Source organism: Apium graveolens, unplaced genomic scaffold (assembly GCF_009905375.1).
Source record: "Apium graveolens cultivar Ventura unplaced genomic scaffold, ASM990537v1 ctg2880, whole genome shotgun sequence".
Taxonomy (NCBI): Eukaryota; Viridiplantae; Streptophyta; class Magnoliopsida; order Apiales; family Apiaceae; genus Apium; species Apium graveolens.
Genome location: NW_027417831.1, coordinates 1 through 57,407, shown reverse-complemented (window position 1 = coordinate 57,407; position 57,407 = coordinate 1). Strand labels below are relative to the sequence as shown.

At 34.7% G+C, this 57,407-nt stretch overlaps 5 protein-coding genes across 6 annotated transcripts; 3 read left to right on the top strand and 2 right to left on the bottom strand.

Moving 5' to 3' along the window:
- The first annotated feature begins 14,408 nt into the window (after positions 1-14,408).
- Positions 14,409-15,756, top strand: LOC141700752 (uncharacterized). Its single transcript, XM_074504446.1, has one exon. The coding sequence runs from the start codon at positions 14,552-14,554 to the stop codon at positions 15,404-15,406; it is 855 nt and encodes a 284-aa protein (XP_074360547.1). The 5' UTR covers positions 14,409-14,551; the 3' UTR covers positions 15,407-15,756.
- Positions 15,757-18,808: 3,052 nt separating this feature from the next.
- On the top strand, positions 18,809-19,348 carry LOC141700749 (uncharacterized). Its single transcript, XM_074504442.1, has 2 exons — positions 18,809-18,856; positions 18,953-19,348. Exons 1-2 carry the CDS (start codon positions 18,809-18,811, stop codon positions 19,346-19,348), a joined length of 444 nt encoding a protein of 147 aa, XP_074360543.1.
- Positions 19,349-29,152: 9,804 nt separating this feature from the next.
- On the top strand, positions 29,153-31,283 carry LOC141700751 (heat stress transcription factor A-4c-like). Of its 2 annotated transcripts, none has more exons than XM_074504445.1 (3): positions 29,153-29,386; positions 29,759-30,000; positions 30,093-31,283. In XM_074504445.1, exons 2-3 carry the CDS (start codon positions 29,779-29,781, stop codon positions 31,071-31,073), a joined length of 1,203 nt encoding a protein of 400 aa, XP_074360546.1. In that variant the 5' UTR covers positions 29,153-29,386; positions 29,759-29,778; the 3' UTR covers positions 31,074-31,283. The 2 variants fall into 2 exon arrangements, with proteins under 2 accessions (XP_074360546.1, XP_074360545.1); XM_074504444.1 differs by having other exon boundaries at positions 29,154-29,386; positions 29,718-30,000.
- A 1,934-nt stretch (positions 31,284-33,217) lies between these two features.
- Positions 33,218-35,721, bottom strand: LOC141700750 (U-box domain-containing protein 17-like). The gene has a single exon (XM_074504443.1). The coding sequence runs from the start codon at positions 35,404-35,406 to the stop codon at positions 33,277-33,279; it is 2,130 nt and encodes a 709-aa protein (XP_074360544.1). The 5' UTR covers positions 35,407-35,721; the 3' UTR covers positions 33,218-33,276.
- An 840-nt stretch (positions 35,722-36,561) lies between these two features.
- LOC141700748 (secreted RxLR effector protein 161-like) lies at positions 36,562-38,241 on the bottom strand. The gene is made up of 2 exons (XM_074504441.1): positions 38,083-38,241; positions 36,562-37,176 (listed from the first exon to the last, which is right to left on the bottom strand). The coding sequence occupies exons 1-2, from the start codon at positions 38,239-38,241 to the stop codon at positions 36,562-36,564; spliced, it is 774 nt and encodes a 257-aa protein (XP_074360542.1).
- Positions 38,242-57,407: the final 19,166 nt, after the last annotated feature.

Here is a 57,407-nt window from a genome sequence, read left to right as displayed (position 1 = left end):
TGGGACAGAATAAGTTCTGCTACTGGTAAAAGGATAAGTTCTGATGAACTTTTAGATCTTGATGAGGAAATGTCAAGACAGTTATTTCTTCAGGAAAATCAAGGAATGGACTTGGAGAGTTTAATGAAAGAAGAAGCCAGGCTTAAATCAGAGAAAGTCACATCTAAATCTGAAGCTTCTGGTAAAAAGCCACTTCCAAAACTCAAAGGCATTGTGATCAAAGAAAGGACACTTACTGAAGCAACATTGGCTAGATCACAACCGCAGATAGATCCAAGATCCAAGGGTAAAGAAAAAGTTGGTGAACCTATCAAGGTTTATGTGCCTCCTGAGGATGAAGAAATTACTGATGAAAAGGATAATCTTGCTCTGACTTCAAGAAAAGTTCTTAAAACAACCTCTGACATGGCTCAAGTTGTTCAGAGTCAAGAAATTGTAAGTTCTAATATTCAGAAGAAGCAAGTAACCTCTGACATAGCTCAAGTTAACTTGATATCAGAAGATAGACTAAAAACAATCCTACCAGGATTCACTAAAGCAAAACAGACTCAACCTTTGAAGACTACTGCAAGTGGTTTTGAAGCAAGAGTAGTTACTGGAAAGGAAGCAAGAGATAAAACTGGATTGGGAAGTGCTGATGAAAGGAGAATACATAACACTACCAATGATCCAACTTCCTTGAGTGAACCAGGTATTGGAGCAACTCCTGAGAGATTGAATCAACTGGAATCTGTACAAATGGTTTACCATACCTACTTGAAAGAATACATCATGTTGTATTTCATGACAGATGGTAGGGTTTATCATATAAGACAAAATTCCATTCCATTAAAGTATTTTGAAGAATTGGAGCATGTACTTTTCTTACTTCAAGTGGATGACAGAATAACAGGGACTGCTGTAAACTATTTAAAAGAACAGATTCAGAGACAAAAAAGGCTTTATTCTGTTAAGTCTGACAGCACATATGTTCCAAAGTACAGAGATCACAATGGTGATATTGTTGATATGAAACCTAATACTGCACAGATCAGAACATATCTTGGTATTAAGGGACTTGAATTCAATCTGGAGTCTGACAAAGCCTATGTCATAAGACTAGATCAGGAGTTGAGAAAAGCAAAGATCATTGATCTCAGAGCTGCAATCTTTCAAACTGGTGAAGATACTGCAGAGCTTAAAGATGCCAAAAGGAGAATGATTAATGAACTCAGATATGCTGAGAAATGTTTGTTCAAGAACTATCTCAGAAGAACTCAGATATGCTGAGAAATGTTTGTTCAAGAACTATCTCAGAACAACTCCTGACATCAGAGAGATCAGATGATGAAGCCAAGTCAAAGATCTACAACTGCTTAAATTCTGATATTTGTACAGACTGAAGTTGTTATCAGAAGTTAAATATTGGTAAAGCTTTAAGGACTGTAAGTTGTAGTTATCTAGTCTAATTCTCATGTATTTGTACTTAATATTTTTGACATCATCAAATATCTGTTAAACTTGTATATTATGCTAATTTACAAGTTGGGGGAGATTGTTAGATATATTTGATAATTTCATGGCTAATATAATTTATGTTTAGATTTTAGATCTTACTTAACAGGACAAATCAATACTTAACTGTTGATCAGTACTTATACTGGAAGTCAGGACTTAAGGATATCAGTACTTATATTATCAGGAGATAATCATCAGAAGTTAGATATCAGAACTTAAGTACTGAAGGACGATCAGATAAGGACAGTAGCTGATTAAAGGAAAGAAGATCAAGATAAACATAAGAAGAGATATGCATGAAGAAGGAGTTCCGTGAAGAATGGAATACTTGGATGAAAAGATATCTGATTGATATATTTTAGGAAGCAGAATTATATTCCATATCAATTAGCGATTATCTTGTAACTGTGTAGTATATAAACACAGACATAGGGTTTACACTATGAGTGTTATCATATTTGAGAAGATTATTCATTGTAACCCTAGTAGCTCTCGTGATATTTGTTCATCACTGAGAGGTAAGAGTTCCATACTGTAACAGAGTTTATTGTTTCAATAAAGTTTGTTTTCAGTTACTTAAGATATTAAAGTTCGATTTGATTGTATTATACACTGTATTCACCCCCTCTACAGTGTGTGTGACCTAACAGTCATGCGGTAAGAGGCATAGTGGTCAATGTAGATAGGATGTTTAGTGTTTTAAGTGTGATAAAAAAGGTCATTATACGTCAGAGTGTAATTCAGGGAACCCCGGAGTTACTTGCTTTAAGTGCGGTAAGGTTAGACATATTTCCAGAAATTGTAAGGTCACTGCTCAGGGCAACGTAGGAGGTGGTGCATCTCAAGGACCGGCAAACAACACAACAAGAGCCAGAACCTTCAAGATGACCAAAAGATCTAATACTCAGGATTCGGATGTAGTGGCAGGTACGCTTTCTCTTAATTCTGTACCTGTTAAAGTTTTGTTTGCTTCGGGAGCGTCTAAATCCTTCATATCTAAAGAATGTGTAAGTAATCTGGATTTAATGTTGGAAGATTTAGCTGAGCCCTTGACCATAGAAGTGGCCAATCAGGATAAAGTTTCAGTAAGCCAATTTTTTTCTAAGTGTCAAATAGGATATCAACGGGCATTCATTTTTGGTGGACTTAATACCCTTTAAGTTAGGAGAATTTGATGTAATTCTAGGAATGGATTGGTTGTCCCAGCATAAGGAAAATATTGATTGTAAGAAAAAGAAGGTTTTGTTGTATACAGAAGATAATATCAGAATAACCTACCAAGGACAAAAACAGGAAAAGAAATTTCTCTCAATATTGGAAGCAAGAAAACTGTTGAGACAAGGATGTGAGGCGTACTTAGCCCATGTTGTGGACACTGAGAAAAAGGCACCTAGTGTGGATGAGATTCCAGTAGTTAGTGAATTTTCAGATGTTTTTCCAGATGAGTTGCCATGACTATCACCCGACCCGTGAGATTGAGTTCTCTATTGACCTAATCCCAGGGGCGGAACCAGTTTTAAAGGCTTTCTATTGTATGGCCCCAGTAAAGATGAAGGAATTAGCTAAACAACTTCAGGAACTTTTGGATAAAGGGGTAATTAGACCAAGTGTATCCCCTTGGGGCGCACCAGTGTTATTTGTGAAGAAGAAGGACGGAAGCATGAGGTTGTGTATCGATTATCAGGAATTAAATAAGTTAACCATCAAGAATAAGTATCCTCTACCAAGGATTGATAACCTGTTTGATCAGCTTAAAGGGGCGTGTTGTCTTTCGAAGATTGATTTAAAATCGGGTTATCACCAGCTGAAGATTAAGCCTAAAGATATACCGAAGACTGCATTATGACCAGGTATGGCCATTATGAGTTCCTAGTGATGTCGTTTGGATTGACTAATGCACAAGTAGCTTTTATGGATTTAATGAATCGGGTGTACAAGGAGTACTTGGATAAGTTTGTTATTGTATTTATTGATGACATCCTCATCTATTCAAAGACCAAAGACGACCATGCCGAACACCTAAGGATTGCTCTGCAAAGGCTGAGGGAAAAGCAGTTGTACGCTAAGTTTTCAAAATACGAATTTTGGTTGGATGAAGTTCAGTTTTTAGGTCATATAGTGGGTAGGGATGGTATTAAAGTAGATCCCATGAAAATTGAAGCTGTATCCAGATGGGAACAGCCAAATAATCCGACACAAATTAGAAGTTTTCTTGGATTAGCAGGCTACTATCGAAGATTTGTCAAAGACTTTGCCAAGATTGCAACTCCATTGACCAAGCTGACCAGGAAAAATGAGAAGTTTGTTTGGACCGAGAAATGTGAAGAAAGTTTCCAGGAATTGAAGAAAAGATTGGTGACAGCACTTGTGTTAGCATTACCAGATAAAATAGGGAATTTCGTGATCTACAATGACGCTTCTCTGAAAGGATTAGGTTGTGTATTAATGCAACATGATAAGGTTATTGCGTATGCGTCCAGGCAGTTGAAACCCCATGAGCAGAAATATCTGATGCATGATTTAGAATTAGCAGCAATAGTATTTGCATTGAAGCTATGGAGGCATTACTTGTACAGAGAGAAGTGCGACATCTACATGGATCACAAAAGCTTAAAGTATATATTTACCCAGAAGGACTTAAATATGAGACAACGAAGATGGTTGGAGCTGATCAAAGATTACGATTGTTCAATCAACTATCATCTGGGCAAAGCTAATGTGGTAGCAGATGCCTTAAGTAGGAAGGAAAGATTAAATGAAATCAAAGTTTCTGAAGAACTCGCAAGGGAATTGGAAAGGCTGGAAATTGAAGTTCTAGTGCCAGCAACTAACAAAGAACATTTATATGAAATCACTTTTCAGCCAAATTGATGGAAAGAATAAGGAAATGTCAAGAGGAAGTTATGAACAAAGGATTGGATAATTTGATGGGAGAAGAAGTTTGTAATCAAAAGGACAACAAAGGTATGTCCAGATTTTCCTTAAGAATATGGATCCCCAATGTAATCGAATTGAAGAATGAGGTCTTGCGGGAAGCTCATAATTACAGATTCTCTATTCATCTGGGAGTACCAAAATGTATCAAGACTTAAAGAAGAACTTCTGGTGGCCAGGAATGAAAAAGGAAATTGCGGATTGGGTTAGCAAATGTCACGTGTGTCAAATGGTAAAGGCAGAACATCCAAAGCCCAGTGGACTGTTGCAGCCTTTGGAGATTCCACAGTGGAAATGGGAAGAAATTGTAATGGATTTTGTGGTAGGATTGCCAAAGACAAAGTCGAATCATGATGCTATCCGGGTAATCATCGACAAATTGACCAAGTCAGCACATTTCCTCCCTATCAACGAGAGATATTCTTTGGAAAAGTTGGTTAAAATGTATTTGGATGAAATAGTAACCAAGCATAGAGTTCATGTATCCATTGTATCAGACTGAGACCCAAAATTCAACTCAAGATTTTGGACCAAATTTCAAGAGTGTTTAGGAACTAAGTTAAATATGAGCACTACTTACCATCCTCAGATAGATGGCCAAAGTGAGAGAACGATTCAGACCATAGAAGATATGTTAAGGGTGTGTGCTTTGGATTTCAAGGGAAACTGGGATGATCATCTACCGTTGATTGAGTTTTCTTATAACAACAACTATCATGCTAGCCTTGGAATGCCACCTTATGAAGCCTTATATGGATGTAAGTGCAGATCACCATTGTATTGGGATGAGGTAGGAGAAAAGAAAGTGTTAGGGCCTGAATTAGTGCAACAGACTAGAGATGCAGTGGCATTGATTCGGAAAAGATTGGAAGCCGCCCAGAATAGACAGAGAAAGAATACATATTTACATCGAAAGGATATGAATTTGAGATAGGGTCACTGGTATTGTTGAAGGTATCACCATGGAAAAGGTTAATTCGATTTGGACAGAAAGGTAAGCTTAGCCCTAGATATATAGGGCCTTTTGAAGTCTTGAAGCAAATAGGAAAAGTCGCGTACGAGATAGCGTTACCGCCACAATTGCAGCATATCCATAATGTGTTCCACGTATCCATGTTAAAGTCGTATATCCCTGATTCAAATCAAGTAATCAAGTATGAACCAATCGAGCTTCAATTGGATTTGTCCTATGTGGAGAAGCCAATCCAGATATTAGATCATAAGGAGTGTGTACCTAGAAATAAGTTTATCTGTAACAACCCAAATCCGGGGTCAAGAGTGTCACTAAATAATCTTTACATAAAATAAAAGAATATTCAATTAACCCCTTGAATCCGAATCGTTTACAGGTTATGGTATGAAACAAGAATCTAACCTTCTACAACTTACAATAACTAGAATACAAATGAAAATACCTTTTTCCTAATGCTCCTGTCATATTCGTCTAACTTCTTCAACCTCTCGCAGCGGAGATTTCTCTAACTTCTGCTGTCTATCAAAGCTATTCACTTTTATCCTTATCTGTTTCTGGCAGGAATAAGAATTTACAAAGCAAGAGTGAGCTAAAAATGCCCAGCAAGTATATAATTTGAGTTTCAAGCATTAATACCAAAGGAAAAACTTCCGGGAAAAATCTTAAAACAATTTTAAATAATTCTATTTATTTGAGTGAGTTGAGCGAATAAACGTTGGCTGTCACCAGCCTTCAACTATAAGTCCAAAAGTGACAAGCGATTCCCAAATTCTTCTCCAGAATCAGGGTTTTGTCCGGTTTTGAAATCATAAAACTTTTTGAGAGAGAATGTCGTTAATGGCGATCAACAACAAATTAGACTGGACACTAGTTCACACTTATATCCTGCTGATCAGTCAGGATACAGTGTAGATCTATACCCAACCGTATAGATCCATTCAGGTACTAAGGCTCTATCGCCCAAGGGTCCGGTCCACCTCCGGCCCATAGAATCCAGCTCATCACTGGCCCTCACAATAAACATCCAACCCGTAGAGTGATTTGATGTCAAATCATTTTGAATTCAAAACATCCCAATTCAGGGTTCGCAAATAACCCGAAAGAATGGGTATTTGCTCAAGAGAGCAATCGAATTATAGGAACAAATATGTAAGGAACATGCATAATAAGAGTAATTACAGCAAAATATAAACATTTAACTATTCTAAACTTAGAATAGGAACAAAGAAATAATTGCAGTATTTTAAAAGAAAGTTCAGGAATACTTGCATCAATAAGCTTTAATCGCTATTATTAGTTGACTTTGGTTCGACTTGAACGTTCGGCCTTAGCGTCAAACTACTATCCCATTCTGGATACGATCCCAATCCTCATGCCCTTCGATTGGAACTTCGTTTATCCCGATGTCTAATTACTAGATCATTCCTAGTCCGATGTCGATATTCGGGTTTTCCGTCTAGTACCTATAGGGTTAAAATATCCTAATTCAGATAATCGCTTAAGCTTAACATCAAATCGCTATCACTTCTACCCGCACGATTTCATAACCCCACTCGTATTTATATGTATTATTGAAATACACATAGCAATTATGGTTCACATTTTCGAAACTCAGTCGGTATTCATTTTCGGAAAGTACGTATATTCGTCGTTTTGAAAAACAGGTCAATCGATTATTTATACATTATTTTGTCTCAGTCGCACTTAAGTTCATATAATATAATTATATATATGGTTATTCGACGTCTCCGATAATTGCGGGTTACACTCCCGTATTTTCGGAATCAGTTTCCCAAAAATCGGGCAGCGTCTCCTTTGTTTATCGGCCTACCCGTCGAAACAATTCGACGTCAATCACACAACAACAACAATCCACAACTACAATTTACAATTCCCAAACACCAATGAGATTTCAATTATTTATTATTGTTATTCAAAATTTGTGTTTCAAAATTAATATCATGAACTAATTTATTTAATTAATTAATGTAGGACTCATATTAAAATCATCACCGTCCACTGTCGGCTCGCCGACGGCGGTAAAATTCGTCGGTGCCCGATTAATTCCGGGTTTCCTTACGAATTTCACTGATTAATTTTTTTACTAATTCCTGCACGAGAATAAGTAATTAATTAATTTCATGAATATTAATCAATTATAATATTTTCTTTTCTGTAAAAAATAATAAAAATTCAATCTTCAAATTTCCAAACCAAGAACAACATCACAGTACGGGCCACAAACGCAACCAACAGAGACCAGCCGGAAAAACTGGCCGGAAAACGCAGCACAGAAAAATAATCATCACTTCTGCCACACACACACACACCTGACTCACACACACACATTCGCATACGCACACAACACAACCGCACGCGCCACCATACCTCTCGGAAATTTCTGAGAGGCGGCAACGTCAGGAACAACAAAAATAAGGCTGACACCAAACATACACGCATGTATATATATATATATCAACAATAAGCAGTCACCACAGAATCGAAGAAATCAATCGGAAAATAGGGACATAGCCGGAGGAGAAAGAATCCGGTGAACTTACCAATTCCGGCGGAACAGAGGGGAGAAGATGGAGGAAAGCAGAGGGAGATTGTGAGAGAGATGTAGAGAAGAAAGAAGAAAAAAAATGAGAGAGAGATTTGAGAGAGACAATCCGAGAGAGAGAGGCGGCGGAAGTGACACAGGACAGGAGGTGGGGGGATTAGGTTTTTATTATTATTTTCTTATCATTCTGTAGCGAAATTTACAATTTAATAAACTGAATTGCAACTGAAATTATTCTGAAAGAGAACTAAACAAATATTAAAATTCTTGAACTAACTAAAAGCTAAAGTTATAAAATTTTCATAATTTTTAAATTTTATAAATACTCCGAAGCAATTAAGATATGATCCGCGTATTTTTAAAATGTTTTGAAATACGAAACATATTCGCAATTTATGATTTAACGAACAAATATGCGGGTAAATTTAATTTGAAACATTTCTGAAAAATTTTAAAATTCTTGAAATATTCCAAACTTAATAAAGTAAAATTTTCGTGATTTGTAAAGCATTCTGGAATTAAATATTGATTTTACAATTAAATGCAATCAGAAAATCATTTAGAGATAAATAATCAATAAAATATAAACTTCTAAATTTTATAAACTCCTAAAAATAAAAATTAAAATTATAAAGAAACAAAAATAATTTTTTAAAAATCTTTTTAGCATTTATAAGAATAAATATTCAATAAAATTTTATTTTAAAAACAAAATAATTCCTTACAATTCAATAATTAATTATAAAATTAATCTTCGCATCCAATAAATCACAAACAATTAATAATACAACAACACATAACCGACAGACCCATCACATTCAATAATTACACTTACATGTCGGATCCGAAAATAGGTTACCTAGCCGCTAAGTAACTAAAAAGACGATACGATTTTAATACCAGATTTGGATATTTATCAAAACAGAGCTTCCTATAAAACACTTTATACGACAATAAGATAGTAATGTCTCGCCTTTTAAGAATATGGATTCTTATCGATATATAAAATGATTAGCGTATCAAAAATTTCACGCCGGGACTCGTACAAGTCAAACCGTACTCCAGATTGAAAAAGTCAAAACATGAAAAGTGTTCGGAATTATTAGAGTAGGTTAGGAAGGAGTTTTCGGAAGAGTTTCGTGCTGTAAAAACGCAAAAATGATTGAAGTGGGACGATTTCTGGTTTCCAAAAAGTAATTTTTTTATAATTACATGAAATAATCATTATTAATTCTATAAATCCTTATAAAATCATATGATAATCCAAAAATTACCAGAAAAATGCCAAAACACTCTATATTTTATTCGGGATAATTAAAAATTAAAATATCTAAATTTTTATCAGAAATAAACATCCAAATATTAATATCAATTATCAAATAATTCACCAAAATTCACATAAAATCACATAATAATTATTTATTGATAAAAATAATTACATAATACTTCTCAGATGTTACATTATCCCTATAGTTAAAGTACTTTGGAGAAACCATAGGATTAGAGAGTCTACCTGGGAGTTAGAGTCAGATATGCTTGACAAATATACTCACTTGTTTAACTAGTTAAGATTCTGGACAGAAAATCTTTTTAAGAGGGAAGGATATAACGACTCGTATATTTTGCAATATTTAAATGTGTAATTATTGTGTAATTAATTAAATAAGGAATTGTATAGTGATTTTGATATTTGTGCTTTATTTATTATTATTTATCTGTGATTGTTGGGTTGCTTGGACTATTCATGTGATTGTTGTTAAACCCTATTAATTTTGTTTCGATTTTAAAAGTGGTTTTATGGTAAATTCATTTTCAAAAATATTTGGACTGTCTCTAAGATTGTTTTTATGATTTCATATTTTCAATAATTATTTTTGGGATTTTATAAAATATAGAATTCAATATTTCATCAATTATTTAGCTTGTAAGATTTTCTGATTGCATTTATTTGAAAAATCTGTATTTAATCCTAAAATTATTCAAAAATTATAAAACTCATATTTATTGAAGTTCGGAATATTCCAAGAATTTTAAAATTATTTTGGGAATTTTTGGGATTAATTTTACCCGCGCGTTGATTCGTTTAATTGTTAAAAGCGGATATAAATTGCATTTCAAAAATTATTTTAAAATTTCAAAATTTTTATTTTTATAAACCTCGGGATATTTACAACATTTTAATACTATTTCCGTGATTTTCTGAATTTATTTTAAGTGTCGCTCGGATAGTGAATCGTTAAATGCGGGTATGTTGAGCTATTCGAAAATACTTTAAAAATTATGAAAATTTTATTTTACTAGTTTTTAATTATTCTGGGAATTTTGAAATTATTTCGGTAATTTATCGGATTATTTTCACATGCGTATTATATCGTTCAAAACCAAAAGTCGGGGCAAACCAGGCTGCAAAAATTTATAATTACCCCTACTATTATGTGTCTATTTCTCAGGCTGGGTATTATCACATGTTCAAACAATTCAAAATTAGCATACACGTGTCCAAAAATTTTTACTTTCAGATTATTATTAAAAAAATTATTATTTTCCCCTTCCCCGTCGCTGCTTTCCCTTCCCCGCCGCATCCCGCCTTCGCTCCACCCCTCTTCTTTCTTTCATTTTTTTTTGTTCTATTCTTCCCTAATTTTTACCCGCACCCAGGTATCTACACTTATATACAGAGTTGTTTCGTCGAACCAGAGGCTCGACCTCGATCTTACCCGCGAACTGGGGTTGATCGGAGGTCAGCCGGCCGCCGGCGATGAACCCAACGAGCCGGTGGCCGAGTATGGCAAGGCGGGTGGTGTTTTTGGGTAGGAATGAACCAAATGGTTGCTTTCCAGTTGTTCGAGTGTTGGGCTGTTGTAGAATAAACTGGGAAGTTGAATATTTATGTTAGTAGTTTCGGTGTTGGTTTAGTTTTAGGCCAATAAATAATATGCGTAGCTAAAATTGAAGATTAATACTTTTGAAGTTGTGTTTATTACTGTATAAACAGTGGGGATTAAAATAAGTGGTATTTGGATGATTGAGATTGATGCTTGTATTATGTTAATGTCGATATAATATCGACCGGATTGCTTATTATTAAATAAGGTGCTGCCCGATTTTTCGGTAAATTATTTGGAAATTCGGGAGGTATTTTATTTTGGTAAAATCTAATTATACTTTAAAATCAGTATATTATCTATAGAAATATATTTATGAGTTACAATTCTAAATTCGGATGTTATAAAACCATGTATCCTTTTTCAATCGTACTATTAAACCTAAAACCCTACGAGTACTACATTAATTCATATAAGTGTGAGTCGGGGAATTTTATCGTTCAGATAAAGTGTTTAGCGAGGATATGTCAAGCATAACTGGTCGTCTAACCTAGGTTGTTTCGAATCTGTAGGTTCAAGTCGAAGGACCCAGTAGTTAAAGTCGATTAAAGTCAAGCCAGTATTAGTGTAAAGCTTCGCAAGGCAAGTACCCCTGAACATATCTTTTACAGTTCAGTGTATATGAATAATTGTTGATTTAATTTACGTACTGGAACAGAACGTTTTAAGTTATGTATCCCCCGTATTTAAATATGTTTTATTAACTTACGTTTTGGGGAAAAAGTAACTTCTGAAAATGCGTATCTCCAGATTGTGATTAAAACTGGAAAGATTTTGGAAAATGTGTTGTGGTATAACTGTTTAAAAGTGGTAAGTATAATTAATTTTGGAAACTGAATAAAAATGAATCAGATATTGGATGGTTGCGTAAAAGGCCGTAACGGCCCAGCGGGTTTGCGTAAGTAGCTAAGTCGGTTGCGTGCCCTATTTAAACCGCTTAGTCCAGCGTGACAGAGACTTAGCTAGTCTCTGAGTTCCGGAACAGGTTTGTGGTGGGATGGACTGATCAGCTGTCCCTAGGATTCGTCCAATTACATATCTGATTCTGGTTTAGTAGTTCCCATAACGGAACAAATGATTTTGTGGTCCCCGTAACGGGACAGATGATTTAGGGGTCCTGTAATAGGACAATGGTTTTGGAAAAGAAAATAGAATGCTAAAATTGGACTCTGGTATTTATGCACAGCACACAACTGATGATATTGTTTTTACAGAGCATGCTAGTTTTGGATATCCAGTTTATACCTGTTTTAATTGTTCTCATAAACGAGTTATGATATATGTTCCTATACTGTTTTATATACACTGTTTTACTTGTTATTTATATAGTGGTGTTGTTGAGCAATTGATTGTTCACCCTTGCAGCTTGTTTTGTATTTATTTATTGCAGATGTCTAGAAGATCAGGACAGAATAGAGTATCAGCCCCCTCCGATCCCGACTCATCTGAGGTAGTTTGTATCAGACCCTGAGGTTTGATGAGTTCTTGTAATAAGTTGGAGTGTCGGGTTGTGGAATAAGTTAGTTGTTGTGTTGTAACCTAAATAATACTTGAACCTGTATCGGATCTTGGTTTGGGGTTGTGTTTATATAATAATGTTTAATTAGTAGTTATATTTGTGGTTTGTTATATCTTAGTGACGTCAGCCCCAGACCCCAGGGTTGAGGCTGTCACATCTTATGTATGCAACTTTGATTAATGTTTTGTTGATTATGGGATTGTTCTTTAAAGAGTATATATTTCAATGTTTTTTAAATTAACTGTTATATTTGCTAATTTTAGTGTAATATATGTTTACATATAGTATTACATTACATATGCTAGTGTATTAAAAAAATTTGGTGTTACAATAGATAAAATAGACTGTTACAATAGGTTGTGTGGGCCTCACAGATGGGCCCCACATGCGGGGACCTCAGGTGGGGCCCACTCTGCAATCTTGATCGAACCTAATGTATCACTCATTTTGTGTTACTGACACTAGCAAATATAGCAATAACTTATACGGGTGCGTATGTGTATGTGTATGTGTATGTTTATGTGTGTGTATGTGTATTATTATCAAAACATATAATTAAAAATTTTAAATGACATATTTTATATCTTAAAATTTCAAATTCAGAATAAAATTTAAAAAGATTTATCTAATATTAAAAATGATCCATGAATCAAGCATGTTCAAATAAACTAGAAAATCCAACTATATAGTTAGATATGGATTTACACATACATTTTTAAGTAAAATACAAGTTGTGTGAGTTGAGTTGATGTAGATCATATATGTCTTGATCGGACTGTCCTGTTCCTTTTAAATGTGAGACGTGACAAGATTTACCGAACTAACACTAGAACTAATACATTAATATCTATCGAGCTAATTAACTAATAAAAAATCACATCAATTTTAAATAAATTTAAATGTACTTTGGTCGCTTAAATTATAATCGTTAAATTTTATTCAATCAAATTTATGATTATATATAATAGTAATAGTTATTCTATAAATTAGTCCCAGTTTCGAATCTTATCAACAACTTAAGTAAATTTAACTTAAAATATTTTAAACACACGTTTTATTTAATTGGGTCGGGTATATATTTTCCGGTACCCATTTACAACTCCAGTTTATAAGCTAATTTATTTTAAAACCTAATTATTATAAATATTTATTATAATATAAGGAAGATATATTCGAGTATACTTATTTAGACATATTTACTATTTTAACAAATATAACTAATAAAATATTAAAGTAAAAATAATGGAACAACATTTATTTAAAATAACCGTGTATCACACGGGTTTTAGGCTAGTAAAGAATTAAAGTAAATAATTCATCAAATTTTTTTTTGCATTTAACTTGAATTCATTTATAATACTGAAAGGAAATTCGTATAAAAAATTAAGTATCGACAAAACTAATGTATTTTAAACAAAAACGCCATCCTAAAATCTTTCAAAATTTTAACTTTCTCCAAACTACATGAGATATTAACAATTTATACTATAATATAATAAACGAAATGGGGTATATTTTGATTCAACGATTATCCCCCTATTTTAGTTATTAAAAATTTATACTATAATATAATATATATTTCACTTCAACAGTTATCCCCCTATTTTAGTTATTAAAAAATAAAAAATTATATTTTAATGCACATGTTAAACTACTAACTTACTAGAGATAGTTTTCTTATCCCACTAAACTATTATCAAAACCTATCCTACTAAACTACTACGATCACAACTCCTTCCTAATTATTTTATTATTTTTGTTATAAATTTATAATTATTTTATATTTATATAAATATATTGAAATTAATATTTTATTGTAAAATAAAATTTTAAATTTTTTTAGTAAGGCCTACGAGCTCTCTCTTTTATGGCTCCACACCAAGGAACCGAATCACAATAAATCGAATATTAACAGATCGGTGCGGATTTAAGCTAATAAATATTAAAAAACAATAACATTAAAACCAAACAATAACATTAAATTGTCAACGGCCTTCTTCCTTCTCTGCTTTTAGTACAATATTCCCCCTCTTTTCATTCAAATTTGACCGTTGCATCCTAAAATATTTTACAAAACCCCTCTCTCATTTTGAATCTTCAAAACTCTCTCTCTCCCTCTCTCTCCCCCTTCTCCCCAACACACACTTTCGAAGCGTGTTGCAAATTTTAAGCTCATAAAAATGGTTTCGAGAAGCATTAAAAGAACCCCAACAAAAACCATCAAAGACTGCCGAAATCGCCATCGCACGCGCTGCCGTAACCAGTATTCCCCTCTAAAAAACACGGCATCAAATGTCGTTGCTTCGATAAATAAATCAATCTCCACCTGCCACCGTCGCCTTATTAAGATATTTTCTAAGCTTGTTCGTATTGGAACCCCGAAAAGATCTCCCCGGAAGAAGGGGTACCGTGCTTTGAAACAAGTCGCCGCCAGCGACATTTGCCGGTCACTTTTCGCCGGAAAACCACTACCGCCGGTGATCCCGCCTGAGAGGAAGACGGTGTTTCTTGATCTTGATGAGACCCTCATACATTCTTCGCCGGAAATTCCTCCGGGTAAGTTTGATTTTGTAGTCCGGCCGGCGATTGATGGCCGGAGAACTGAATTCTTCGTGGCGAAGCGCCCCTTTGTCGATGAATTTTTGGAGAATCTGAGCAAGAAATATGAGATTGTTGTGTTTACTGCTGGAATTGAAGAGTACGCGTCGTTAGTGATCGATAAAATTGATCGGAACAAGGTGATATCTCACCGGTTGTATCGAGATTCTTGTAAAGAAAATGATGGGAAATTTGTGAAAGATTTGTCGGAATTAGGGAGAGATATGAAAAGGGTGGTTTTAGTTGATGATAACCCGAATTCGTACGAGTTTCAACCCGATAATGCCATTCGAATCAAGCCATTTATCGATGATTTTGAAGATGGTGAGTTGAAGAAAGTGATGGAGTTTCTTCAAGGGTGTGATAGTTTTGATGATATGAGAGATGCTGTTGAGCAATTTAATCTTGCTAATGATGATGATCATTTGGGAAATTAAAAAAAACTAGAATTTAGTTATTTAATTTTGTTGTGGATTGTGTTAGAAAATTGAACAAGTTGGTTCAATTTGAATTGTGAAAGGATGGTTTGAAATGAAGTCTTTGTTACTGCAGTCAAGTTTATTTAGCTGTAACTTGTCATAGTTTTTACCTTTTACTGTTTCGGTTTTACCTTTTTACGGATATTTGAAAGTGGTTGTTTTGGGGGGAGGAGTGTGGCAGTTGAATTTTGGTTGCTTTGTTTTACAGTAGTTGAGTACTAGTAATTTTGAAATGGAGTAGATGATAGTTAGAGTGACTGAGTTGATTGAAAGAAGTTTCATGTAGAGCTTCTATTTTGTTTATAAACTGCATTTGAGTTCTCTATCATTAAGTTGCACTCGTAAATGCAATTACAACTTTAATTACAAACTATAGCAATTTTGCTGTCAATAGTCATGAACTCATGCAGAGTTGCTCTTGCAGACCATGACTTAAAATAAACCTATGGCTTGCCACTAGTCCAGCAGTACTCCTCTGAGTAGTATACCAGTATCCACAATAAATGTTTTGGAAAGGATGCAAGATTTAGTCACAGTGGGGGATGTTGGAATACGGAGAAGAATTTTTGAGGTATCGGGGCGAAGGTTTACCTTTGATCATGATGTTCTTCCACCCTTGGTTTGATGGAAGTAGTATGGAAATGTGGATATGTAAATCAAATCAATAACAATTCAATATGTAGTTGCTGCATATTGTAATAAGAAGCAGTCACAACAAAATGATTTGCAAATCAAATACTAGCCTTTACTGGTCATAAAAATAAACAAGCAAACCGGAGAGAAGAAAGTTCAATAAAAAACTAATTAACCAAACAACTATCAAAAGAAACCTAGTTAAGTTTCACACTTGAAGCTAGGATACTGGATAATGCAGCGTCTGGCATAGTAGATCAACAAACACTACAAGAAAAATGTTAATAGACATCACACATTAGACATCGGTTATGTTTGCCACTGATGTTAAAAGGATTTATAACATCATCCCGTATTTTTCTGATGTCATTGTAATTCGAAGACAACAATTATTTTAAAATCAATGTCTAAAGTTACCTAAAAAAATTCAATTCGCGTCCATCTTTATATTTCCCCCCTTAGTCAAAATTTTCACCCATTATCCCAAAATTTCACCCCGCTCATTAGTCAATATTTTGGTTCCCCCATTATTTTCCCTATTCGGACATAACAAATCCTCACCATCTCTCTTAGCACTCCTCTCTCTCTTTCGACTAAACAATTCCCCGGTTCACTTTCAGGTCGACAGCTCACTTCACCATCTCTTCTCACCATCTCATCTCACCTCACCTCTTCTCACCATCTCACCTCCGCTCACCATCTCTCTGTGTTCATCATCCCAATTCAGCTAAAACTCGGTTGTTAAGCTTTGTAAGCTTATCTCATCTTTATTCTCAAATCGAACTAGTCTTCTCTAGGTGAAGACAAAATTTGTAAATTGGGATTTTTTTAATCAAACCCCTAATTTGTTAAATTGGTTTTTTTTTCAAATCGGAACCCTAATTTGATTTTATATCCCGTGTATGGTGCTTTCATTTAATTCAATATATTTTGGAGTTATTAATTCTTTTGAATTTGTTGTATATATACCTGACCTTTTTTGCATATGGTAGTGGATACTTGATATTTATGTTGATGAATATACTTGTTTAGTTAGTTCATTGTTTAAATACTCTTAATGAATAAATACTAATGTCAAAAAAATGATTGTACATCACTTTTAATGAATAAATAATGATGTTAAAAAAATAATTGTACATCACCTTTAATATATAAATACTGATGTCTCAAAGGTAATTGTACATCACTTTTAGTGAAGAAAAACTCATGTCAAAGAAGTTGATGTACATCGCTTTTTCCTAAAAAACTGATGTCAAAGACTCACATGTTCAAGTCTAAAAGAAACATAGACATCACTTTATTTGGGATAAAACTGATGTCTAAGTGCCAACATATACATCACCTTTTACTTAATAAATCGATGTTTAATATCTGATTTTACATCACCTATATGAAAATATTCGATGTCTATGTGGCAAAAAACATAGCTCATTATTTTTTTAATCTGTTGTAATAGGTGTAATTTATTTATTAAATTATTTATTTCTAACATTTTTTGTAAAAAAACAACGCATGGACATCAGGAAATTCGCCAGAAACGATGTCTAAGCGAGTAAAGACATCGAGTTATGGCCGATGTCTAGAATAGACATCACCGACATCAACATCGGTTGCCAAACAACATAGACATCGGCTAAAAATCGATGTCTATGGACATTTTTCTTGTAGTGAAACCAAAGAAATGGTAAGGCCATAAAGGTCAAGTTTAGAACCAAAAGCCTTGGAATGGTAAGGCCGTAAAGGTCAAGTTTAGAACCAAAAGCCTTGAAACTAATTGTGTTGCAAAACTTTAAAGCTGTCTTGGAATCAATAAGGCCTTCAGTGAGTCTGCAACAACAACAACTGACAAGGGGTTTTCATAGTGGATTAGCTAATGCAAGAACATAAGCACATACAACACTCAATTTCAGAGCCTGTTTCCGGAAAACTGACGATTCAGATGGTGTTATTACTAATTTGTGTGATGAATAACAAGACGAGGTTCAAAAATAGGAATACCCAGTGCTAGAATGTTAGTATTTGTAAAATTTGTAACCTGTAAGTGTGTGTATTCTCGTAGAGAAGCAACAAATGTGTTAGGAATATCAAAATGTAACCTGTAACTTGTAAGAAATATTGTACGACCATTGTATCTCAACAGATAAGCGTCAAATATAATGAGAACTCTGATTTGAAGAGTTTTAAATTTGGTATTGTTGAAATTTGCTTTAGCTGCTGCTGGAAGAATGTGATGCTGGATTTTCAGATATTTATTTTATCTATTAGTTATATAAATGTGTTTATAAATAAGTAGTTACAGAATCTAATAGCAGTTATTATTGTTCAAGAAGTTTAGGTAGTTGTAGACAGTTTCAGGAAGTTTAGAAAGCTGCAGCCTTAGTTTTAGCATAGCAGTTAGAATTTCTGGTATATTAATACTTATTATATCAGTTCAATAAAATTAAGTCCTTCCAAAGAAATTATGTTATTCTCTTATGCATTTATCAGTTCCCAAGTTTTTTGTATATAACTCCAACAAATTGGTATCAGGAACCCTCTTCTGTAATTGAAACTTTTATCGTTTTCATGAATCTAGAAACTTCATTTACTGCACTAGCACCACCAATTTTCAATGGTGAAGGTTATCATGTTTGGGCAGTAAGAATGGAGGCCCATCTAGAGACAAATGATTTATGAGAAGTAGTGGAAGAGGAATACGAATTTCCTCAATTACCTGACAATCCAACCATGGTGCAGATCAGGTGGCGTAAGGATAAGAAATCCAGAAAATCAAAGGTAAGAGCAACTTTATTCTCTACAATGTCCGCTGAAATCTTTGTTAGGATCATGACAATTAGGTCAGCGTTTGAAATTTAGAAATTTCTAATAAAGGAGTACGAGGGAGATGAGAAGATGAAGGGAATGCAAGTCCTGAATTTAATCAGAGAGTTTGAACTCCAGAAGATGAAGGATTCAGAGACCGTGAAAGAATATAGTGACAAACTGCTTAGCATAGCAAATAAAGTAAGATTACTTGGTTCTGAATTTCCAGATTCGAGAATAATCCAAAAAATTCTTGTTACTATTCCGGAAAGATTTGAAGCAACCATTTCTTCATTGGAAAACGCAAAAGACTTGTCAAAAATTAGTTTGGCGGAAATGATGAATGCTTTGCAGGCCCGAGAACAACGTAGGCTAATCAAGTCTGAAGGATATGTCGAAAGTGCATTAGTTGCTAAAGTTCAATCAATCCAAGGAGGAAAATGGATGAAAAATGATCAAAGTTAGAGTGGAGCGGAATTTTTCGATGTATCCAGTAAGGGACCAAAATCTGATTTTCCTCCTTGCAAATATCGTGAAAGAAAAGGTCATCCACCTCTCAAATGTTGGAGTAATCCGGATCAACATTGTGAAAAATATAAGAAAATGGGACACCATCAAAGAATTTACAGGACTAACACAGCGCTAAATGTGGATGCAGAGCAAAAAATTGTTACTCAAGTTGCTGATGTGGCAGATGAAGAAGAAAATGAGCAACTTTTTGTAGCATCTTACTTTGCAACTAGTCATTCAAGTGCGAAGTGGTTGATTGACAGCGGTTGTCCTAATCATATGACGTATGACGTTTGATCATGAGTTTTTTAAGGATTTGAACACTTCAGTGGCTTCCAAAGTGAGGATTGGAAATGGAGAATATATTGCAGTCAAGGAAAAAGGCACAGTGGCAATTGAAAGTATTTCAGGTATGAAATATATTAAAGATGTGTTATTTGTGTTTAACATAAGTCAGAATTTGTTAAGCATTGTTCAATTGAGTCAAAAAGGTTTCAAAGTTATTTTTGAACCAAATCAATGTGTAATCGAAGATGCAAATGGCAATGATGTCTTCAAAGTGAAAATGAAAGAGAAAAGTTTTGTACTTGATCCTTTGGAGGAAGAGGAGATTAATGGGGAGAAACCCGAGGATTATGTTTTGAAAGGAATAGAAGATCATGCATATTTATTTAGCAAAGCCTTATTTAGCCTCAAACAGGCCTCTGGAACATGGAATGGCAGAATTGTGGAGTATTTGATGCAGCCTGTATCTAAAAGAAGCCTAAATGAAATATTGTGGTTAAGAAACGTGTTACTAGATTCGAATATTAAACAAGAATGATGCACAAAAGAATCAGCTGACAATCAAGAAGAAATTGGTATCTCTCACAGTCATATTCTTCATGCTGATATATTTAATAAGGCTCTAATATAATGCAAGTTTAAATTTCTTAGCGAGAAACTTGGAGTTTGCAGCAACTAAAATAAGGAGAAGTGTTGAAATTTTCTTTAGCCGTGGCAAGAATGTGATGCTGGATTTTCAGATATTTATTTTATCTCCTAGTTATATAAATGTGTTAATAAATAAGTAGTTATAGAATCTAGTAGCAGTTACTATTGTTCAGGAAGTTTAGGTAGTTGTAAACAATTTCAGGAACTTTAGGAAGTTGCAGCCCTAATTTTAGCATAACAGTTAGAATTTTTGGTGTATTAATACTTATTCTTTTAGTTCAACAACATTAACTCCTTCCAAAGAAATTATGTTATTCTCTTCTGCATTTATCAATTCCTGAGTTTTTTGTATATGACTCCAACAGGTATAACTAAAAATTGGGAAATTCAGCAAAGCACAATTGTGGAGATTTATTTTATCATTGGCTCAAAGGTAGCTAGTTCTGAAGAGTATAATGCGAATTTACCTCAATTTATACATAACAAGAGTGATGATATCCAGTATACGAGAAATTATATTAGCCAAGCCATCCCCGAAGTGAATGGTAGTGAAGAGTGTCTTAATATCACACTTGGACATGTGATCAAATATAAATATAGGGGTGCGTATAATAGGTTTGGTACTCAGATATTGTCCCAAAATGAAATGTGTGATGTGAATATACCACAAATTTTAGACAATAAGTGTCAGAGACGGAGACAGGGGGCCCTGGATTTCCAATTATCAGCTTTGTAGTATTAGTTTTGTAGCATATGCACCTGCAGATCTGTTGGTTCAAGAGCATGTATAACTTTTTTAGTTTTCACCTCTAATGGTTTAAAAATTAGAGAAAAATGCCCTTAAGTATCACTAGAGTACTTACATAGTATATTTTTAATGTCAAAGATGTAATTTTTTAAATAAAATATATTAATTATAATAATACTTTTCCTATATTTACATTCAAAAAGACTTTATACTAATCTAAGTTACCTGAGTACTACTTAGGGCATCAATCTCTAAAAATTATATGCATTTTTAATAATTATATTTTTAATCATTGTTCTAGTAAGTTTTATGGTTCATAATAAAGTGATGTAAGTTATTATTTTTTATTATTTATAATTAAACTTTATTTTTTTACTTTTTAAAACTATAAGTTAAAACAGGCCCCCTCGAAATTTCCCCGTCTGGCTCAGTCACTGACAAGTGTAATAAGGATGTCGAATGTGAAAAAAAAACGAGGCAAGTATTTCTACTATGACCCACTACCTGCTGAAGAAACCGGGGTTCGTATACCTGTTTGGTTGTTTTCGTCCCTACAGTGTCAAAAACTGGCCATGAGGAATGGAGTTGAGGTTTTGGATTAAATGAAAGAACCCTCAGTGAGAAGACATGGGGGCGGGGTGATTTGCTGAAGACAAAGAGCTGACAATGTGGGATGTGGTGCTAGAAATGCTACTTGCAGCAAGAGGGAAAGTAATTGATTTTGCTTCCGGTGATATTCCTAGCATTTCATTCATGTATGGCCACATTGTTGAGAAAGCTTGGAAGGAGATGGCACAAACTCTTGCAGAGGTCAATCAAGGTAAAGCCCAGACCTGATGGTTCAGCTTCTGGTCTGTACGCTATGTATACCAAAAGAAGAATTTTGGTTGGACAGATGTATACCAAAAGAAGAATGTTGCTGCCAGAAAAGTTCCGTGTTGGGGGTCAGCAATGAGTTTTTGATGTTTGCTATGTGCGCCTTGAGCCTGTAAAGCCATACTTCATGGATCGAATAAGTCATGCCGCACAGTGGCCAACGCGTGATCTGACAGGCCTAAGCACTCAACGTTCTTGGCTGAATTTTCTGTAGGCGCAATCTATAGACAATGAGATTTTTAAAGCTAGAAAGATGATCTGTAGCCTATCCAAACTCCCGTTTCTGGCTTCGTCCCAGGTAAACTAATCAAGTAAGACACAGTTTAACTCTGTAATGAGTCATGTGTTCCCTCCTCCTAATAAGCCAATTTAATTCATAAAACCAGGCAGAGCCAGAGACAAATCTAATGGTTCAGCGTAAACATTTGTTACACAGAGAAGTGAATATTAATACTGCAATAGCTTTAAAAAAAATTAGGACTCGGGGATGCTGTCCCTTAAAATTCAAGAATGCAAAAAAAAAAAAAAAATTAGAATTCGGCATGTAAAGAAGTATGAAAAATAATTTAATTTACGTTATAAGTTTAAAATGAATTCATTGACTTATTTATATTTAGTGAATAAAAATTCTAAGTGACATTTTATAAACTGTTTTGCAAACTAACTTGTATTCCTTATATTTTTCTTCATTTTTTACCAGCTTTTATATTTTTACCTCCTTTCACTAATGGAAGATAAAGAACTAGCATTTGTAAATAACATTGAGTACAATTTATTAAGTCCTCTTCGCCTAGGCGTGACAGTGGCCGTTTCGTGCATTAAGAGGAATGGTTGGCTAGTGGCCAATGTTTAATAGCATTATCTATAGCAATAAAATAAAAATTAAATAAGAATCGACTTTAAGCTGGTTCTTAAATTAACCCCTGCTCCCGAATTTTAATTAGAAAGAAAAGTAAGTGGTGGGTGAGTAAAGTAGTTTCACTTGCATTCATATTTATGCTCCTGAATTTTTAAAAGGAGCAAAAATAAGTGATAATAAATGTAAATTTAACAAACTTTCATTCCAAAACTTTTACTAGAAAAATGAGATGAAAGTATATTAACTCCTTATAGCTTACTTCATTCTCTTTAAAAAACTCGGGAGCTGAGGCCTAAGATTTTGTGTGATCTGTGATGTGTCATCGATTACGTTGTCATCAAGAGTCGAGACTTCAATTTTTCTCCAGTCTTTCGTGGTAAGATATGCTAATTTATAAACTTGACCCGTTCTCCACAGTTCTAAACATATTTATTTATTTCAAATTAACTGTTATTTAATTTTCCGCACATATTTTTCATTGCGTAGAAAACCTTAAAATTGTATATTATTATTTTAAAAAGTATATAAAACACTTAGTTTGAAATGTTTGAAGTATTCAAACATGAAGACGATGATATATTTTTTTTATAATCTCTTAACTAGTGTTAAATGTTAAAAGTATATATTCAGAAAAATGGCCAGTATTTCAGGGGTTAAAATGTTAAATGGGTGAAGTGAGCAATGATGTCAGAGCATTATCTGAGACGTAGTATTAAAACAAACACTAAGAATATGTGTTTGTATGAAAACATGTGTTACTGGTTTTCTTCATCCCCACGACTGCAATATTTTACATGCAACTGTGTGTGTAGATATGATTTACTTGACTTTTAAACATCCTTTACATCTGGTACTAACGTGGAAGGAAGGTGATGGCCTGTAAGTCTCTATTAGTTTTATGTTACACTTTCTAGTGAGCATCTTCTAGTAAAAAATATAAGAAGAGAGAGGTGTTTGCGTCCTCATCTCAGTTGACACACACAAACAGTTTGTTCCAGTAAGAAGGGCAGATGATTTAGTTACTCAGCAAACTATTTCTATATTGTCAGCTGAGCTCTCTCTAAAGGAATGGATTTCAATTGTTAAACAGTTATTCCATTATTCACATTAATTTTACAATTTATTATGATTTTTAATGCAATGCAATTCAATAGATATTGGGGCTTTACTTACGAAAATTATGTACTCAATTTGTTGTTTAAGTTGTCTTATTAAGTAACAAATTGCCCAAAACCTACTCATATCAATAAAAAATATTTAAAAAAAATAGATAGGGTAACAGTATTTCATAAATTGAATTCTAATATCATGTTAAGTAAATAATATTAAATAATCAATTCATCTAAAACAAAAAGGTCAAACAGAATTTTATACTTTTTAATATATTTAAATAAAACTAATCAGTAATCTGAAGTAATTTTAAATGAGTAATTGCACATTATGTGCATATGGTATCAGCTATTTGCACTTTATGTACCTGAACGTAAATTTATCAAATCAATACAAATTTTGTACTTTCGTTTTAGTATTTTGAATGATTTAAAAGGTTAATTTGGTATATTTAAATAATTCATATATTTAATTAAATTTTAATTGTAATAATTTATTTTAAATTTTTCACAAAAAAAAATAATTTACTATTGAAAATTATGATTAAGTTTTAGTTTGTTAATGTAACAACTAATTTAAAAAAAATTAATTATATATCAAAGAAAAAATATAGTAGGCATAAGTTATTATAAGAAAATCATCATTTGACCTTGTGAAGGTGTATTTTATCCTTGCGAGAATTATTCCTAAAAAGAATTTAAGCATAAAAATATATTAAATATTTTGATATTTGTTTTATTTTATACTTCAATTATTTTTGTTTATAAATTATTTTTATCAAAGAAATAAAAATTAAAAAAAACCCAACTTCTTGAATTTTTTTAAGTTACATGAATGAAATTATTTTAATAGCAAACTATAATTTATATAAGAATTAAGTATGATTTATTATATATAGAAAAATATGTCCTATATTAATTTGAAATAAAAATATATGTCTTACATGTTAAATGACCAAATTAACCTTTCTAAGGCAAAATACTAACGGTGTTAACTTTTTTTTTTACGGAAGTACACTAATTGCATTAATTTGATAATCTCGGATACAGAAAGTGCTAGATATCAAATTTGAGATACACAAAGTGCATTATTCAAATATTACAAGTACATAATATACATTTTACTTATCATAAATTTGAAATTACAAATCATGTGATTATATTCTACACCCATTTTAATTTTTTCAGATTAAGTAAAAAAATGTTACTATTATTTTTAAATGTATACATAATTTATTGACAAAATTTATTGTTCCTTCTTGGGAGTCGACTCCCATAAGGATTCCAACAGCCATTTCTCCGGTTTCGGTCTTTCATTCCCCTCCCTCTTTATTGTCTTATGCCCTCTTTCATTTATCGATCTTATAATAAAATTGAGATCTAATCTTTTTGGATGGGATTTTATTGATAATCTTGTTATCAAGTTATCAGTCTTACCCATATTTTTGGTAAATTAGTGTGTTATATTTAATATTTTTGTATGTGCTATCATGGGTTTAAGTAGTTTTTTTAGAATGATTTATATGGTATTTTGGAAGATCTATACCACTTGAATAGAATCTGAGATGGTGATGGTTAATGTAAGAACTCACATTTTACAACAAAAAATTGTTCATATTTTAGGTATTTGTTATTTCAATATCAATTGATGTAACTAAAAATCTGAACATTGGGCTATTATTGGCTCCGTTTGATTTCTGGGTCAGTTGAACCCGAGTTTTGTTAAACTAGCCCACATGAACATAATCTTGCAAAAATAACTATGCCACTTGAAGTGGCGTAGTCTTTATTTATTTATTTTTTTCCTTTTTTTCTTTCCCTATTGGCCAATTAATAACATTCAACAAGGTTTTTGGGAGTATTAGAAAGCATAATACAGCCTTATAATTTTAATTTTTTTTGTTTAATGTTGTAGTAAAAGTACACTACTTTTATTTGATTAAAAAAATCAAAGAAAAACAAATAAAGAATCTATATTTATATGTACCCGAACATGCTTACTTAGAAGGAAGTATGAACTATTTTAACGAAGAGTGATTTTTATATTTTTTGTAAATATAGTTATTTACTCGAGCGAGTACGTACGCCTCGACCCACAGATATGGGGAGGGAGGTCATATGTATACATCCCCTCAGATACAAGAGGATGAGGATGTAGATGATGAGATTGCTAACAAAAATGAGGACCCTGAGTTTGATCAATACGTAGTTAATCTTGCGGATGACTAAAACAATTGATAGTTTCTTTCATTTTCTCATTTTTACTTGCAATATATTTTTCTCAATCTATGTTTACTTATTCGATGTTCCGTTAAAATGTACTTTGTTCCTCATTTCAATGAAAAATGCACTCATCATCACATTTATTTGTCTACAATATTACATAAACTTTTGTACTAATTGTGATAATATTCCCAAAGGTGATGACAATACTGTTATTAAGCTACCATTCTGGAAATCTGATAGAATATTCAGATTTGCAAGTCTTATTAAGCTACCTTGTATTAATTGTGATAATACTTATACATCCATGAAAATACGTTTCGGGAACACAATCTTCTGAATTACATATGTATGTCTCAGCAACCAATTTGTAGGAAATTCATATATTTATATTTTTTCAATTATATTGTAAATTACCCCTTCATCCGAACATTTTCCTTATGCTTCTGTACCATTTTCGGGTGGTTAAAAACCTTTTATTCAATTTTATTTTCTTAATTTCAATTTTTTTTGTCAAAGTAATGTAGCAATATTACTATATAAAGTTATAAAATTTAAATTTGGGAGTAAATAACTATATTTTTAGAAATTATAAAAATCACTATTCGTTATACTAATTCACATTTCCTTTTTAGCAAGCATGCTCGGGTACATATAAATATAGCTTCTTTAATTTTTTGTTCACTGATTTTTTTAATCGAATAAAAGTAGTGTACTTTTACTACAACAATAAGAAAAAAAAATTAAAATTATAAGAATATATTATGCTTTCTAATGCTCCCAAAAACCTTGTTGAATGTTATTAATCGATCAACAGGGAAAGAAGAAAAAAGGAAAAATAAATAAATAAAGATGTAATATATAATAAATGATGTCAAAGATTACTAAAGCTGAAAATGTCATTAGTAATCAGTTAAGTTTGGGGTCAACCCTAAGTAAGTTGTATTGTTATCTTAATTTGTATTATGTAATTGTAACACTTAAAGTCTGTAAAAATGCAAAGGAGCAGACTTGAGTCTTTTTCCTAAAACAGTATCAAGCCTAAGGATTCTATCTGGAAGAAGATCAAGACGATCATGCCTCTGAAGAATTTTGAAGAAGCTTGGAGTTGAATAAATCTGTTTGGAGAAAAATGTTTTAAGTCAAGATCTCTACAAGTCACAGATTTAACGTTATAAAGAAGTCATTCGAGAACTCCAGAATGACTTATCGAGAAGTCATTCAAACTCCAGAGAGTACCGACGGATAAGCAATATCTACTCGACGGATGAGCTATATACCCATTCGATGGATGAATAACATCTACTCGACGGATGAGTAATATCTACTCGGCGGATAAGCCACACATCTACTCGACGTATGAGCTATATTTACTCAACGGATAAGCAATATCCACCGGGAGTAGAGAAGTCAGGAAAGTTACTCGAGAATTCAAAAAGATATCATCAAGTCATTTCTTCACTAGAGAACTCAGAGTTATCGACAAGTCTATATCCATTCGAGAACTCAGAGATATCTACAAGTCAAGTGAAGTTATGAAGACTAGAGATCTCGATGAGCTGAAGACCTCTACAAGCCAAACTCATTATGGAGTACCCGAGATCTCGATAAGCCTTTATACTTATCGAGATATCAAGTGTTCAAATGAATCAAACTGGAGATCTCGAAGTACAGTCTCAAAGTACAGAATTGCAGATTAGTTTAATATCCAAGATAAACAATCAACAAACAATCCAACAGCTGGATTGACAAGTCTACAAAAAGCAGCTTGAAGAGTGTGCAAGATCAATGGCAAAGATTAACTGACAGAGGAAGATTAAAGTAAACACGGGATGCTAAAGATATGTTAAGCCAGAAATGGAAGATTTGTTTTTTCTATAAATAGAAATGATAAGTGACAGTTTAGAAAAGCTAATAGCATGTTTATTATCCACGGTGTAAATTAGCAGTTAACTGAGTTATAAATTTAACACTGGTCCTCTAGTTAGAAGTAACAATTTAGATAAAAATTCTTGTAACACTCTCGAGAATAAGCTGAACTCTTAAACCTAGAAGAGCTTAGAAATTTTGTAGCAAAGCATCTTAATTTTTAATACAAAAATTAAGTGAGTTTTAAAGATCTGTGTTCTTTATTTTATGCAAGTTTAATTTCTGCATGAACACTTTTCTATACAAGATTTAATTTACTTTGTTCAACCATTAACTTTCAAGAAAAGCCTAAAATCAGAAAAATACATTCACCCTTCCTCTCTGTGTGATTCATTACATAACAAAAGACTACGCAACTTCAAGTGGCATAGTTTGGTCGTGAGCTAGTTATGTTCAGGTGAGCTAGTTTCACAAAACTTGGGTTCAAGTGACTCAGAAATCAAACAGAGCCATAATATAGGGCATTTATATGAAAATCAATTGTGATGCTTTTCTGTTCATTAGTGTACGTTGAATTGTTTGAAATATTATTATAATATTTTTAGATGCTCCGAATCAAAGCAACAATGATAAGAAAAAGTAAAACAATCTCTTTTTCAAAATATTAACATCTAATAAAATTCCGACGGAAAATAAACAATAAGCTACTAGAAATAAACATCACTTATTAATTCACACACACTTACCCGATTAATTTGGGTAAAACGATTAGTTGTTTGGTTTATTCTTTTTCACAATCGTACTGTTGTTGACACTTTGAAAGTGTTTTAATGAATCTTTCGTTTGTCCATAAAAAAACATGTATAATTATTTAAAATATTAGTTAATAATGCTAAATAAACTATTATAATTTTATAATACTAAAATTAAGTCATCAATAGTTAACATCCATTTATAAAAACTTCAATACACATTTTCCTCCCTACTTTAATTAATTTAAATATTCGTACGAAACTTAAAACTTTTACCGCATACACAGTGTCGATAGCGATCTTGATATTCAACGTACATTTCTCCCCCATAAATTTTATATGATTATTCTTAACAACTGTAGCTTATTTAAAGCCATCGGAAAATATACACACGTCAGTGATGAGATAAGCGGTCAATGTAATAAGTTGATAAATATGAGTAATGCACAATTGCAGAGCTTCAGTCAATGCATTATATCAAACTCCCGTAATTCCCCTGAATCTTCATACAAATCTTCTAGTAATATTTATTTGAACCATCCTCAAAACCCCGTTTCATCTTTTCATGTTTTCAATCATATATCAACTGCAAAATACAAGTTCTTGATTTTTATGTTCTCTCAGGTATTTCATCAAACACCTTAAGTGCGTTTTAAATATTTGTATGTACATGTGTTTGTATTCGTCCAGTTTTAAAGCTACTGTAATGGGTTTTTCTTGATTTGGTGGTTTGTTGTATGATTTGTGCTACTTAAGGTGTTTAATTGTCAAAATTTGAATTTAAAAAAAAAATTTGTTAAATGATAGTAATATGTTAGCTTATGATGCATATAAGTATGTTATGGGCTGAAATTAAATGTTCAGTGTTGTATTTACACGAAGAAAAAAAGATGTCAATGGAATTTAGGTTATAACTTGGATTAATAGAAGGCTAAAAAAGTTCATTTCTTTGCAGGCAAGATTGAATATTGAATTTATTGGTGGTTTGTTTTGAAGTTCGATTCAGAAGAGAGTTGATGATGATGGATGAAGGTCAAGGTAATTCCACTGCGCTGCCTCCATTTATAGCCAAGACGTATGAAATGGTGGACGATCTTTCTACTGATCCCATTGTTTCATGGAGTCTGAACCACAGAAGTTTTGTAGTGTGGGATCCTCCGGAGTTTTCTAGAATCTTGTTGCCTAGATTCTTCAAGCATAATAATTTTTCCAGCTTTATCCGACAGCTTAATACATATGTAAGGCGATGGGATAAATACTTTGTCATTGTTGGGATCTTTTTTGTACTCCGAAATTGTAATTGACTTTGTGTTGTGAATTTTTTAAACAGGGTTTTAGGAAAGTTGATCCTGAACAATGGGAATTTGCTAATGAGGATTTTGTCAGAGGAGAACCACATCTTTTGAAGAACATTCACAGACGCAAGCCGGTTCACAGTCATTCAACACAGAATCTTCATGGACAAGGAGGATCTTTATCTCCATTAAGTGATTCAGAAAGGCGGGGATACAAGGAAGACATTGAAAGATTGAGATATGAAAAGGAATCAATGCACGTAGAGCTCCAAAGACAGCAACAGGAGAAACAACAAATGGAATTGCAGATGCTGATTCTGACAGAGCGTGTGCAACGTCTGGAGCAACGACAAACAGATGTGATATCATCGTTGGCTCAAACCTTGAAAACACCAGCGCTTGCCATGAGTCTTTTGCCAAAATCAGAAGAAATACATGAGAGAAAGAGAAGGTTGCCAAGGAAAAGTTTATGGCAGGATGATGGAAGCTCTGAAGATGATCAGACGAGTGTCCCACAAGGTTTCTCCAAACGGACTTCAGGATTTAATGAGGAGTTGTTGGAGAGATTGGAGATTTCTCTGACATATTGGGAAAACGTGGCAAAAGATGCGGCGGTGGTTAGTGTACCAAATAGTCCAATTGATTTTGATCAATCCACAAGCATTGCCAACAGCCCAGCTATATCTTACACTGATCTTGCGATTGAAACTTCTGAGATTGATATGAATTCAGAGCCTAGTAGAACAAGTGTGCCCGAGGTTTCCATCCTAAAAAAAGAACCAGCTGGAAGCTTGTCTAATTCACCTACTGGTGCCAACGATGTTTTCTGGGAACAATTTTTGACTGACAGCGTGGACTCAACTGATGGTCCTGAAGTTCATTCCAAAAGAAAACATGTTGAGAGTAGAAAAGATGGCAGTCAAGCAGTTGATCGTGAAAATTTTTGGTTAAATATGAGGAGTATAAATAATCTTACGGATAAGTTGGGACAGCTTGCTCCTGCACAAAGGACTTAATAGTCGTTTGTGATTTTTGTAGCGTAGTTATAGTGTATGCCTTGTATTCACTACTCACTAGCTGCTTGTAAATATAAATTCTGTTCGTAGATGGCTTCCACTGTTGGTTGAGCGTATTATGTAGTATTACTCTTTTGTTCCACAGTCCTGTACAAATTGTTCTTAATAAACTTATTATGTATTGTTATCAACAAGTAGTATTGATTTTGCTGTCAATGTTTGGAAACTGATAGTACTTGTGCCTTTCACAGCAGGAAGAACGCAGTGCAAATTCAACAGATTTTGGTTGATCATACATTTCATTAGAGTTCTTTAGTTCAGAGCATCCTTGGATCATACATTGAGATGTTCACCGGAAAGACTCAGATCAGAGTCCTCTGTTACTTCTTTAGTCAAATGTAGGAGATATTAGAAATCCATGAAGTTGCTTAAACCATGACACCTGATCAGTCATGTCTTGTGGGATATTTCACGCATCCAGGCCCAAGTCAAAGCTTCTCAATGGGTGCTTTCGTGTTTTGGAACCAAACTCAACTCTTTCAAAGGTAGTGTTTCAGGACTTGCCAGTTTGTGGGGCATGTTCTATCACTATTCAATAACCATGACATAGACAATAAACACCAGGCTACAAGCCTTATAATCTAATTTTTTAAGTTTCATAACCACAAACAGATTAATAATTGAGAAGGCGACTACTAATTGATTGACAAATTTCTATATTCCTTGCTACGAAGAGTTTGCGGACTACTTTGCAGTGTTAACTCGAGATTTCACAATTTGACAAGGCATTTACTGGTCCTAATTCAATTTCCCCACCTCAAAAACTAGCCTTTGCATACACATGATTTTCCTCGGGACCTAGCCTTTTGATTAATAATAAGGTGACTAATGGTTTACTGACAGAAATGGTCAGATTTAAGTTTGTTTCTCCATCCCTGGCCATGCGATGCACAGAGTTTTCACTTTTCGCCAATTGGCTCGCGTTGTTAGCTGTACAATATATGTGTTTGGCCGTTGGGGGCTTTGTTCCAAATGGCTCAAGTTGATAACTATACCAAGATGATCAACTCTGGCCGTTCTAGCTGAATCAAAATATTAAACTCTGATACCTGAAGAAAAAATAACAATGTTGCAATTGATAAAAAAATAAGAAAATCTTGCCAACCTTGATCTGTTTGGATATGCAGTGTCCTTTCCTGCAATTTGATTAGGAGCTTAAAGCTGCAATATTTGTTTGAGCTCATGAATAATGTATCGGGTCTGGGGAGAAAGCAGTACAACAGAAATTGGAAAAGTTGTGATAACACCGAGTTTTGAATTGTTAATAAAATGTATTTCTTATGTCAAAACTCGCACACTAATATTGTTAAAACTCGCAGGTTTATATTAAAAAACTTAACTGTCCTGAAGGAGGAAATGACACGAGTCTCTCATTCTTCCCTGAAACAAAGCTTTCTCTGAGATAGCCCCTTCCTTTTGTCCGGCACTTTAATCTCTCAAGACTTGTCTACCGCATTTAGGACTGGCTACACTTATATGTCTTCTTATTTCTCTATACTCCGAACCTCCACTCTCTACTTCTGTATTCACATATAATGATCCTCAACTCTCTACTCTCTACTTGTCTTCTTATATGTATTCTCTACTTCGATATATATATATATATATATATATATATATATATATATATATATTTAAACAATGACTATAAAAATATACTTAGCTACAAATGCCGGAAGCAAAAACCTCAGTGGAGATTTTGCATGCTTCTCTCATAGGTTAATAGCTAAGCAGGCCAGGCAAGAATTTACTCTTTCCATTGTAATCAACATGTAGCATCACTCCAATCACTAACCTATGCGACAACTTCAAATAGATTTGGTCTTTCAATCAAACAAAGTTCCGTCACCTTGAACTTTGAAGTATCATATCATATGGAACAGGAATATAGTTGCAGAAAATTACAGATTATCAATTTTTCACAAGTTTTATAATCCCAATCATAGAAGCTTATCACATTCATATTTAAGTGCATAACAAACTACTTTCAGGGTATACACGTTTTATCAAGATCTCCATCTCCATTTTCCCCAAACATACTGCTTGTGGTATTTCTGTATATTATTAATATTTGAATCAAAGAATGAAGAACATTATAAACTATGTTGGAAGGCAAAAAAAGTCGGCACGTTACCACTTACCACTATACAACAGGAAGAAATATTGAAACTGGCACAGCATAATCCTCGACAAAACTTGGATTTGTATTACCAGCCGAGTTACCAGTAAATGCATAACCTATACCCAAACCATTTAAATGCAATGATGCATTCTCACACCTCTGGAAAACTCTAGCAAGTGATGCTGCTTTTCTTCTCGCTCTCTTTGTTCCTGTAAAAAGCAAACTATGAAGTAAACCAATCATTGCAGGTACCTTCAACACTCTCTGGGTTGCTGCTTCTCCACCTACCCGACATAGTTCAAGCAAAGCAGCAACTGCATTCTCCTTCCCTTTTGGACTCCCGCCATGCATCATTTCAATTAATCCTACCATGACTGTTTCCTCGTTTCCAACTGCTTCAGCCCCAACTGGCTGCCGAAGAAGAATGGCTAATGCACCTGCTGCTTCTTCTGCAACAGTGTCACACCACAGTGCCCGTACTAGGGCTGCAACAGCCCCTGAGTCAATCATTTTTGCGCAATTATCCATGTGTGTTGCTAGGTTAAATAAGGCCGTCACAGCATCTCTCTTTCCTCTTGCTGTCCCCTCCATCAAGAGCCATGCCAAGGCTTCAACTGCACCATCTTCTTGTGCTATTCTTTTCTTGTACTCATGAACTGCAGAAAGGCTGAACAATGTTGCCGCTGCATTTTCCCTTGCCTCAGTTGTGTGCCCAAATCTTAGAACTTTGACAATTGATCCTAAACTACCTGCCTCATTTATAATCCGTCTTTTATTCTTGTCATATATTGATAGATTAAGCATGGCAGTTACTGAATTTTCTTGTGCTAAAGCGTTCTTAGAGGAAAGCAGAGCCTTCAAATGGGGTATTGCCCCAGCTTCTGCGATATAAGCACGGTTTTCTCTTCCAGTTTTTGCTAATAAACGTATTTCCCGAGCCGCAACAGTTTTAGCGCCCTGTGACCCATTTGCAAGCTCTTGAATAAGAAGTTGTGCCGTAGCTTTATTAGATTCAATTGCAGCCTTGCTTGCTGAAGCACCTGAGAATTTACTAGAAGAATCTACAGGTGAATTATAGGCAATTCCATATGCACTACACCAGTGCATAATTAAATTCCTCAGAGCCCTATTGGGCACAAGGTGTGTGTGAATGAGAACTTGTCCTGTCTTAGGACAAGTACAATTCCCATCTTCCATCCATCTTGCTATAGACGGTCGGTCATAAGTCTGTCCAGTACAAATTATGACAGGGTCCATCATCAAATCCAGTGTAATCGGACAAGTAAAATCTACTGGAACCAAAATTAAAGTATCCTCGGATTCTTGACCAATCACCCTTTTCTCTTGCTTGTCATTTCCCAATCCCAACTCAACATTCTCAATACCATACAACAAAAACCTACAGTACCGACACATTGCAATAAACCCATGAAGCACCGAAGCAGCAGGCTCAATATCCAATCCATGATTAACAATCTGCTCTTCCAAGAACTCAATTTCACTCTTAAAACACTCAGCATCCATAATTCGCAACTTCTCAACAAAAAAATAAAACAATTCCACCCTACTTGGAACCCTCCCATGCTCAAACTCATTCAATAACGAGAACAACTCAAACCTCAAAATCTCATCTTCTATATCAACAAAATACTTCCCTCGTCTACATTGTTTTCGCAACAACTCGACTTGTTCTATAACATCATCACTCAACTCAATTTCTCGCAACGGAAAAACATCTAAAAGGGTCAGCATCTCCAAATTCAAATCATGAAACTGTCCCGAAAGTGAAAGGTACTGAATCAAAAGCCACAACCCACTAGACCTTACGCAATATTCGAGCAACATTTTACATCGAAACAACAGAATGTACATTTCTCTCAAACAAACAACAGCAGGAGACGGCAAATTCAATTCTAAATCACTTAAATTCTCCAACAAAACATGAATTACCTCAATCTTCCGAACCAAAGACCGAGAATTCTTCCTCTGGAACAACAAATTCAACCTAGAGAACGATGACGTCATCTCAGACGTCACCCCAGTCAAGGTTTTCAACAATGCACTATTTGTCAATTCAACCGGGGCTAAGAAAGCGTGAACAGACAGAAATATTCTCCGCCTCAAAGACGAAAAAATCGCAGCAGAAGCCATTAAATTAAAAAACCCTAACTCAAGAAACTAAAAATTGGGGGTTTTGTTATTAATGAGATTCTGACAAATCAATGAATCTGGGGTTGTAATTAGTCCACAGATCTGAAATGGGTAGGTGTTAGAATTATGAATTGGTAGGTTTATAGTTTGAATTAAAATGTATGTGTAGATATAAGATTGTGTGTATTGCAAAAGAACAAGAGTATAAAGTGGGGGATGAAACAAATGGAATGCGCGTTTGGACAAAGAAGGAAGAAGAAGAGGTTACGTTGGTGTGTTCATGTTTGCAGCTTTTATGAAATTGACGTTTGATTGTCTGGTTTGACTTTGGTCACGGTTTTATAGGTGAAGGCAATAGTTAATTTTTCATGAACCTAACCGAATCAAAATTATTGTGAATAACGTGTTGTAAATCTCAAATTACTGGATAATGCATGACTTAATAAATACACATAGAGAGAGTAGAAATTGAAGAGAAAGAATTGTTCAATATATTTTTCAGTATCCGATTTCAATAACTAAAGGTCCTATTTATACTTACAGAAATATATGATAAAATTACACGTATTACGAAAAAATAAGATATGATTGCACGTGCTACGAAAAGATAAGATATGATTGCACGTGCTACGAAAATATAAGATAGGATTGCACGTGTTATGAAAAGATAAGATATGATTTTAATCAAAATTCTTCCTTACTAAGTTTTTTCTTTGAGAAGTTGTGCGAGTCTTTTTTAGTAAGTATCGCGAGTCTTCCTTAGTAAGATTTGGCAATCATTATTTTATAACACTCCCCCTTGATTGTCAAATGTGAGTTATTGCAAAGATTGACTGTCTCGTTAAAATCTTGCAAGCAAAAACCTAGTAGGATAAAAACCTTGACGAAGGGAAAAGAGTACTGCCTCCCCCTGAATAAAATGTCTCATATTTTGACATTTTGATGTAGCAAACTTTTTAACCTCCGAATACCTATATTATTGCTCAGCTTCTCAAATGTTGATGTAGGTAGTGACTTTGTAATTATATCCGCCAGATTATCGCATGAGCGAACTTGTTGAACATCAATATCACCATTTTCTTGAAGTTCATGAGTGTGGAAGAATTTTGGCAATATGTGTTTTGTTCGATCCCCTTTAATATATCCTTTCTTAAGTTATTTGATGCAGGCCGAGTTATCCTCGAATAAAACTGTAGGACTGTCTGAAATACTTGATAATCCACATGATTCTCGAATATGTTGAATGGCCGACCTTAGCCAAATACATTCTCTGCTTGTTTCATGAATTGCTAGTAACTCTGCGTGGTTTGATGAAGTTGCAGCCATAGTCTGTTTTGTAGACTTCCAAGAGATAGCACTATCACAATATGTAAATAGGTAACCTTTTTGTGATCGCCCAAAGTGAGGATCTGACATGTATCCCGCATCTGCATATCCAACTAGCCGTGATCTTGAATTGTTTGTGAAGAATAGTCCAAGATCGATTGTCTGTCGAAGATATCTGAATATATGTTTGATTCCATCCCAATGCCTTTTAGTAGGGTCAGAACTAAATCTTGCCAACAGGTTCACTGCAAATGCAATCTCAGGTCGTGTATTGTTTGCAAGATACATGAGAGCGTCAATTGCACTGAGATATGGAACTTCAGGTCCAAGAGCCTCTTCATCTTGTTTTCTAGGACGAAAAGGATCCTTTTCAATCTCGAGTGATCGAACAACCATTGGTGTGGTTAGTGGATGAGCTTTGTCCATGTAGAACCGATCAAGAATCTTTTCAGTGTAGTTTGATTGATGAACAAATATTCCTGAAGATAAGTGCTCCAACTGTATACCTAAACAAAATCTTGTCCTTCCAAGATCTTTCATTTCAAACTCATTTTTCAAATAGTTAGCAGCATTAGTAATATCTTCAGTAGTACCGATAATATTCAAATCATCCACATATACAGCAATAATAACAAAACCAGTTGATGATCGTTTAATGAAAATGCAAGGACACACTTGATTATTAACATATCCATCATTCAATAAGTATTCACTAAGCCTGTTGTACCACATACGACCAGATTGTTTCAAATCATACAATGATCGTTGTAATTTAACAATACTAAATGTCGAGGCTTAGTGTCCTCAATATTTAATCCTTCAGGAATTTTCATATAAATATCACTATCAAGTGATCCATATAGGTATGCTGTCACAACGTCCATAAAACATGTTTCCATGTTTTTTTATACAAGCCATACCCATTAGAAAATGAAAAGTAACTCCATCCATCACAAGAGAGTATGTTTCGTGGTAATCAAAACCAGGCCTTTGAGAGAATCCCTGGGCTACAAGCCGGGCTTTATATCTCACAATTTCATTTTTCTCATTTCGTTTTCGTACAAATACCCATCTATTCCCGATGGGGACTACAATAGTTGGTGTTTAGACTGCATGTCCAAATATATTTCTCTTGCGTAAGGATTGCAATTCTTCTTGAATCGCAATTTTCCATTTTGGCCAATCATCTCGGTGTCGACACTCTTCCACACTTTGTGGTTCAGGATCGGAGTTCATAATAATATCAGATGCCATGGAAAAAAGCATATACATCATCAACCTCAATACTCCCACGATCCAGTAATTTTGCGTTATGGACATAATTCGTTGAGATCTCATAGTTTTCAGTACCTTTGCTTCTGTGGAAGCATTTGCCACTTCTGGGGCATGTGCCACTTCTGGGGCATGTGCCACTTTTGGGACAACATTCTCTTCTAGAGGCAATCCCACATCTGGGAGTTTTGTTACAGCCACTTCAGGGGATTGAACCTCTTCAGGAGGCAATACCATTTCTGGGGTATTTTCTGAAACTTTTGCCACTTCTGGGGCAATTCCAATTAATTTCCGTTTTCATGGTACAATATCTTTTGTACCAATAGGTCTACCACGCTTCTGGCGTGGCTTTGAATCACCAATCAATTCTTCACGAATTGATTTCTGAGTAGGGATTTCAACTCGTGTCGGAGCATTAACAGCAGATATATGTGACCTTATAATATGTCAAGAGTCACTAAAAGCATCCGACATTTGATTAGAAATATTTTGCATATGAATAATTCTTTGAACTTCAGATTCACATTGATTAGTGCGTGAATCAATAGAATTTAATCCTGATCCATTCCATGATATTTCAGAATTTAATTTATGCAAATCATTATCTCCCCCTAATTTAGGGAATATGGATTCATCAAAATGACAATCAGCATAGCGAGCAGTAAACACATCACCAGTTAATGGTTCCAGATACCTTATAATAGACGGAGAATCAAAACCAACATATATACCAATTCTTCTTTGAGGTCCCATTTTAGTTCTTTGTGGTGGTGATACAGGAACATACACAGCACAACCAAATACTTTTAAATGAGATATATTAGGTACTTGACCAATAACTAATTCTTGAGGGGATTGTTTATGGTAAGCAGAAGGCCTTATTCTAATTATATTTGCAGCATGAAGTATTGCATGATCCCAAACAGATATAGGTAACTTTGCTCTTAGGAGTAAGGGACGGGCAATAAGTTGAAGTCTTTTAATTAAGGATTCTGCTAAACCATTTTGTGTATGTACATGAGCTACCGGGTGTTCGACTGAGATTCCTACTGACATAAAATAATCATTAAAAGTTGCAAATATAAATTCAACAGCATTATCTAGTCAGATTGATTTAATGGGATGGTCAGGAAATTGAGCTTGGAGTTTAATTATTTGGGCAAGTAATTTGGCAAAGGCTGTATTTCGGGTACCCCAGACATGTGAGTTGGTTTTAGTCAACTGTGAGAAGTATTTCTGACTCTGTAAAATAGTGTGTGTGGTTGCGCAGTCAACAATGCATATATCTTTCATCTCTATACATATATAAATGAAAAACATTTTTATTAAAAACACACCGAGTACATAGAACAACAACATGAAACAAGTACATAAAATGAGTACATAATGGAAATAAGTAAAACACGAAGGAAATAAGTAAAGCAAGACAATACATATGAAGTCTAGTCGTCTAAACCATAATAAAGATTAGCACCAGTGTCTATTTCATTTGAGGCCTTATCGATTGGTTCATTAACTAGATTATAATTAGCGAAGTTGGTTTCTACTTTTTTCCATTATTCCTTTTGGATGACTCGTAGAGGTCAACAAGATGTGTTGTAAAAGACATGCATGTACTTTAACAAGACTAAAGACATGCATGTACTTTAACAACCCTAAGGATTCTATCTGGAAGAAGATCAAGAAGATCATGCCTTAGAAGAATTTTGAAGAAGCTTGGAGTTGAATAAATCTGTTTGGAGAAAAATATTCTAAGTCAAGATCTCTATAAGTCACAGATTTAATGTTATAGAGAAGTCATTCGAGAACTCCAGAGAGTACCTGATGGATAAGCAATATCTACTCGATGGATAAGTAATATCTACTCGATGGATGAGAAATATCTACTCGATGGATGAGCAATATCTACTCGACGGATGAGCAATATCTACTCGACGGATGAGCTATATATCTACTCGACGGATGAGCTATATATCTACTCGACGGATGAGCAATATCCTCCGGGAGTGGAGAAGTCAGAAAAGCTACTCGAGAACTCAAGAAGATATCGACAAGCCAATTTAAAGAACTGAAGATTGGAGATATCAAAAAGTCATTCCTTCACTAAAGAACTCAGAATTTTCGATAAGTCATAGTAAAGATGTGAAGACTAGAGATCTCGACAAGCTGAAGACCTCTACAAGTCAAACTCAATATGGAATACTAGAGATCTCGATAAGCCTATGTACTTATCGAGATGTCAAGTGTTCTATTAATTCAAACTGGAGATCTCGAAGTACAATATCAAAGTACAGAATTGCATATCAGTTTAATATCCAAGATAAATAATCAACAAACAATCCAACAACTGGATTGACAAGTCTACAAAAAGCAGCTTGAAGAGTGTGCAAGATCAATGACAAATATTAACTGACAGAGGAAGATTAAAGTAAACACGGGATGCTAAAGATATTCTAAGCCAGAAATGGAAGATTTTCTTTTCTATAAATAGAAATGACAAGTGACAGTTTAGAAAAGCTAATAGCATATTTATTATCCACTTTGTAAACCAGCTGTTAACTGAGTTATAGAGTTAACACCGGTCCTCTAGTTAGGTGTAACAATTTAGATCAAATCTCTTGTATCACTCTCAAGAAGTAGCTGAGCTCTTTAACATCAAAGAGCTTAGAAATTTTGTAGCAAAACAGTCTTAATTTTTAATATAAAAATTAAGTGAGTTTTGAAGATTTGTGTTCTTTATTTTATGCAAGTTTAAATTCTGCATGAACACTTTTCTATACAAGATTTAATTTACTTTGTTCAACCATTAACTTTCAAGAAAAGCCTAAAATCAGAAAAGCACATTCACCCCCCTCTGTGTGTGATTCATTACCTAACAAGTGGTATCAGAGTAAAATCTGAAAGTAAACAGATTCAAGATCTTGGAAGAATGAATACACAAAAAATCAGTAGCATCAAAATTCCTACCTTTCACAAAGCTAACTACACTATTTGGAAAAAGAAAATGATGATGTTTATCAAGATGGCCAATCCATTTTATATTCAGATCCTCAAGAATGGACTCTTCATTCCTATGGTAAGAGTTGAGGAATCTACAGATGGAGACATGGTCATACCAGCTCATTATGCTCCTAAAGATCCAGCTGAGCATTCTGACCCTGAAAAGGAGAAAGTATCTGTTAGGAGTGTATGTGCATTAGTTTGATGATATGTTTAACAAAATACTTAAGTAGAAATTTAGTGTCTGTAGCCTCAACGGATAAGACCACTTTGGCTATCCGTTGATGGTGTAGCTTTACTTAGAAATAAGTCTAGTGTTGTAGCATGTTTCAGTCTCTGCATTTAAAATGTAATTCTTGGAAGTTGAGAGAAACTATGAGTCATGTTGACTGCTAGATGATATGCAGATAGGAAGGCCAATTGTAAATACTTCATGCCTTGTAATTTTGTATAAGTGAAGTGGTATCAACGGATGACTTAAAGACCTTCAACGGATGAGAAGCTAAGCTTCAACGGATGTCTCTAAAGCTTCAACGGATAAAGTCATCAACGGATAACATCCTTCAACGGATGAGTACATCAACGGATGAAAGCTTCAAAGGATGTTCTGATGATTAGCCGTTGATAAGGGGTAGTTGTACCTTCAAACAGAGGCACATGGGTTGATAGAGACAACTGAGATGTGGTAGCCGAATTTCAGGAACAACAGGAAAAGCAGCCGTTCTTCTTTAGTACAAAGATGCAATAGTCAACAAAGTACTGGAGTGAACAGGAAAAGAAGCAAGTGAAGATCTTATTTTATTACTGTATTTTATATTGTTCTTCACTTGTACACTTGGTAATATATAAACCAAGTAGAAGCTAGTAATTAGAAGAGAGATTTTCCAGAGCTGTTTAGAAAAATATTGAGAGAAAATTCATCTAGTTTGTACTAGGATGCAGCTGTGATCAACATTGTTTAATCACAGATTTTCTAAAATACCATCTCTGGTGGAACAACAAATCCACCAGAAAAGTTTTTAAGGTCTGTTGTGTTCTTTACATTTGTGCTTGAATATATATCTGTCTGTATTAGCTTAAAGCAATTCACACACTTGTTCTTCTTGAATACACAACTTTCATAAACTGCTCAAAACTTGAAAAAGTTTTGAGATTTACATTCAACCCCCCTTCTGTAAATCTCATTGTTAGTCCACTAGGAATAACAATTGGTATCAGAGCAGGCTCTTGACATACAAAGAGTTTAAAGATCTTGGAATCTAACAAAGATGAGTAAGAAGGATATTGGAGTAAAGATCCCAGTTCTTGACAAAGACAGTTATCACCATTGGAAGGTGAAAATGCACCTTCATCTACTCTCCCAAGATGAAGGTTATGTAAACTGCATTGAGAATGGTCCTCACATTCCCCACAAAGTAGCAACAGTTGCTACAGCCACAGTTGCTGTTGGTCAATCCATTCCAAAACCTAGAGCAGAATGGACAATGGAAGACACAGAAGAAGTCCACAAGGATAAGAAGGCTATGAACATTTTGTTTAATGGTCTTAACATGGATATGTTTGATAATGTGATAAATTGCACAACTGCCAAAGAGGTTTGGGACACAGTTCAACTACTGTGTGAAGGTACAGAACAAGTGAAAGAAAACAAAATGCAGCTTCTCATTCAACAGTATGAACACTTTCATTTTAAAGAAAATGAATCTTTAAATGAAACATTCAATAGGTTCCAAAAGCTGTTGAATGGACTGAAGCTGTATGGAAGAGTGTACCAGGTGAAGGATTCAAATCTTAAATTTTTAAGATCCTTGCCAAAGGAATGGAAACCCATGACTGTCTCCTTAAGAAACTCTCAAGATTATAAGGACTTCACTCTTGAAAGATTGTATGGAATCTTGAAGACTTATGAACTAGAGCTGGAACAGGATGAGATATTGGAGAAGGGGAGAAAGAAAGGAAATTCAGTTGCATTGGTAGCTGAAGATGAGAGGAAATGCAGACAAGAAACTGCAAGATCTACATCAAACTCCAAAGATGGTATAAGAAATCAGGAATCAAGCAAGGGGAAAGAGCAAGTTGCTGAAAATGAAGACAACTCCAGCCAAGATGACTCAGATGGTATTGATGAGCATCTTGCATTTCTGTCCAGAAGATTTGCAAAGATGAAATTCAAGAAAAACACTAGAGCCACTAAACCTCACAAAAACACTGTGGACAAATGTTAGGTCCCAATTTGTTTGTAGAAGGGGGGGTTGAATGCAAACAATACCGTTTCGTCGAATAAAATGCGGAATAAAATTGTGAAACAAAATTCAAGTTAAATAAAACTTTTATTAAACTTGAAAGGTGTTACAACTACGGTATCGATTACAAGGGATTAATCTCAAATCAATTATTACAAATTTAGAATAAATTCGACATGAACTTTTTCTATTTTTGTAATTAAAAGATCAAATGCTAAAAGCGATTTGAGATTAAGTTCTAGGGATTTTAATCCGCTAGATTGATATACAAGAACAAGATAAGTAATTCTAGTGGTTTGGATTTAACATTAACACACTAGAATATTTGATCTTGAATAAGCAGATGAATGATGAAATATTTTCTTTTGTTTTCTGCTGTGTTTTCTTGTTCTGTATGTGCTGCTCTGTTTTTGCTTAGTAGTCTGTTGATATTGTCTTCTGCTTTCTTTTAATCAATCACAGCCGAAGTTGTTGAACTGGTGTGACAATCTATTTGAGCTTGAAAGACTTTCGGTGAGACAATCTATTAGAGCTAGGAAGACAATTAAAATGAACTAGCAAGACTTTCGGTATGACTATTGATTGTCATACCGATTGTCATAGTAGTACAATTGAAATTGTTTTTCTGAATACATAATTGATTTTAATCTAATTGAAAATTCTATCAATACAATCAACTGAATTAGCAAGACATTCGGTATGACTATCAATTGTCATACCGATTGTCATACTAGTACAATCAGTTGTCTTTTTAGAATTATCACAGATTTTAATCAATTAACATTCTGAAAATCCTCATTATTAATTCTAAATTAATTAATCAATTTAATTCAATTAATCAATAAATTAATCCTTGCAGATTTAATTTATTCTCTTAATTAAATTATATGACTTAATTAATTAATAGTGAATTAATACTATCCCTGAGCAGCATCCATTCTTCTGACAATCTTCTGAAAGTCTCTGAGACTTATGAATCAATTCCGTCACTTCAATGCTGACACTCGATGTACTGTCTGGTTCATGAGTGACTAACTTTCATGACGTTTCTTCATGTCTTGACTTTGTTGTTCTGATTGAATCCTTGTAATAAATGATACCTTGACGAGATCTCTGTCACTTGATTAAATCCACGATCTTGATTTATATCACTGAGGCATGATCAAATTCTTGAACTTCTTCCAGTGAATCTTCAAGTCTGCAGATGAACAATGTTTCTTTATTCTTTGACAGATGTTACTTTGTGAGATCTCTCTGATGCTTGATCCACTATTTACTTATTACATTCTTATTTGAGTTGAGTTAAATACTCGAATAAACGAGTAGGCTATGACATATGCCTTTCAATCTCCCCCTATTTGCTTGTTAGACAATAACAACAAATACCTAGAGGATAACTCAACTAACAAATAAGAAAAAGATATAAACAGTAATGTAAAGTAAATAGCAGAAAAGTTCTGGATTATATTTAACATTTTCCAGATTCCAAATGAAATTTACAAGTGAATACAAGATAGATGTTCCTCTAGCCTGAACATATAACTACATTAGACTATCTTGATTCATAACGCTCTAATCATATTACATTGAGTTTTGAGCTAATTGACTTTAGTTGTCTTCTCTTCTGACTTCACCTTCTTCTAAATCTTGAAGCGATTCCTTGTCAAAGATACGATCTTTTTCTGAAGTGAAGCTTGCAGGTCTGACTGGTTGAACTCCAACTGTCTTCAACTTATTCTTGAGTTGATTGTACCTTTTAACATTCTTCTCACAATAAGCTTGAATCAAGTCAGCAGCTTGAGTCTTCAACATGGATGAATATCCAGCAGTTCTCAAATGATGTTCCATCCAGACCAGATGCTTAGCTGAGTAGTCTTTAAGAGATTGTACATCTAGCTGACAGATTTGAAGACAATCAGACTTAAAGAATCTCACCTGATGAGGATTGTTGACCACTTGAGGACTAGCCCTGCTGGCAAACTCTTTAAGCCTTTCCCGAAGAACTTCATTCAACTCTGAGCTTCTTTTCACTTTGTTTAAAAGAACCCAAATCTCTGACAACGAACGATTCTCAAATAGATGAAGTGACACCTTGAATGATCCTTCACTCTGACAATATACAAAAATGCTCATCTCATTTAGGGATCTATCAAAAGCAGCTGTGATCCTTGAGACTTCAGTCTTGATAGCATTCATGTACATGTCATTGTTAGGATTTGAGATTTCCAGCTTGTCAAGAAGATGTAAGAACTGCTTATCATTGTTAGTGCATAGCTGAGGCATATCGAGTACTCTCCTAGCTTCATCCCACTTTCCACCAATCTTCAGTCTGACATCTCTTCTCCTTTCTTGAGCTTTAATGTCATGAAGACGTTGCTTTTGAAGAGTTTCTGTTCTTTGTATGTCTTTTCTCCTATCAATGATCTGTGAGACCTTCTTGAGTTCAGCTTCTTTTCTTTGCATCTCTGACTGCTCTTTCTGAAATTCTTTCTCAAACCTAGGATCCACTGTATCTTCTTCTTCCCAATCTTCAAAATCACTTTCTTCTTCAGCTTCAAATAACCCATCTTTATCTTCCTGAATTGGTTCGGTGGGAATGTCAAAAATATCGAAGTCATCCTGTTCTCCACTGTAGTAGGCATCATCAGCCTTTCCTTTATCTCCAGCAGAAGTATCTTTTTCTTTCCCTTTGGAACTACTCCCTTTCTTCTCCCCCTTAGTTGAGGGATCCTCTACTGACTTTCCTTTGAAACCTCCACCACTTCCAGAGCCTGATCCTCCACCAGACGGTCCTTCAAAATAAGCTCTTTGTTCTTCATTAGGGCAATGAGAATTCTTGATCATGTAATATAAGTGCTTCATGCCTTCATTTAGATGTTCCATGCCCGTCTCTATCTTTAGAAATCTTGAGTTGTCCAGTGAATGATTCATCTCAACGAGGTCTTCAAGAGAAGTCATTCTTGTATGTAGGGAGCAGAAGTTGGATATGTCATCAGCTGATAAATTTGGAGTGTCCTGAATAGAATTGAGCTTTGGTATTACAGTAGTCTTTAAATCTGAGATGTCATTCCTTATGATTGCAAGCTGATTGTCGACAGAGGTGGAAGAAGAAGACCGTTCAACCACTTGTGCTTTGAATGCTTGAGCTTCAGCTTGACTTTTAGCAAGTTCTTCTTTCAGGGCAGCAATCTGAGCTAACAGGTTGACAGTATCAGTGTCTGTGTGTGCTCTCACCTGAAGTTCACTCGTATTTGGTTCACTCATCTCACGTGCATGTGTTTCTCTCAATATGATTGCTCGTGAGGAGTCTTTCAGTTGCTGTTCTTGTGTACCTGCATTAAAAATCACCCTAGCCTCTTCAAGAGAGGTCAGTGGTGGTGCAATGGGAATTCGCGAGTCCCGATCCTCAGTCAATGCTATCAAATCTTTTGGAATAGATGTCTGAATTGCTTCAGGGATAGATTGACCGAGTTGCCCTCCACTTTCTCCAGATAAATCTGCTAGTGGAGAATCCCATAAGGGAGCCAGAGTTGTTGGATCTGGGAGGGGAGAAAATGACTCTATTAAAGATGGCGGAGAGTCAGATTTTCCCTCTGAAGCATGTGACTGCTCTTCTGCCGTAACTATGGCAGGCACTGTAATCGACTCGGCGTGCACTCCTCGCTGGGTGTCCTGAGTATTATCTGGGGAAGTGTATGGTTCCATTGTGAGTAATGGAATTGTGCTTGACTCAGTACAAGATGCCATGGCCCGATGGCGAATTTCAATAGATGCATCCTGTTGAGAGAATGCCTCTAGTAACTGTTCATTGGCCATTTCAAAGTCCATGTCCTGTTGGGAGGACAAGGATGGGCTTTCAGATGCCTCAGAATAGGTTTTTCTTTTCTTAGGAGGAGGCAGAGCTGAGGGTTCACTCATATTTGACATTGTACTACTTCCTAGTAATCTTCTGGGTAACATTTTAGACAGTGGGGGAGAGGGTGAGATAGAATGAGACTCTGTGTTTGGCTGTATGACCTGGGATTGAAGCTGTGGTTCTACAACTTCATGGTCAGCCTTATCAACCACTGAGGGTCTGTTAACAGAAGTAGGAAGAGAGTGAGAGTGAGAGTGAGGAGTTACTACCTGTAATGGAAGAGCCTGGGTGGCTTGAACCACTGGAGGTTGAGGTTGCTGTTCATGGCCGGGAAGATTAAAAATAGGCAAGGGAATATAATTGGCCATGAAAGCAGATACAAGTACTGGTACTTGCATAAATTTGAAGGTTGTGTCTTGGCGAGTGTAAATCTTTTTGCTAACTGGTGGGGGTTCGGTTACAGCAGAGTTAGCAAAAAGTGCTTTGTGTTCAGGGGTGAGTAGATGATCTGCTATAAGCATAAGAAAACGAGCATAGTAACATGATACCCTACGATTTGTAGAATGATCACGTAAAGCAGAAGTTAGACGTCTCAAGAGAATGGGAAAAAGTAGTTTGCCAAAATTGATTCTTTGATTGAAAACAACCGCAAGACCAATATACTGCAGGGTGGAAGTAATGTTATGAAAATTAGATTTTGTGCAGTTGGCAAACACTTTGGAAAGTGTATCGAAGAATATATCCCATTCAGACACCAAATTTGATTTAGAAAGTTTGGTTAAATTGATCACCCCCTGATAGTGAATAGCATTGAAAAAATTTGTGATATCATTTTCAGAGGGTAAATTACAGAAATTGTCTAGTGGAAAATTTAACGCACGATTGACGACTGTTTCATCAACTACATACTGTGTGTTTGCGATGGTGAATGAAAAAGATTTTGAATCATCGGTCACAGTAGAAGTTGTGCAAATCAGTCTAAGTAGATCGACGTTTAAAATCACATTTGATTTAATAGCAGAGCTAACAATCGAATGATCATTTAAAAATCTAATCCAAGGCTTAAATTTTTCAACATCACATTTTTCCGGATTGAAATAACCAACTTGATTATGCGCGACAATTTGGAAATTGAGAGCCATTTTTTTTATAAAATAATAATAAGACACAAGCTTTTCAGAATTTTAAGAATAATATTAAGAAAATTCGAATTAATTAAATTAATTTAATAATTCGAATTAAATTAATTATAATCGAAAAATTTAGACAGAAATGTATCTCGTTAAAATTCTTAAATCACTAACACAGTTTTGACACACCAAAAGACACAAATAAGAAATTAAAATTAAAATGGAATTTGAAGGGGCAAACTGATTTTAATATGATTTTTGCGTTTTTTTTTTATAAAAACTTTTTTTTTAAGAAAATTCAACAGCACTTGTTTATGTATATACTTATATGTATATATCACTAAAGTGATGATTAAGTGTGCTGAGTAAAAACTCGAGCAAGGAAATATGGTGACTGTTTTTTTTTTGTTTGTTCGAGGAGAGAGAAGAGAGAAAATGAGAGTGAAAACTGTTAGAAATTTTTTGAAAATGAACTGCTAAGTTGAATTGGTGAAAAACAACACAGCAACAGCCTTTATATAACAGCTGGTATGACAATCCGGGATTGTCATACCGATTGTCATACCAGGCAAAAAGAAGAAAAATAAATAACAGAATGAGTATTAAAATTATAACTGGTATGACAATCTGATAGTCATACCGATTGTCATACCAGTACAAAATAAAACAATATAATTCTGATATTAATTTTATTACTGGCATGACAATCAATAGTCATACCGATTGTCTTGCCAGTTATAAAATTAATCTGATTTTAAAATAAGCAATCATTATTACTAAAATGACTTTCAGCAAGACAATTTCAATTGTCTTGCCGATTGTCTTTCTAGAATAAGATAAAATAAGCATTAACAGATTTATATTTTCATGTTTACTGAAATGATTTTCAGCAAGACAATTTTAATTGTCTTGCCGATTGTCTTTGCAGTAGAAAAACAAAATGAATATGTACAGACAACTATTAATGTACTGAAGCTATATTTCATAATAGTACAACTGAAATAAACAATTAAAATTTTCACAGAGACAAAGACAATATTTCAGAATTAATTATTTTTATTCTAAAAATAGATTTCTGTTGAATTTTAGCAAATAAAATTCATAGAAAAATATCTTTAGAGGAAATAAAATATTCTGAGATATTTTAAATTAACAAGTAGAGTAAATAACATAGATAAGATAATATATATTACATAGAAATAAGCAAGAAATATGATAAAATGATAAAATAAATTTGCAAATGAATTTTTCATTTATGAAAAATTCATTTGTAAATTCATTCAAGAACAGATTCCAGATATTAATTAAATTAATCACAAAAACTATTTAACATGCCCAATTTACCAACTAATCTGGTAAATGTGGATTCATCAAGTGGTTTAGTGAAAATATCTGCTATTTGTTCTTCTGTTGGAACAAAAAATAGTTCAACAGTACCATTCATGACGTGCTCTCTAATAAAATGATACCTGATGTCAATGTGCTTTGTCCTCGAGTGCTGCACAGGGTTGTTGGTGATGGCTATTGCACTTGTGTTGTCACATAAAATAGGAATCTTGTTCAATACAGAGCCATAGTCTCGTAGTTGGTTCCTAATCCACAAGATCTGAGCACAGCAGCTTCCAGCAGCAATATATTCAGCCTCGGCCGTTGAGTTGGAAACTGTTTGCTGTTTCTTGCTGTACCATGAGACTAGCCTGCTTCCTAAGAATTGACAACTTCCTGAGGTGCTTTTCCTATCAACAACACTTCCTGCATAATCTGAATCTGTATATCCGACAAGGTTAAAACCAGATTCTTTAGGGTACCAAATACCTAGATTTGGTGTTCCCTTAAGATATCTTAAGATTCGTTTAACAGCAACGAGATGAATATCTCTAGGATCCGCTTGGAACCTTGCACATAGGCATGTAGCATACATAATATCTGGTCTACTTGCAGTAAGATAGAGTAACGAGCCAATCATACCTCTGTAGCTTGTGACATCTACCTTAATGGAGTTTTCACATGGTCCAAGCTTGACAGCTGTAGTTGATGGAGTCCTTGCTGATGCAGAATCCTCCAGATTGTATTTTTTGAGGAGTTCCTTGAGATACTTGGATTGACAAATAAATGTTCCGTCTAACCTTTGATTTACTTGTAATCCAAGAAAGAACTTCAGCTCTCCCATCATGCTCATTTCAAACTTGCTGTGCATTAACTTAGCAAATCTCTTACAGAGATTATCATTAGTAGACCCAAATATTATATCATCGACATAGACTTGGACTAATATAGTATCATTCTTATGTTTTTTAGAAAAGAGAGTTTTGTCTATGACACCTCTAATAAAGCTATTTTCAATAAGAAATTCAGAGAGAGTGTCATACCATTTTCTTGGTGACTGTTTTAGCCCATAGATAGCCTTGAAAAGAAAGAAGACAAAATCCATATGATCTGGATCTTCAAAACCAGGAGGTTGCTCTACATATACCTCTTCATCCAGCTTTCCATTCAGAAAGGCGCTCTTGACATCCATTTGATAAACTTTAAAGTTTGAAAATGCTGCGAATGCCAGAAATATCCTGATGGCCTCAAGTCTAGCCACTGGAGCATAGGTTTCATCATAATCAATACCTTCAGCTTGAGAATACCCTTTAGCTACCAGTCTTTCTTTGTTTCTTGTAACCACACCATCTTCATCTAGTTTATTCCTGAATACCCACCTTGTACCAACAGCTTTCTTGTGTACAGGCCTAGGTACCAGTTTCCAGACTTGTTGACTTTCAAACTGATTGAGTTCATCTTGCATAGCAATCACCCAATCTGGATCAGTCAGTGCTTCTTCAATTTTCTTAGGTTCCATCTCAGAAAGAAATCCTGAGAACAGACACTCATTTTGAGTAGCACGTCTAGTTCTGACTCCAACATCTGGATCACCAATAATCAACTCAAAAGGGTGAGCTTTATTCCAGACAGTCTGTCTTGGAAGATTTGATCTTGATGATTCGCCTTGAAATTCATTGTGATGTTGTGTCCTACTAGATGATCCTTCAGCATCTCCCCCTGAGTTGTTGCCATGTTGACTTGAAGATTCTCCGTCAGTAGCAGTGGTATCTCCATTGTTTCCAGAGTTTCCATCACTATTACCTTGAGTATTATCAGGATTAACAGGTTCTTCAACAGCAACAACCTCAGGTTCTTGACCATGTTCTGACTCTGAATCTGACGTATCATCAAACTTCAGTTTCTCAGAAGGATCTTCAGTTTGGATACTAGGGAGTTTAGTGTCATCAAATGTAACATTGACACTTTCAGTTACTTTGTGTTGATCAATGATATACACTCTATATGATCTTCTTCCATATCCAACAAAATACCCTCATATGCCTTTGCCTCGAACTTACCACGACGATCATCTCCATCCTTGAGCACGAAGCATCTGGCACCAAATACATGAAAGTATTTGATAGAAGGTTTCTGTTCATTCAAAATCTCATAAGGAGTTTTCATGAAGTCTTTGTTGATTAGAGTTCGATTCTGAGTATAACATGCAGTATTGACAGCTTCAGCCCAAAAGTACATTGGAAGACCTGATTCATTTAACATCGTTCTTGCAGCTTCAATCAATGTACGATTCTTCCTTTCTACCACTCCATTTTGCTGAGGGGTTCTAGGAGCTGAAAATTGTCTGGTAATCCCTTTGTCTGTACAGAATCCATTTAGAAGTGCATTCTTGAATTCTGTTCCATTATCTGACCTTATTGCTCTAACAGGGACGTTAGAATCTAACTCAATCATCTTGATATGATCAATCACAACTTGTGGTGTTTCATCCTTAGAGTGAAGAAATAAAACCCACGTATACTTGGAATAGTCATCAACTATCACAAGACAGTAACACTTCTTTGACATAGAAAGGATATTAACTGGACCAAATAAATCCATGTGCAATAATTGCAGAACACCAGTTATGGAAGATGTGTCAGTGCCTTTGTGACTTGCTTTCTTTGACTTTCCTTTCTGGCAAGCCTCACATAGTCCTTCTGGAGAGAATTCCAGCTGAGGCAGACCTCTTACCAATTCTCTTTTGACAAGAGAATTCATTGTCTTGAAATTGAGATGGGAAAGTCTCTTGTGCCATAGCCAACTCTCATTTGACGATGCTTTTGCATAGAAACAATTGACTTCAAGATTGCTTCCAGAGTTCATGTCAGCTACGAACAGATTTCCTTTCCGTATTCCCATTAAGGAGGGTTTTTCACTTTTCTTGTGCAGAATCTGACACTTCAGCTTGTCGAATAAAACATTGTAGCCGTTGTCACAGAACTGACTAATGCTAAGCAGATTGTGTTTAAGTCCTTGCACAAGATATACATTTTCAATGATAACATTTCCAGCTTGCAAACAGCCATATCCCTCCGTTAAACCTTTGCTGTTATCTCCAAAGGTAACCACTGGGCCAGCTTTCTCAACCACATTTGATAGCAGGGCTCTATCTCCGGTCATATGTCTTGACGATCCACTGTCAAGAATCCACACTACCGGTTGTACCTGTTTAATGCCCTGCAATACAAATGGATTAGAACTTCTTCGGAACCCAAGCTTGGCTGGGTCCGGCATACTTGTAAATTGGCCTTTATCAGGCAAAACAACATTCTTAATTTCACTATTCTCAACATTCTCAATGACTGAACATTTGACCTTTAAAACAGCCTTATCAGATTTATGTTTAGGCTTAGGCACAAATGTCTCCTTTCTAGCTTTAGGAGGACTAGCAGTCTTAGACCTATCATGCTTTCTATTATTCACATGCTGACGAGGAGTAGTCTTATCATTAGAAGCATGCTTACCATTAAAATAAGCAAACAACAGATTAAAAGCACAAGACATACAATCAGGAACACCACATGCTTTATGAGAAGGATTAACAATAGGCATCTTATGTATGGTAGACATGGCATTTGTGCTATCCAACTCATGTGTGTCTGAGTTAGTCTCAGTTGCTTTCACAACCTTGACTGGAACTTTTGACACACTTGACTTGGAGACAGCTTTCCCATTAGCATTATCTTCAGCACGGATTTCTTCTTGAATAATAAAAGAGGTCTCATCAAATGGTTCAGCAATTGATTCCTTATAGAGGGGTTCATCAACACCCTTAAGCACATGTGGTACTTCCCTGCCTTTAGCACATACATGAGGAGGGGAGTTTATGCCTAATTTTCCAATAGCAGCATTGTAATCATAACCTATTCCATGTGTTTGATTAACAGCTTGCTTATTGTAAAACTCTTTGGACTTCGAACAAGAATTAAAGTAAGCTTTAACCTTAGCCTCAAGACCGGTGATCTTGTCTTTGAGAATAGTTTCGAGTTGTCTATAACAGTCAACTCTATTCTCTAGAAAAGATACTTGGTCTTTAAGTTTATCTTGATTAATGTGCACAAGTCTTAATTCATTGACCTCTTTCTCAAGGTCTTTGATTTTTTGATTTAACAATTCATTATCACGACGAGCACAATCTAAGTTACCTCTTAGATGATAAACCATTTCAGCATCAGAAAGTTTTACCTCTTTTCTTGACGATGAGGTGCTTGCATCACTAGCCATGAGAGCAAGATTCCCAACTTCTTCATCTTCACTGTCAGTATCATCCCAGCTTCTTCCCTTTGCCAGGTACGCCCTTTCAGATTTACTCTTCTGATTAGAATCGTAAGAGTTCTTCCTTGCTTGTTTTGGCTTCCTGCATTCTGTGGCAAAGTGTCCCAACTCATTACAGTTGAAGCATCGAATGGTGCTTCGATCAACCATCCCTGTTTTATACCCACCACTGCTGGTGTTAGAGGATGAAGATCCACCTTTCTGGAATCTGTTGTAGTTGGACTTGTACTTGAACTTGGGATTCCTTTTGAATCTGACATTTGAGAATCTCTTGACAATCAGGGCCATTGACTCATCCTCCAATTGCTCCAGTTCTTCCAAGGAATAATAATCATCTCCTGATTGATTTGTAGTAGGTGAATCAAATTCTGCTACTATCACATTATCTTCAACCTTGGAAGACTGTACCATTCTATCTGACTGTTGAGATTGTTGTTGATATAGTGGTTGTTGTTGTTGTTGTTCATCAGCTACCAGAGCAGTAGACGTGCTGACCACTCTTCCTTTCCCGTAAACTTCCTTCTACTGAATCTGCTCCAACTCATAAGTCTTTAACACACCATATAGCCTTTCCAAAGAAATCTCACTCAGATCTCTTGCTTCTCTTATGGCAGTGATTCTATGTTCGAGATGAGTTGGCAGTGTTAAAAGGAACTTTTTATTGACCTCCCTGATGGAATAGTATTTACCATTAATGTTCAGGTTGGTGATCAATGCATTGTACCTCTCAAACACTTCAGTGATTCCTTCTCCTGGATTAGATTTAAAGTATTCATACTCAGAGGTTAGGATTTCTAGTTTGTTCTCCCTAACTTCCTCTGTGCCTTCATTAATAATCTCAATAGTTTCCCAGATATGTTTAGAATCTTTACAATTCATCACATGTCTGTTCATTAGGGGATTAAGGGAATCTACTAAGATTAATTGAAGGCTAGCATCCAGGGAAGCTTCTTCTATTTCAGCAGGAGAGAAGTCCTCAGGATCCTTCACATAAGTTCTCGCTTTGGTGATCACCACATCATTCTCTATTACCTCTGGTTCAATAACCATAGGAATTTTTGGACCCTTCTTCAACACTTGCAAATATTTGGGATTAGCAACCTGTAAAAACAGTAGCATCTTCTTCTTCCACATCACATAATTTTCTTTATCGAAAAGTGGAATTTTAACGGTTCCAACTTTTTGTGTAGTCATTATGAATTTTTGAGTGAATAAAAATTCAAGAAGTGAAAGAAACACAAAAGTCTAGGATCTTGATTTGTACGTTAATCAGAAGGCTCTGATACCAATTGTTAGGTCCCAATTTGTTTGTAGAAGGGGGGGTTGAATGCAAACAATACCGTTTCGTCGAATAAAATGCGGAATAAAATTGTGAAACAAAATTCAAGTTAAATAAAACTTTTATTAAACTTGAAAGGTGTTACAACTACGGTATCGATTACAAGGGATTAATCTCAAATCAATTATTACAAATTTAGAATAAATTCGACATGAACTTTTTCTATTTTTGTAATTAAAAGATCAAATGCTAAAAGCGATTTGAGATTAAGTTCTAGGGATTTTAATCCGCTAGATTGATATACAAGAACAAGATAAGTAATTCTAGTGGTTTGGATTTAACATTAACAAACTAGAATATTTGATCTTGAATAAGCAGATGAATGATGAAATATTTTCTTTTGTTTTCTGCTGTGTTTTCTTGTTCTGTATGTGCTGCTCTGTTTTTGCTTAGTAGTCTGTTGATATTGTCTTCTGCTTTCTTTAATCAATCACAGCCGAAGTTGTTGAACTGGTGTGACAATCTATTTGAGCTTGAAAGACTTTCGGTGAGACAATCTATTAGAGCTAGGAAGACAATTAAAATGAACTAGCAAGACTTTCGGTATGACTATTGATTGTCATACCGATTGTCATAGTAGTACAATTGAAATTGTTTTTCTGAATACATAATTGATTTTAATCTAATTGAAAATTCTATCAATACAATCAACTGAATTAGCAAGACATTCGGTATGACTATCAATTGTCATACCGATTGTCATACTAGTACAATCAGTTGTCTTTTTAGAATTATCACAGATTTTAATCAATTAACATTCTGAAAATCCTCATTATTAATTCTAAATTAATTAATCAATTTAATTCAATTAATCAATAAATTAATCCTTGCAGATTTAATTTATTCTCTTAATTAAATTATATGACTTAATTAATTAATAGTGAATTAATACTATCCCTGAGCAGCATCCATTCTTCTGACAATCTTCTGAAAGTCTCTGAGACTTATGAATCAATTCCGTCACTTCAATGCTGACACTCGATGTACTGTCTGGTTCATGAGTGACTAACTTTCGTGACGTTCTTCATGTCTTGACTTTGTTGTTCTGATTGAATCCTTGTAATAAATGATACCTTGACGAGATCTCTGTCACTTGATTAAATCCACGATCTTGATTTATATCACTGAGGCATGATCAAATTCTTGAACTTCTTCCAGTGAATCTTCAAGTCTGCAGATGAACAATGTTTCTTTATTCTTTGACAGATGTTACTTTGTGAGATCTCTCTGATGCTTGATCCACTATTTACTTATTACATTCTTATTTGAGTTGAGTTAAATACTCGAATAAACGAGTAGGCTATGACATATGCCTTTCAACAAATCCAAGTTCAAGTGTTTCAATTGTGGTATAAGTGGACACTTTGCAGGTGAGTGCAGAAAGCCAACTTCTGAAAAGAAGAAATTTGAACAAGTAGATTACAAAAAGAAATATTTTGATCTACTCAAGCAAAAGGAGAGGGCTTTCATTACTCAAGAAAAGGGACTGGGCAGCTAATGGAGATGAAGAGGATGAAGATGTGGAGTATGTCAACCTTGCTCTCATGGCTGATTCTGAAGAAAATGAAGTTAGTTCATCAAGCAATCAGGTAATCACTACTGACTTAACACAGCTTACTAAAGAAGAGTGCAATGATGCTTTTAATGACATGTCTACTGAATTGTATCATTTGCGTGTGTCTCTTAAATCTCTGCTAAAGAAAATAGTAGGATTAGAGAGAACAATCTGTTTTTAAGTAATAGAAATGCTTTGTTAGAAGATAAGATGATTGACCTAGAGAAAACAAAGTTGCATTGTATATCTGTTGAAAATGAACTAGCTGAATCTGTTAAGAAAGTAGAAATACTTTCCAATCAATTAGAGAAAGAGCAAGAGGTGATTAAAGCCTGGAAGACATCTAGGGATGTAAGTGCTCAAATTGCTAAGGTCCAAGGAATTGAATCATTCTGTGAAACTGCCTGGGATAAAAATAAAAAGAAACTGGAATTATTGATGGGCTGTCAACGGATGTGGAATCAACGGATGATGAAAGTTATCCGTTGAAGGAAGAAAAGGAGCATCCGTTGAAGGTTCCTCAATCAAAACAGGCAGATGTTTCTAAAAGAGAGAATCTAAAGAAACTCAACAAAAAGTTTGGTTCAACTTCAAAGAACTTGTCAAAGAGAAGCAGCACATCCAAAGATGTCAGTAG

Bases quoted from the DNA above. Each gene is read 5' to 3' on its own strand.
- LOC141700752 (XM_074504446.1), top strand. From the start codon at position 14,552: ATGGTTTCGAGAAGCATTAAAAGAACCCCAACAAAAACCATCAAAGAC.
- LOC141700749 (XM_074504442.1), top strand. From the start codon at position 18,809: ATGGTGCAGATCAGGTGGCGTAAGGATAAGAAATCCAGAAAATCAAAG. The intron at 18,857-18,952 runs GTAAGAGCAACT...TTTCTAATAAAG, and splicing joins AGAAATCCAGAAAATCAAAG to GAGTACGAGGGAGATGAGAA.
- LOC141700751 (XM_074504445.1), top strand. From the start codon at position 29,779: ATGATGATGGATGAAGGTCAAGGTAATTCCACTGCGCTGCCTCCATTT. The intron at 30,001-30,092 runs GTAAGGCGATGG...TTTTTTAAACAG, and splicing joins TCCGACAGCTTAATACATAT to GGTTTTAGGAAAGTTGATCC.
- LOC141700750 (XM_074504443.1), bottom strand. From the start codon at position 35,406: ATGGCTTCTGCTGCGATTTTTTCGTCTTTGAGGCGGAGAATATTTCTG.
- LOC141700748 (XM_074504441.1), bottom strand. From the start codon at position 38,241: ATGGTATTGCCTCCTGAAGAGGTTCAATCCCCTGAAGTGGCTGTAACA. The intron at 37,177-38,082 runs GTACTGAAAACT...TACACTGAAAAG, and splicing joins ATGCTTCCACAGAAGCAAAG to ATTCTTGATCGGTTCTACAT.